At 34.1% G+C, this 72,089-nt stretch overlaps 1 long non-coding RNA gene and 2 pseudogenes across 1 annotated transcript; 1 reads left to right on the top strand and 2 right to left on the bottom strand.

Annotated features, from left to right (window-relative positions):
* Positions 1-17,474: 17,474 nt before the first annotated feature.
* On the bottom strand, positions 17,475-28,851 carry LOC133202067 (uncharacterized). Its single transcript, XR_009723181.1, has 3 exons — positions 28,689-28,851; positions 22,122-22,293; positions 17,475-17,997 (listed from the first exon to the last, which is right to left on the bottom strand). It is a non-coding gene; the product is annotated as an uncharacterized LOC133202067 (long non-coding RNA).
* Positions 28,852-47,491: 18,640 nt separating this feature from the next.
* Positions 47,492-51,236, top strand: LOC133202031 (uncharacterized; annotated as a pseudogene).
* Positions 51,237-51,667: 431 nt separating this feature from the next.
* Positions 51,668-54,284, bottom strand: LOC133202030 (uncharacterized; annotated as a pseudogene).
* Between the last annotated feature and the right edge of the window lie 17,805 nt (positions 54,285-72,089).

Here is a 72,089-nt window from a genome sequence, read left to right as displayed (position 1 = left end):
TTAAAGTCACTGGGATTGTAAGCGTCAATTAATTAAACATGTTTGTGCTTTACTGTAGTGCTTTTCATAGGCGCTTGTTTTATGAAGTATGCAAAGAGGTATAGCGCCCTTTCCCACTCTTGAACTTGGATACATGTAAGTTATGGAGGGCACAATCTGTAAATAAAAGTGAATATTAAATTTTTTCTTTCTTTTTATGTATCAGTAGAAAACAAGATATTTAAAAACAGCTTATTGAGACAAAAGAGTTACATTTATCAATAACATATTAGAATACAAAAATATGAAAAAGATGTCAACCCAGATTTATCAAGAAAAAAAAATGGAAAAGGGGGGAGGAGGTCCATGCCCCAACTGCTTGTGGCTTCGACAAGCTCTACCACTTAGCTTGCTACACTTTGCAACTGGTAGACATGGTAGAGCAAGTAAATTAAAGACAGATTTATCAATCGACTAATATTTTTTTTCACACCTGAATACTAGTACTGGTAAACTTATATCTTTTCATGGAATATATCATATCAATTGCACCACCTTTTATTGAATCTGGATAATAATTAGATTTTATAGGTTATATTCTGGGCAGAATCTCAAGTAATATGTGATTAATGATATCTTTCAATTGGGTATTCTTTCATCCAGAATATGATTATTAGACAGCAAAAATTCTATAATAGGAAATGTATGTCATCTCTTGAAATAAAATTCCCAAAGGCTTATTTTCTCTTAGCTTTAGACTGTTCAAGGTAGCTCAGTCGGTAGAGTGCATGCTCCGTGATCGGGAGGTCGTGAGTTCGAATCTCAGCCACGACTGACGTAAGTCGATAAAAAATGAGTAGCAACTGTTCCTTTGCCATGCACTTGGCACTTTGAAGTGAAAGTTGCGGGTCCTTCGGACTCTTGGAAATGTGCCAACTCACCCGATTTCGTCGGGTTAAACCCGATTTTTCGACCCTTAACCCGATTATTTTTTATGACACGGCGGGTCATGCTTTTCACCCGATTTTTGCCGAACAACCCGAAAATCTTCTGATTTCCAGATTTGGTTCATAAATTAGGTTGCACTTTTAACTTCCAGTTACAACCCAAGCTTGGATATAGTACGTAAACAATGCCGATGGCTATGTTCAGTAGGCCGTGTACCAGTGAATTATCAGTGCAGGTGTAAACAATTACCTGAGAATTGTTTTGAAAAATCAAAGTTGAAGTCAATTTAAAATGGCTTCCGATAGAACGAGGTCATTATCAGGGCCAGCAGGAACAAATTGAACCAAGTAAAAGAGAAACGATATTTATGTACATATCAAGGAATCTTGGAAAACAACTTTCAATAGATAAAATAAAGTGTTTGAAGATAGTGTAGACATAACTGTAAATTTAATAGCACTTGTTAATTAAATTAATTCGAGGAAAAATAACTTCAAAATCAAAATTGGAATACTTTCAAATTTAGCACATTTAACTTTCCATGTACTTCAAATCAGCAATGCAGATTCTGAAAAGACTTTCCTTTAAAAAATATGCACACTTAATTCAGGTCAATATACTGAATAATGAAACCTTAAATGCTCTTCTAACATGTAAATTTAATCAATATATATAAAAATTTTTGTCATTCTCAGTTAAAGCCACATTTTAATAAAATAATTCTCAATACACAAATGCTTATATATGCATATATATTTAATTTAATCATGGTAAATGTGTCATGAATGTCATTACGCGTTATATGACCAGATTTTTTACTTTCCAAATCTGGTCATGACCAGATTTTTACATGTTGGAGGTTGGCAAGTATGGAGATGTGTCTTTTTCTGCGCAATTGCAATCAAAGTTCTAAAAGTTTTGAGGCTATAAACAACAGTTAATTTGTGACCTAACAGTTACTTCTTGAGTGAAATAACAAAGAAAACCAGTTTTGGTTAACATGAGCACAATGTGAAGTAATCATACTTATCCACACCTCATCGCACACAAGGTGGTGCACAGTTACTCAAACAATGGAAATACATATTTTTCTTAAAAGTGTTCAAACGCAGCAATGTTAAAGCTATCTCTGCTTTAGATTGCTTTTTAAATAATACCTAGAATGAATATTAGTAGAAATTTACTTGCCGTTTTTTGTCTTTTTAAAATAAAAAGCAAAATTGTGAAAAGTTTCCTTGAAATAGCTGAATAAAGCTACCTGAGGTAGGTAAATAAAGCTACGGTTGGTAATTTTAGCTACGTAGCTAAATGTACTGATTGTGCTGGCCCTGCTAACGGTCGCACCATCAAACATATTTCTACATGGGCATATGATTTGCAAAAAAAAAAAAAAAAAAAAAAAAAAAAGGAACAACCTTCCAACGCCTATCAGATCCCGGGGGTAAAGTATTGAATATTAATTCTTATCTTTTTTTTTTTTTTTTAACAGGATTAACAGTTACCATTATAAAATAAAATCGACGACTCTGACACTGTCTGAAGTGGGCCAAAGTTTCACATTACACTACATCGGTTTTAAATGTTACTTTTCTACTACGAACTTTATGTACTACTATATGCATTACTTCACGCATGATTTACGTGTCTAAAGCTAAGCAGGTTGTTGTAAGTCTAATCAATAATAAAAAATCTAACTACTTACCACATGACTGTCACCCCGGAGCCGCCATTACCCGCAATAAGTTGGTTTTCCGCTCCTTGTTAGCCATTGAAAGTTTACAATGTTAGGGGGACCAGTTTAAACCCCGCTGCATTCCGAATGAACATTTCCCAGCATCCCCAGACATTCGTTTTACGGTGCAGTGAGAACACAGAATGTGGGTTCATTTTGCCGACTTATGGGGATTTTTTCGAAAATAAAAACAAATCGATTAAATTTTATCAGTAGACTACGTAGAATCCAAAAATACCCATGACCATATTTGTGGGGAACGAGAGATTTCCCCACAATTCTCAACTTTCCCCATAAGAAAGCTCCTTTGTCAGGTGTGAGTTCCCCACAAGTTGGTAAACGCGGGTGCTCTCTCTCTCTCTCTCTCTCTCTCTCTCTCTTACCCATCATAGCCGACTTGTGAGGAATTGGACGAATGGAATATGTTGTGGGGAAAGTGCTTTCCTATTATTTTTTTATTTTAATAATGGTCAATTCTTGTAGAAAATACCTGTTTTGTTGTTGTCTCTCCTTTCTTATTTTAAAAATAACCTAACTGTCGTTTCAGTATGTAATCGAAAATTATGGGGAATGTTTTTTATCACTTATTTTTATGGGGAACGTCAACAGAACTCCTCTGGATTTACTGTTAAATTAATATTACTCTTAATGTTTACGTGGATTTTTGCTCTACACCTTCCGCTAATTCATGGTTACAATTTAATATAGACATAAAACATTTTAATTTATCGATTTATCACCATTTAATAGCCTACATGTATAAACTGAATGTACACTGCATGTAAACCTCATTTTCTCGACCTTCGACATGACGTCACAGCATATGCATATTGTTACGTCGAACATCAAGCCCGATTCAACTTATTGAAAATCGATTTTGTTCATTGATATTTATATTTTTAAACGTTAACATGGTTATTCATTAAAAACATGTTTGCTTATCTTGCACTTAGATATTATTTTAGTTACGCGGGGCTGCTTTAAGTTTTTTAAGAACGTAATTCCCTATATGACTACAGTAATAAGACTGAAAAATTCCAGAAAAAAGATTTCTGTATTATTTCAATTTTGTACAATGTAATTTTGCTTTAATCATTTTTTTCCATCGCAGTTATACATAAAAATATTGATGATTTTTTTTTCTCACAGCTAGCAACGTTTTGGGAAATTCTCTGTTTTGGGGGCGGGGTGGGGGTTCTCTATTTTTTTTTTTCTTTTCAAATGCTGGAGTTTGGCCGAGTTCGACCTAACAGCAACAATTCAATTTGTTTATTAGTGTCTAAATGAATGAATTTTTACATATCAAAACTTAAGCAAAAAGACTATTCTCAGAAAACAATTGGAGAAAGTGGGGGGGGGGGGAATCAGAGGTGCCTCCACCCCTTTCCTGACACCTTTCCCTGTGTATAACAGGCTTGTTCATTGTCTAACCAATCGGTCGATCAGTGTTAGGAAATCTTTGATGAATCGATATTTCTGCATTTCAAAAATGTAGGTATTACATGTATTTCATTTTTTTTCAATGAGGATACATGTATTTCAATTTTAATTTCCTAATTATGCATTCTTTCGGCAAGTAACAATAAATATTATACAATAATAGAAAATAATATATATTTTAATATTTACGTATACCTCGTCATAAACCATTCAAAGTTCTTTCTATGCCGTTTCAGAAAAAAAAATAAATTTAAACGAACTATCTCCTAGCTATTTAAAAATGACCCAGTTTTGTTTAATACATGTATATAGTATATGTAACTTAAAAAGTATTTTTGTTGTTGCTGTATATTTCATTGTTCTTTTTTAATCAGGATATACTTCTAAGCTATTGACTTAAAAGGTAAATTTAATATCTAGATTATGGCAGAAATTTTAATTATTTACTTCATGTTACAAAGAGTTAGTTAGCCCCCCCCCTTTTTTTTTTGATCTAGTTCGCCTCCCCGATGTGAAATACTTGCCGACGCTCCTGTTTTATAACCAGTTAGATTTTGGTTATAAGGTATAAAACTAATTCCTGGACTATATCCGTTGTTTTGAGTAAACGGGGAAGAAGGAATGTTGGCGGTTAATACAGTGACGGCGCTGTGGGCCGTAATACAACGTAAACGAGAAAGGTGCCGATTTCCTTATGGTCTTCCAATATCAAGTCCAAGAACTGGTAAAATCAGGTTTCCTGCAAATATCAACAATACTTTACGAGTCTTAAAGTAACCGAGTTGGATGTGGCCGGTAGAGCATCGGGCCTCCAAACTGATGAAGGTATAATGGACATAGCTTTTTGTTAGATAGAGAGAGTAAACAATAATTGCATTATGACACTGGCTGAATTAATTGATGGACAGGTGTGTTTCTTTGATAGAATGGACATAAAAGACATGGCTAAATAATTATATAAACAAAGTTATTGATATAAGATTAACAGGTCCTGAGGCATTTACACCTAACGAGTATCAATTCTTTTGACAGTCACTTAAAGTCAATTACTTAAAGTCAATTGGAATGTCTTAATCCTGCTTCAAAGGGAATGAGATAAATTAGACACAGTTAATTATTATTATATTAGCACATAGTAAAAACAGATAAACAATTTTGTAGATAAACGTCCAAATTTAGTATGATATATTAAAAAGTTATTTATTTCAAAAATGTTAATTTTGCTCGGTGATAGTAGAAATCCATCAGCGGAATAGGAAGTGTAGTTTCATTTCATTTAAATTAATATAAAGGTAACAATTCACCACAGGAACTAGATTATACCCCCCCCCCTCCTCCCCTCCCATTCTTCTTTTTTTTTTCCGATCCAGTATTTCCATAATTTAAATGATATATTTCCTTTTATTGAATCGTTTCTGTCTTTAAAGAAATGGTGCATTTATTAGCTAATTCCTCTTAAAAAAATTGTTGTTAAATAATGATAATATCTTCAACTGATCGATGAATTAAAGAGATGAGTCATCATCCAACATGTACAATATATCACGTTAAGATATTTTCAGTGATCATAGATTGGTTAAAGACAACGATCTTGTTGCATAAGCTAATTGGATAAAAATACCTAAATTACATAATTCTTTACTATTCTGTGTACTATAAGTAATTGTACTAAGTTGAGGACGACTGGTCTTCGGGAGTCGAAGCCTTTTTTTTAAATATATTTTTGTCTTAATGTACTATAATGTGGACATTTTAAACAAATTCTTTGTCCCCTTATTCACAAAGATGATATATTCTATCATTTCTCACAATTCTGTTATACCTTCCTTGTTCAATCATTAAGATTTGTGCAGATAGTCTTAATCTTGTAATTAGTACTCTATATTTTAAATGTATATTGGTTTACATGAATAAGATGGGGGGGGGGGGGTTAAAATTATCAACAAGGTGTTGGTAAATGAGAAATTTTGGTGATTTACATAAATTTGACATATCACACTTTCTCTGATATACAATATCAATGGTGGTATTGCTTATACCATTACTATCATGCAATAGAATCAATAGGAGAATTTTTTCGGGAGGTGGGGGGGGGGGGGTATACTCACTTTCAAAGAATCCAGCTCAACTCCAGCTTCTTTATACATAAGTTAATTATCAAACCAAAAAAAAAAAATCAAAAAAAAAAAATCAGTAATTCGTTCGGAAAGGGGGGGGGGTTGCTCTTCTTATGGACAACCCGCTTTTCTGCATATAACACGCATCTTACCAAGTTACGAGAGGCTTCGTGATTTAATTGGGAGGGGATATTTTTTTTTATTTTTATTTTTGAGGGTAGAAAGAAATTAATTTTGAAAGAATAATGGGTAAATTTAATTATTCAATGCATGTAATACAAATACATATGTATATATTTGTTTAATTAAAACAAACGAGAAATAATCAATATTTGTTTGACTATCGGTATCCTTCACAGTGAGGATATTTTTACTAAATCATTTTCTGTAGGTAATCACACATACATCGCACATGATGACCTTGCATAGATAACATAGACATTATTGTTGTTAATATTAAATCCTTAAAATTGATCCCTTTATAAATATAGCTATATCTTAAAAGTCTTAACATTTCGTAAGTTTCATCGCGTGACCCAAAAATTTTTATTAAGCACCGCTTGATGAGATGTTGGACCGGTCGATTAGATATATTGGACCGCTTTGACGTTTTTAACGTCACATCATATGGGTTAACCAAGTAGTAGACGTCTGACAGTTTCGGCATTGACCCGATATCATCATTGTTGCAAACGTGGAAGGGAGAGCAAAATACCTCTGTCATAATATAAAGTAAACGATTCTAGTTAACAGTTTAGGCCTTGTCAAAGGTCCAACAAATTGCATGCTGCACTCTAACCCAGTCAATAAATGTACATGTATAATCATGACTGCACATCACCTTCAATTTTTCGTACGAACTCAAAAGTATCTAAACCGTAAATTAAAATAATAAAAAAACAAAACAGCAAACAAAACAAAAACCCAGAATGCATAAACTATGATAAAGCACTCACTATATATAGCTTCACAATAGAGAATTTTCACTATACAACAACGAAAATGAAGCAGCACAAATCCCTTTTTGGGGAGCTTGTTTTTTGTTTTGTTTTTGTTTATAAAAAAAAAATTATGCTCTCTGGGTCTTCTATCTATTTCTTATAAATTGCTCGTTTGGTTGAGTTCATTGCCACGGACGCGAGTCTGCATCTAGGTCTCTCTTTCTCCAGAAATGAGAAAGGATTGTACTTTCTGGTTGTACGATTGTGGGGTTTGCTACGATGTGACATTTTGTACCACATCACATGACATACATGTACATGTGTGGTGTTGCATAGAGTCCCGTCTTTGCGGTTTCCATATAAAGTAACTAGGAATTTTTAAAAGGAAAATTTTGCAAAAAAATAAAAATCATATCCATACAGTTTTATCAATATAAAAAGTTTAAATAAATCTGGATCATTTATTCTTAAGACAAGCGTTTTAAAAACATGGATATCAGAGGCAATTTTAAATTTAATGCCTCTTAATTTTATATCATAAATTTCACCGTGATACAAGAAAACTGCTTTTTTATAAGTATGTCCCAGGGAAGTTTTAATCATATAAGCTATTCCAAATATATGGACCTTTCGGGTTGAAAGAAAAACCGCGGTCCGACTTGCTGTAAAGAATTGGGATGATTTCATATACATGTGTATACTGCGAAAACTGTAATGAATACCAAACAATCTCGCTAGAGTTCACATCAAAACTGCAGATATTTCCATGGGATATGATTGCATTTTGGAAATCATCTCTCATTCTGGTCTTCTGATTCTTTTTAAATTCACGTTCTTGCTTGGCTTGTCAGACGCTGTGTTAGTTTTAATTTATATCTTTGATATAGAGCAGCTAGGTCTTGCATAAGTCAGGAAACACATTTATTCCTAGGTAAGCTTAACGTACAGACTACTGGACCAGAAGAGCCTTTTTTATTTTACATGAACCGCGACTTTACTCTCATTTACAAATATGCATTTCATCGCGTAGCAATCTAGTTGGAGTGTTTTTTGCTGAATTCATTCACAAAATAGATGACCTGCTTTCATTTCTTAGCGGTCAATCCATAAAGTCTTGGGGTTGTTATTTTCCAATTTTAACAAAATATGTGTCGCTTTCACTTTCGATAAAGCATGTAGTCTCAGAAGCTCATTTACATGTTCTTTTTATCAGGATTTTTTTCTAAAACAGTTTCTACATTCACATTCACCTTCAAATAGCGATTTCATGTACACCCTCTCTTACTCGTAATTGGACAGATAGCTAGGCAAAAAATACCCACTCTGTACCTTATATTATACTTTGCTCCCCCCCCCCCCCAAAAAAAAAAAAATCGCCTTTTCATCAAAGTTCTTGGTTCCATATTGTAGGCTGAATAAATTAATTAAATATCGTAATAACAGTATAAGGATGGTTGATTGATCGACTGATTGATAGTGAATTGCTTAATGCCAAGTAGGCATATTTTAGCCACATTTCGGCCGAAATTTAGGTTTATATGACCGGTTTTTAAAAATATTTGGTTTCTCTGGCAGCCCGAAGTGAGCCTACTCTTCTCCTTTTTCTTTTAGAAATCCAGAGAAACGACCCTTTGCGTGCCAGGAGGTTGTAATCCTTGACCTGGGACACCAGTTATCATCCCATCCGACTGACTTTAATTTTAAAAATATGTAAACAGTTAAAATTTAGATTTCTCTCTGTGTTCATTATTAACATTGCTTGAATTATGTACTTCTAAATTTTACTGTAAAAATCATAGTCTAAATAGTCTAAAATTCTAAACTTTTATATTTGTGAAAAGTTCATGCATCGTTTATACATTATTAATTATAAGAAGTCGACTTCGAATATATGCGAAATTCTACGATTTTATGATTTATTGTTGGCGGACAGTCATATGATATATATATATACATTTGAATCACGTTGTCCTGACGTTTCAGGCCGAAATTAGATGATTTGTTAACTTTGTTTTTCTATACATAATATTTCAGATAAAAAAGTATTAATTTCAATCTGATTAAAATTTACGTACAATGTAGTTAGTGTAGCGAGTATGCGAGCGGATCTAGCATCTAATTTTAAATAGACTTGATTATTTTGAAATGCAAAAATTTTATATGTAATATCTTTGTTTACTAGAGTATTATAAAAGTATTGAGAGAAAAAAAAAACAGACTGAATCGTTTTACTAAGTTGAATTATGATGTAAAATCATGCGACATATTTTCTTTCTTTTACAATTCAATTAACTGCAAACGAAATAAAAGAGCTAATTACATAGAGTGTACTGAGAATGTTCACCCCCCCCCCCCTCCAACTTTTTTTCTGAGGATAGTATTTTGCTGTAGTAAAATTTCATTAAGATGCTGCCCCCTTTTGATGTTGTAAGGTCGAGCACTGGCAATTTCCAGGATTTGGACAGTAAATTAGCTTTTTTTTACTTGTCAGATAATTTTGGGAAGTCCCCCCTCCCCTCCACACACACTTTTGGTAAGTCTAATTTTTTTTTTTGCTGGTCTGATGTTTTTTTTTTTTTTTTTTTTGGGGGGGGGAGTTGCCCCCCCTCCCCCGCCCACTTTTGAAACCGTTGCTACGGGCCTGCAAGCCATGCACATTTTTTTTTCAAAGTGTGTTAATATTAAAGCACTTTAAAAAGAATTTTTTTCAAAGTGCCTTTATTTGGTTCAAAATTTAACGCACTTTGAATTTTTTTTTCAAAGTGCATGATTTTTCAAGTGCGTTGTAACAAGTGCACATCACGTTTCAAAATTTTTAACTATAATCTGTTTCTTTGCAAACCGTTTACGTCAGATTCAAGATCTCTATCACCCAAAAACTGTCTTTTCCATGTATATACAATTGCACGGGTCATTTATATATACTTCCTGGTTCTTCGGTCTAGCATTTTCAGAGTTTTTTTTAAAAGGTTTCCTAAATGAAAAGCAATTTTTTTCTCTACTCACTGCTCCGTTACGTCCTTCGATGTCATCGTTTTTTTGATTTTTCTAATGAAGTCTGTCTTAAGATATTGATATCTTTTAAACGAAGTAATATATTACATAAAATTTTAGCATATGAAGAAATGCACCAATACTAAATTTAATCAATTAAATTTTAGTTCGTTTAAGCACCATTTATTAGAGGTATGACTGTACACATCATAAAGTATATGATTAGTTGATAACTCAATTTCGACCCTGCTCCGTGACCCCATTTTTTTGATAATTTTGATAAATATCAAGATATATTCCAATTTTTTAATTCAAATTATATGAAGCTATTGCTAAAATATGTGTACCGAATTTCGATATGTTATGATATGATGTTGAATAAAGAAGTTATGCCAAAATTCTACGAATTTTTTAATGATTCTCGTATTATCTGACAAGTCAACATAATTTTGTGACAAGCTGACATAATTTTTTGACAAGTCGACATAATATATTACAAGTCGACATCAGTATCTGACAAGTCGACATACATGTAACATCTGACAAGTCGACTTGTCAGATAATTATGTCGACTTATCAGAATATTATGTTGACTTGAGAGATATTTTGATGACAAGTAAATATCAGTTAGTGGCTTTATCATACTTTAATAACAAGATACCGAGTTCCTGGTCCTGATGATTATTATCTGACAAGTCGACAATAATTATTCGACAAGTTGACATAAATAGCTGACAAGTCTACATAAACATCTGACAAGTAGTGGCAGAAATATGTCACAATAATATCTTGTTCATACAGCATGATTTTCTTAAGATTATTTTTAACTTGAATCTGTGCAATCAATTTATTTAATGGCCCATCAGTAATGTGTATCTGTATAATATGGAATGCATGGTGGAAATGCTCTAGATCTGCAAATTGTATACTATCTAAATTATTAGTAATTATGAAGAGAATTTTTCATACTTTGTTTTTAGATCATTCAACAACCAGCAACGTTCAAATTCCTATATATTTACAGTGTTTGGGACGCATACACTATATCTCGAATTTTCGCAGTTTACCCCATACTCCCCGAAACAGCTAATATCTTTTAGCATCAGCTTAAAAAAAATTCTTCAGTACGCAGACCCTTAGAAAGCCCAAACATAAGGGGATACACAATCCTATATTTTTATGGGGAGGGGTAACAAATATTTGCACACATAAACAAGGGGGTTCAATTGACGGAGGTTGTTAGCTCGAATCTTCACCCTTTATCCGCCTGTTTATTCCCATTTTATTATCTATATTACAAATTGTCACCCCTTCGAAAACCATTTTCAACCTCGGCTGCGCCTAGGTTGACAATCGTTTTCTTGGGGTAAAAATTTTCAGCGTGATATATTTAACTACATGCAGTATTTAAACATGTATACTAGTCAACTCTCAATACCATATACACGTCCTCTGGTTGGTTTAGTACACTTTCAGAGCAAAGAAAGGTACACCAAATAAAAAAAATACCTTGCAAGTCGCGTTAAGGATATAATAAGAGGTGTTGACTATATACAGGCCAGTAACAACGGTTTCAAAAGTGTTGGGGGGGGGGGGGGCAACTTCCCAAAAAATCAGACAAGCAAAACAAAAAAAAAAGGTAATTTACTGTCCAAATCCTGGAAATTGTCAGTGGAAATTTTACTATAGCAAAATACTATACTCAGAAAAAAGTGAAAGGGAGGGGGGGGGGGTGCTTTTCACGAGATAATAAGTTGTACAATTTGATATAATGTAGTGCAAAAAAAAAAATTATTAATATCTCTTGCAAATGACCGCAACATTTTCATCTTCAATTTTCAGAGCCTCAATTCTTTTTCATTCTCCTTGTGCCACTGAAAGTACCTGTACTACTTGCCATTTAAACAATTTTTACTAATTTGCAGGTCATACCTGGCGCGTCTCTAGAGTTACCTAACAACAACGCTTTATGATAAATGTAATGACTTCAACATTCAATCGTCAACTTCTTTTACTTATGTAGCAATGATACCCTTATCACCTGCATATGGAATTTAAGTTTCTCATTTGATTCGATACGCAAGAGTATGCTAGCTCTACGTATGAACAATATCTAAAACAAGGCAAGCTATTAACAAACAAGTTCAAGAAACAAGAGGCCCATTCCCTATGTGTATCTTTTCATTTACCCCCGCTTTCGATGCCAGTGATATCACTCTTTTGTCCATGATTGTTTGGCTTTTGATTTTATAAAAAAAAATTAGTCGATCTTTATCCTGAATATTACGATAAGTTAGGCAGTCAGTATAGTTCTAGAAAATTACATTTGCATTCTTCAGTGAGAACGATTGACCCACTTGGCTTACATTTTTCATATAAATGTAAATATATAACGTGCCTGCGTGCAAAACCCTAGCTGGTAGGATCTTAAATTTTGTTACTGTACACTGTGAAGGGGTATTTAATTTCTAACTTTGCACACATATTAAACAAGAAGTCTGTGAGGCAATACTCACTAGTAATCTGATGTGAATATACGCTCTCATGTGAACTGCAAAAAATAATTGTTGAGAAAACTGCGACGGAAATTTGATACAGACAGACGCACGAATAAACAAGAATTCGTACAAAAATGAATCCCAACATATGACATGCCTAAAGAAAGTGTGTGCTAAAATTTTAAGTACATGCGATGAGTAGTTGCTGAGAAAACTGCGACGAAAATTTGTTACCGACAGATAGACAAAAAGACAGACATACAGACACACAAGGGTAAAACAGTATACCCCTTCTTCTCATTCGGAGCGGGGATATAATAACTTGTTGTATGTATAAATCATCGTACTGACCTGGAAAAACAACATTACAGTCAAACTTTGCTATCTCGACCTCCATGGGATCAAGAAAAAACTTCGAGACATCGGAGGATTCGAGATATTAGGTTTAAAATGCATAAAAAAAGAACTGGGGACTTCCATCTTACCTGGACATATCCATGGTATTAGAGATATCAATGTTCGAGATACCTATTAGTTTAATTGTATAATTGTTTTATTATTTGATTCAATGATTGAATACTACAAACTTGTTAAGCTAACATGCAACCTTTCTTGTTTACATTTGCTGAAGATAAAATAAAAATAACTATATAGTTGTATTAATTTGGAATTTCTGACTCTGTATTTTTAATACAATTTGAAAAAAATATCAGGCACGTTGCATCGATTTTGAAACCTGAGGGGAGAGGGTGGGGGTAAAAAAAATTTCTAAATTCCAAATTTTATTTCGTGTGAAGGGATGTGACGGTACATATTGTCGTTCTGTTCGTATTGTCGTCGGTGGCAATATGTACCTACCCACATTGCACATATTGTCGTCCATCGGTATACATATTGTCGCCGGTGACAATTCCTTACTTTCCTTCTGCATAATGGACGATAAAGTTAATGTACAGTCAAGCATCGGCACATGCTGTCGTCGGCGACAATATGTATTGTGAACATTTGCACTTTTTGTCGCCGATAAATTATTTCATACAATTATTATTGTTGTTTTGAGTTCAATACGATGATTTAGCCACCTGAACCCGAAGGGCGAGATGAATATTGTACATCAAAGATGGCTAAATCATTGCATTGATCTCAAACAGCAATAATTGTTTTGATATATAATTCAATGATGAAATGATATAAAATCATTAAGCAGTTCATGCCATCTTACTTGTTACAAGCCAACTGCAATGAGAGAATCAGTGTTAAATAAACGTTACCAGTCGTATTAAATTGGATTTTTTGAAATCAACTCTAGTTGCTATGATAATAAAAGAAATAATGTCAGGGTCTTTGATAGGATCGATTTCGGCGGGGGGAAGGGGGGGGGGGCAATGGGGGCATTATCAGGGGAAAATCTTTGATTAGCCTAACGAAAATAGAATTCTCTTTACTTCAAATTTTGTTTGATGCTTGGTGGGGTTAGGGGTGGGGTATTAAGAACCATTAGTGAGGAACCAGCCTTTCAATGAACGTTTTTATTCTAATTGAATTAAAAGTAAAAATTTACGTTCAGGAAAAAGTGTTTGGGGGGGGGGGGGTCCCTTCCACACCAAAACCATCCCCACCCCAAATTATATATTCCCTAATGTTATGCTCACCTGAGTGGAAGTCGGTAGCAAGTGAAATAGCTTTCCAAAACTATTGGTATCGAGAACATAAATCCTTATATTCACCTGTAAAATCACATGCATGTGAATATAACGTAGTGTTTTTTCTTCTTTGTTGAATCTCAGCCAATAGGAGATATGAATTATTCAATTGTGTAATCATAGCGAATATTTACTAGGGCCGTGAAGAGATTGACAAACACACTCACACAAACACGCACGGAGGGAGACAGACAGACAGTAGAATTACTCGCAATAATGAAGGGAGAAAATTTTGTGGTAAAAATTTTTTGTCAAGGATCGGTGTACACGACTATGATTTACAAAGATTTCAGAATTCCTGAATATTCTCTTTTGTCAGTTGTCATTATATAGAGTTTTTGAATTCAGTAGTAATATGTATCTTGATAATATTTTTTGCTATTCTTATACATGTGCCAATGTAATTATGGATGGTGGTCGGGGGGGGGGGGGGGGGGTCCACATTTTAGCTCACCTGAGCTGGAAGCTCAAGTGACTTTTTTAAATCACTCTTAGTGGAAAATAATCAAGAAAAGTCAAAGATATGGTAGAGTCATTAAAATCTTTTCAAGAACCACAAGACCAAAAAAAAAAAGCTGAAACTTGTATGGAAGCTTCCTTACTTGGTGTAGATTTTAAAAGAACTGCAAAGCCATAATTAAGGAACCGTACTACAGTGGAAAAATCCAATGGTAGAGACTAGAAATATTCATTTTTTATCAAATCACGTCCGCTGTATATAGGGTTGGGTCACAAAAGGCGATCAGAAATTTACATCCGAATACATGTACAGTGTATAGGGGGGATCTTAATGTAGAACAGCAGGCAAAGAGTTTCTCAGGTAAACCATGTGGCTCATGACCCTTTTGATTAAAAGTCTTCTCAATAAACCTGCTTCCATAGAAGCTACATGTATGTGATATTGGTTAAATCTTCAAAAGCATTGGATATCAATGTAAGTTAAATTAATAGTAGGATGCAATTAATTTCGATAGATATTTCAGACATTTTAAATTAAAGAGATATTTCATGTATGTACAACCTGTCTGCTAGCAAGCCTTCTTAACTTTCCTCATCATTTTCATCATCATTAGCATTATCTTAATATGTGCATTCAGGGTACTCAAATTTTGTTGTATGCCTGCAATAAGATAGACCGACAGACGACAATATGTGGAGCTATGGAAGGTACATAAATGTCGCCGGTGACAAGATTATACTGTATCAAAAAGGAAGATCAAAAAGCCTTTCCACGAACATTTTACATGTATACTTAACCGATAGTAGACATCGTTCAGAAAAAAAGTGCCCCCCTTCCCTCTACGGGTGAAATAACTTTTCAGATCTAATTTTATCCATTAGGAAGTTCTCAATTTATTTTTTAGTCCAATGTAGACAAAATTCATGAGCTGCAACAACGTAGCCCTCTCCGATTTTTTTTTTTTTTAAATCAGATGAAAAATATTGAAGAGGGCTACATTATTTCAGCTAAAAATTCATATTTTCACCTGGAAAGTCACGTGCAGGTGAACTTAAAGTTCATGTTGTATTTTTTCAATAATGTTGGATCTCAGCCAATCAGAGAGTTAAGATTATTAATTCATATAATAATAGTGATGGCCTTTGCTTTCTTTCATACTATTTTTTCTTAATAATTCTTGTAATATGTTCCCTTTTTTCCAAGACAAATCTCCCACCTTTTTCTTTATAATTGATACATTTCAGCACACCAAAATGCTTGCTGGGATCATGACAATTACAACTGTCATGATAACATGACATTTACAATTAAAGTTAGTAGTTAAAATTATTTTCATATAAAAGAATTATAAGGCTTGTAACCTCACACTCATAACCAGATATCATTGAGATGGTGGCCATCTCAAAGGGCCCCGCTTTCAAAACCGAACATGAAAAGGTAAAGTAGCTGAAAAGAGTTTACTTTGAAGAGGAACATTTGTGTACTATTAAGGGATGTGTTGTTTGAGTCTAAAGGGCTTCTATGTCATCCTTGTTAATTAAAAAATGGCATAAGGATCACGAGTGCTCCATACCCTCTATCAAAAGACAGCACACAAATCACTAATGTTGCATATCCTCTATGAAAATTGTTGCATATCCTCTATCAAAATATGGAAGGAAAATCACAAATGTTCAATACCCTAAGTCAGTTGGTAAAGTTTGAGGCTAACTGGACTCAAGGGAAAGAAATTATGCACCGAACAAAGATTTTAGACAGAGAGGCTATTTTTGACCTTGACCCTTGACCTAGAAACTTTGTTCAAGGTCACTGCACATCGATTGACCAGTGGCATTCTGCGAGTGAAGTATGGAGATAAGAAGAGAGAAGATATGCTCCGGACAAGGATTTTTCATATAATTCTGCTATGACCTTAACCTTAGACCTAGAAACATGGTTCAAGGTCACTGCACACCCTTTACCCAAAGACACTCTGTGGGTGAAGTATGAGCCAGATTGGGCCAAGGAGATAGAAGATATGCTGTGGACAAGAGATCTCGGACGGACGGACAGACAGACTGATTACTATACGGCGCCCGCAGAGCGGAGCCCTAATTAATTAATAATGTCTGGCAACATGCAAGTAAAGAAATTCTGCTGAATATTTTAAAGAACTGTATATACTCCTTATTGATACTATAATTTCATGAACCTTTCTCCTTCCACACAGGCCAACATTGATATTCGTGAATGCATAAAGTAAACAATTCAAGACAGTGACATGTTTTATTCCATTCTTTGCATAGTTATTTTATGGTGAAAACATTTGTACATACATGACTGTATAAAGATAAGGAATTATTTTCACTGACTGATTTAAAAATTCTTTAAATTCTCAATATATGAAAAAAATATTCCTTTACAACTGTTTCTATCAAAGTGCTTAACATTAATGAACCTATTAAATGAATGCATTACTTACTGAATGATTATTTGATAAATTGCTCTATTTAACTTCTTTACTTATCTAGAGAAATATGCACTCTGATTTAACAAAAGTATATAAAGATTTATACACAACATAGTTTATATATATACCTTTCAAACACTAATTCCAAGACTTTCCCAAACTTTCTTCATCTTTAAATCAAGAAATCTTTTTATTTTATTTCTCATGCTCCAATACATAAGTGTATACCAGTACAACACAAATAACAGAGACAAAAATATTGTTGGACAATCTTTTTTTTTGTATATTGCTGCATTGTACTTTACACAGGTACAGTCCTTTTTCTTGCAATTTTAAGTATAATCATAAGCATTTAATGTCCAAACAATAAAAAGCTGTTTTGTTGGTGTTACACAAGATGTGATGTTTTTTAACATTGCCCTTGCTCTACATGTATACATGATGGAGGAATTGTGATACAGGGAACACAGTTGGAACAAAAGTCATGCATGAACATGCATTTAATATAATTATTAGGCAAGAAAATCCATTTCCAGATCTGTGTTGTCGTTGACAACTTGACATAATATTCGAAACTCTTTGAACTTCTTTTCTTTTAATCAATGTCTTCATTTTTTCTTCCTATATATTGATTTTAATTTTTTGATGGTAGTGCTTTGGGTGTTGTTATGTAAAGATAAATCGGAAATAGGCAGTCCTCTTTTTTCCCCTGTTGTTTGATGTTTTTAGGTAATATCTGAAAAGAAAGCATTGGTCATGAGCATTTAAAGAAATGTAGGAAATATCAGCAAAAAATACAACTAATTGCCAATTTTTGTAATTGCAGACCCCGCACCCGAGATGTAAATTGCATTTGGCAGTATTCTAAGTTTGTCAAATGGCACAGAGTATTTGTGAAATACCAACTACAAAATCATGATCTTAGTAGGCATTCAAATGATAAGCATATTAGAAACTTAAATATTATAAATCTCACAGAATGAAAAGACAACAAAGATGTCCATAGGACATGAATGCCCAGTCGCGGGTATATTAGTAATGCAACATTAAAAGAGCTATATAAATCCCCCCCCCCCTTAAATGTCATATTTTTAAAATTTCTTGAAATGTCCTGAATTGTATATATTGTATGAACTAGATGTGTCGAACGCCATGCACTTAATTTCTTAATTTTTTCTAAGTTCAAGAGAGATAACTTTGTCAAAAATCATCGGACCATGACCAAATTTGAACTTGACCTGTATTTTTTGGTAAAATACCTGCACATGCAATTTCAACCTTATATATACATCCCTACAAAAGTAAGAGAGTGGAAACTGAACATTTCTATTTTTTCTAAGTTCAAGAGGAATAACTCTGTCAAAAATCATCGGACCATAACCAAATTCGACCTTGACCTGCATTTATAAATATATCCATATGTCATATTTGCGTTGAATGTGTGCAACTGTTGCAGAGATAATGAATGGGAAGTGAATGATGATGGAATGATGGAACAGAGTAACACTATATTCCCCTGCCCATTTTATGGCGGGGGCAGAAAAATCAGAATTAACAAAAAATATCGTGGTTTCAAAGCAGGTCATTGGCAATTTTTGTTTCTAGGACACCACAGATTATTTAGATTTTGTGTTATTTAATATCAGAAAGAGGACAAAATGTACACAATTTGTTCAATTTTTACTCTAAAATTTAAAAAGCGCAAATCTGCTCCATAACAATATTAACATATTTCACTGATACAGTCCATTATCATTTTACAAAAGTTATGGAAAATTTGACTATAGGTCATCTTCCTGATGTCATATCTAACATATGATGTCATGGCTGATGAAAATATATCCCCCTGTTTTAGAACATAATTATGCATTTCTCTGTCAAAGTTTGATTTTGGGGGCAAATATCAATTGGTCATTATCAAATAGTAGTGTATGAATTTTGACTTTTACTCGACACTCAGGGCCAATGAGCAGTGAGGGATCTTTATAGTGCCAATGCCTGCCGTGACACGGGGCCTCAGTTTTTAAGGTCTCATCCAAAGGACCCACAACTTTCACTTCAAAGTGCTGATCGCATGGCAAAGGAACAGTTGCTACCCATTTTTTTATCGACTTAGGTCAGTCGCAGCCGAGATTCGAACTCACGACCTCCTGATCACGGAGCGAGCACTCTACTGATTGAGCTACTATGAACGGTCTTCAAAATTGAAATTGAAATCTAAAAAAAAGATATAGTTGATAAATTCTCACCAAATTCTGTTTAAGTGTATAAGCTTATGTAGAAATATCTTAAATGCTTTCATTCAAACTAAGCAAAATACAAATTTTAGAAAGTGAGGTCAAAGGAAAGGTTAAAGTAAAAAAAGGTTGATGCCCTTCAAAAGCTTACTTCATTTTGTATCAACATATGAAGTTTGATAACACTGTCCAGAATGGTTTCTTAAAAACTGAGCTAAATACTAATTTAAGAAAAGTGAAGTCAAGGTCGAAGGAAATGTCAAGGTAAAAAAAAATGTTGATGCAGTTGAATAGCTCTCATCAGTATGTATCAGCATATGAAGTTTGGTAAAAATATCTTGAATAGTTTCTTTAAAACTGAGCTAAACACTAATTTAAGAAAAGTAAGTCAAGGTCAAAGGAAAGGTCATGATCATGAAATGTTGATGCAGTTGAATATTTCTCCTCCGTGTGTATCAGCATATGAAGTTTGATAAAAAGATCCTGTCATAGTTTCTTTGAAACTGAACTTTAAACTGTTCTAAATACAAAGCATAACGGAAGGACAGAAAGACGGAAGATAGACATGACAAACTCTATATGTCCTAACCATATTCATGTATTCTGATGCAATGTATTTAAAGACTCATCTATAAATGTCTTTATAGTACTGATACATGTCCCCCAAAAATGGCTAACCAGTAATCTGAAATGAACTTTGCGATCTTGCTAAAAAAAATAATAATACAGTCAGGGTTTAACACTAAGGCACGTCAGACCAACTTGGTTAAATGAATGGTATGGTTGTGTGCAATGTATGTGAACTAGACCTTTTGGTCAGGTTGATAACTGTTAAATCCTTTTCAGTCTTTTGAATAAATATATACAAAATTGTAAAAAAAAATTTATCTTATTTGTACAAATGTAAGCACAACCTTTGCTCTGTATGTTGAAATCCCTTCATAACACAATTGTTATTTTTAGCAATAAAATTTTTTATAATATATATTTTTAGCTGTAGTAGACAAGTCTGGGTTGAAACGTATCAATTGATATGGTATAAATACTTACCAAGTAACACTTTCTGTATTTATTAATATTTAGGATAATCATTTTAGTAAAGTTTGTTGAATGTCTTTTAGGCTCATAATTTTCATGTCCCAATTAATGAACCAGACTCAAAATGGCTACTCTGTCAGAATCTTGACACGCATGAGAGATAGTTTCAAAAGTTACCAATTAAAATTAACAATTATAAGAAGTTTGGTCAGGGCAAGTGATTTTATGGTTAGTAATTCAAATTATGGAAGGTAGCCTGACATGTCTAGTACTTGTTAAAATAAATGTCAAGCCTGATACTCAAACCCCGTTATCTCGAACTATCCATAGAACTGTGGAAAAACTTGGAGATATCGGGAAGATTCAAGATGTTAAGGGCAGTGCTCCAAGTCACACTTCCTACCAGGTCGCTAAATGACGACCTAAACTTTTTTTGTCGCCATTTCAGAACTTCTGGTCGCAATCAACAAATATTTCACTCGCCATTGTGAAAACATTTTGTGAAAACACATTTACATGTAGCATATAGTAAAAGCAAGGAACAACACTCATTTATGTACCTACGATGTCTTTTTTAAAATTTATCAAAGATTACTTATTACTGTGACTTAATAATTTGCTAGGCTGAAGAAACCACTCATGAAATAGTAGTTCATAGAACCACCAGTATGGTTGTGCAATGAAGAACACAAGTGTTTTATCCTAGAATTAAAATTAATTCAAATGAAATTGTAGCAAGTTTGACTGATGCGTGCATAAGTTTGAACTATTCAGATCTGACTTCGTCAGCTGTTTGTTATGTTTATTTTATGAACCTATGTATTAAACAGTTGTTGTCCACATCACCAAAACATGATGATATTCAAGCTATATTAGCCAAATGCTCCATTAACAAGATCAGGTTTTAAAAAGAGTATAACATTTTGACAGCCGTTCTGTTGACTGTACAGCATGCTGGCATATCATTACGTAATCTCAGTCTTTGTGACGCTTAACAAAGTTTAGGAATGTCCTCAAACATTTTCTTGACAGAGAAGCTTGGGAAAAAAGTAATCTTGATCCCAATCATAAAAATTGACAATCGCCAGCCCAAATTTTCTCAGTCGCAATAATGCGAGTTAGTTTTAATTTCCAGTCGCAAATTTAAATTTTTGGTCGCAAATGCGACCATTTTAGTCGCAACTTGGAGCACTGAAGGGTAAAATACTTATTAAATATAATAAAAGATAGGGACTTAAAAATTACTGACATATCCACTGTACTCGAGATATCAGTATTCAAAATACCTATGTTTAACTGCAAAATCATGTATTCTGTAAATCAACTATTATTCCCGACAATTTTTATTCAGGATTCTTTACTCTGAAATCCATCTGCAACAGTAAGCATTAATTTTTCCAGTGAAGGAAACATTCTACCATAATACAATAGCTGTCACAACTTATGATTGGTTTGTGATGAGAAATATTTCTAAGTAATGAAGGTTGCAAAAATTGCAGATCTTTCTTGCAGGCAAGTTAAAGTTGATTTACAGTATATCATGTTTATATACTGAACTTTACAGGGTATAATAATCAAATCTTACCATTCAAAGTAATTTAATGTTTCCCTAAGTATGACATCTTCTTTCATCAACTGCCATCAGAAGTTCGAATACTTAAGCCAGTTCCAATGTCCTCCTTTGCAAACCCTGGTATTCCATGTGAACTGACATTGGGTCTCCATCTGATTCTTTTCCACTCCAATTCTCCCCATATCTTCAAAGAGAAAAAGAAGTCAACTCTACCTAAGATCAATAGCTTCCTTAAGCTGAAGTCTTCTTAAATAAAAGATGATCTAAAAGAGGTTTAATATACAACAATGCTCACTTGAGCCATTTCAGCTCTGCTGTTCTTCAGAAACTTTTTTATCTCCATGAAAAATTGTGACCTCATAATGTGACCTAACCTAGCTCCAATAATACTGCATCTTTGCTTGCTTTGTAACATACAAATTAATAATTAACAAGCACTCTGAGAGTATTGCATTAGCAATACTAGTCCCCTACCGCCAAGTGTAATCTGGTTCCCGTTAAGAATTGAAAATGCCATAATTCCGTCAAAAATCAATGAAGCGGGACGAAATGCAAATTTGATCCACAACTTATCAAGGTAAAGTCACATAACAAAAATCAGCTCAATATCTGAAAGCGTTTAGAAGAAAATTGCGGAAAACCCTTAAAAATTGAAAAGGCCGTAATTCCGTCAAAATCAATGAAGCGGAACGAAATGCAAACTGATCTGTAACACATCAAGATACACTCACATACCAAAAATCACTCAATATCCGCAAGCGTTTAGGAAAAAAGTACGGAAAACCAAGTGGGACAGACAGACAGAGGGACAGACAGACGGACAGACTCAGAGGAAACCTAAAACCTATAGTCCCCTCCGGTTGCACCGGTAGGGGACCAATTACTAAAAAAAAATTGCGGGGGGGGGGGGGGACTACTTTAACACTTTCCACCACCATACATCCAATACATGTTTTTAAACCCAGAAAGACCAGCAGGGGGAACAACGTAAACATGTGGCATATTTCTCTCTTATAATGTACAGTGGGGTGTTTTTTGTGTGGAACGATTATTTTAGGGTTTTACAGATTTATTCCTATGGTACACCTGATAAATAAGTGTAATAAATATAATTTCTGAAAAAAAAGTCCAAGTCCTAAGGGAGGGGGGGGGTCCTATCCATAAGTACCTGTGCTGCTGACTTGTGGGGAATAATTTTCACTTTTTAGCCCTGTTGACTTGTGGGGAATATTTATCACTATTGACTTATGGGGAATATTTATCACTATTTATCATTGTTGACATGTGGGGAATATTTATCACTGTGGGCTTGTGGGGAATATTTATTATCATTGTTGACTTGTGGGGAATATTTATCATTTTTGACTCATGAGGAATATTTATCACTGTCTACTGGCTTTTGGAGAAATGCATTATTTTACTTAACATTTACATTAAAAAGTGTAATAAATATGATTTCTGAAAAAAGTCCAAGTCCTAAGGGAGGGGGGGGTCCTATCCATAAGTACCTGTGCTGCTGACTTGTGGGGAATAATTTTCACTTTTTAGTCCTGTTGACTTGTGGGGAATATTTATCACTATTGACTTATGGGGAATATTTATCACTATTTATCATTGTTGACATGTGGGGAATATTTATCACTGTGGGCTTGTGGGGAATATTTATTATCATTGTTGACTTGTGGGGAATATTTATCATTTTTGACTCGTGAGGAATATTTATCACTGTCTACTGGCTTTTGGAGAAATGCATTATTTTACTTAACATTTACATTAAAAATACAAATTATTTTTTCAATAAATATCTACCAAATCTAAATTTAAAGAATCAATCATCAAATAAATGTACTGAAACTAAATAATGTTCATAAGTCCTCTAAATCAAAGCACATTAAACATGTTTGATATGCTGCATATAGAGTTCCCTTAACTAGATTTTAATTTTTTCTTGCATAAAACTGTTTTCAATTCAGAGCTTATAAGTCAGTCTATGCGAAAGTTTTTTGGACCACACTGGACATTCAGTCCTGTGTAATTTTTAATTAATGCAATGAATACAAAGGAAAAACCTCTTAAGTATAGGCCCAACAGCTTTTCTTTTACCAGGGATCGCTCCCACATAATTCTGTAGACAGTCCATGTGTCTTAATGATGTTTATTTATGCATTTGGAATTGTATATTTTCTACTTATAAAAAAAAACATTGAAATGACTGCGTCGAAATAGTTAAGCTCAAAACCAAACTCTGAGACATCAGACATTCCGGTCCGGTGTAAAAATAACACATCAGGCCAGAGGCACTGTATCCAGGGATAGACATTAACTTTCAGATTCACTTGCCCTTTGGGCAAGTGATCTCAAACTTTGACTTGTCTCAATGCAAAACTTGGTTGCCCAAAATTAGGAAAGAACTTAATAAGCAAAAAATTAATTTCTGTAAACGTTATGATAAGAAAAAATGTGATCAAATATCAGTATATATACCAGTCAGTGAAAAAAAATGATGCTGCATTTGTACATAAATGTATACAACTGTACTTGTAAATTTAACCTTCTAACACACACTGCCATGCAGCAATAACCATTTCCTTTTAATTTCCTTATACATGTAATAAAATTCATATTTTAAAAAAATTATTTTCGGTAGGATCCTTTTGTGAATCGTGATTTTCAGAGATAACTCTGAAGCAACGCTAAAAGAAGATACATGTAGTTGCTACGAAACATACATCTTATCTTGATCAGGATACATTATGTTACGCTGTACATATATTCTGTGCGTGAATAAATAATCTAATTTCCTAATAAGAAGTTAACAAAATATTGTTAGACGTAGAGCGTATTTACTACAAAGGAAAATAACGAACCTGATTTTAAAATGAATGGTATAATCCAGAAACGCTACCAAGGAAACATTGTCAATCAGGTGCGTGGCAGAAATCAAGTGTTCAATTTATTGTTTTATTAATAAATTAATGTAATCTAAATAAATATGTGCATTTGCATGAACAAAATCACTTGCTCGATTGGACAAGTACTTTGACAATTTCACTTGCCCAAACTGAGAATTTACTTGTCTCAGGCAATTGGACAACCATTAATGTCGATCCCTGGCACCAATTGATTACTCTCAATTATAATCAATCATTTATTAGTACATATTGTAAAATTTTCTGATAATTCAATATTTATCAACATGGTTATATCTTCACAAAGAATTTTGGCTGAAGTAAGTCGGAGGTTAGAGTGATCTGTTCTGAATGAATCATGGTAATATTGTTACCCTCATCATTAACAACATATTTTGCAATGGGTAACATCATATCAATAGTGCTTATTTTTTAGGGTAAAACAAGAGGCCCCTGGACCACAATGCTAACCTGAGTAACTTTGGCCCCGCTGTTCTTCATCTGATTTCCCCCTTGTAATACCTATTGTGGCCCCGCCCTACCCCAAGGGGTCATGATTTGAACAATTTAGAATCTTCCACATTAGTTTCAGCTTTTTGGTTCTTGAAAATAAGATTTTTAAAGATATTTTCTACATATTTCAATGTAAAACTTGGATTCCCTATTGTGGCCTCGCCCTATCCTAGGGGTCATGATTTGTATAATTTAGAATCTACACTACCCAAGGATGCTTCCACATAAGTTTCAGCTTTTCTGGCAAAGTGGTTCTTGAGAAGAAGATTTTCAAAGATATTTTCTACATATTTCAATGTAAAAATTGGATTCCCTATTGTGACCCCGCCCTACCCCCAGGGGTCATGATTTGAAGAATTTAGAATCTACCCTACCCCAGGATGCTTCCACATAAGTTTCGGCTTTTCTGGTTGAGTCGTTCTTGAGAAGAAGATTTTTTACTGACCCCACCCTATTTTTGTCTTTTCTTGATTATCTCCCCTTGAAAGGGGGCTTGGCCCTTTATCCTTATAATTTAAACTCCCCTTCACTCAAGAATGCTTTGTACCAATTTTGGTTAAAATTGGCCCAGTGGTTCTTGAGAAGAAGTTGAAAATATGAAAAGTTTACAGACTGATGGATAGACAGCTAGAGGGATGACGGACAATGGGTGATCAGAAAAGCTCACTTGAGCTTTCAGCTCAGGTGAGCTTAAATGACAAACTGAGAGAAAAATATTTTCAACTGATGCATCAGTATGTACACTACAGTGTATTATACAGCTGAATGTCTGATTGATAAATAAAACAAAAAAATTCTACATCAGAATTAATTTAAAAAGGCATTTAAACACTCTGCATAGGTTTTTTATGCCAGTCCTATACCCCAAGGGATCATGATTGAAAAAAAAAAAAAAAAAAAAAAAACTTGAGTCTACCTGAAGATGCAACCATATGTATGAATATGACTAACCAAGGTTTTATTTTTCTTGAACAGTTAATTTTTATTTAAAGATTTTTCCTATGTTTTTCTATGTAAAACTTTGATCCAAAATTGTGGCCCCACTCAACCATTACACCTGGGGTTCATGATTTGAACAAACTTAAATCTGTGGCAGTGCTACTTGAGGATGCTCCCATATGAATATGACTACCCATGGTTTTGCTGTTCTCGAGAAGACGTTTAAAGATCTTTAGCTATATATTCCTCTGTAAAACTTTCATTTCCCATTGTGGTCCAGCTCTACAAAGGGGTCATGATTTGAGCAAAACTAAATCTAAGGGCAAGAGAAAGAAAAACCCCTGACCCTAGGGCCATGAAATTCATAATTTTGGAACTCAGGAAGAGGCACTTTGCTCATTTAAAGACAGACGATACGTTCCTCAATAATGCATAATTTTTTCTAAGATTTTGTCATTGAAATATTGCTACTTTAACATGTTTACTCGCAAAAAATTAAGGTACCTTACCAGGCATTTGTGCAAGATACCAGAGGATGTTTTTCCTATAAAGTCCTTTTGGAAAAAACTCAATTAGCCAATAACACATATTTTGGTCTTTCATTTTTTAAAGACAATTAGAAATCCGTTTAGAAATCAAAAGGTTATTAAAATTTTGAATATTTTCCACATAATTCGAAGGAATACCAAAACAGATATTTGAGGAATGTATCGTCTGACCTTAATAGTCTGTCTGTTTAATACCCAGGAGAAGAAAAGATTTTCAAAAATATTAAGGAATTTTCACTATATAAATTCAATAGACAACTCCATCTTCAAACATAAGAGCTGCTGACCCTGGAGCTACAAATTTCACAAATCTGGAAGAGGTACCCTTGATTAATATAACCATGGGCTCAGTTTATCTGCTTCATACCCAGAAGCAACTTGAAGAAAGATTTTCAAAAAATTAATGCATTTTCACTGTGTATTCAATAGAACCATGCCTTAGCACCAGAATCCCGAACCAAGTGGCCATGATATTCACAATTTTGAAAGAGACACTGTTACTTATCATAACTACGTACTAAGATTGGTATAAATCTGATGCACATGATCAAAGAAGGAAGAGAAATAATGCATTTTCACTATATAACCAATAGGGCCCTGCCCTAACACCAAAACTAATGACCCCTTGGGGAATAAAATTCAAAATTATGGAAAAGGCAACTTTATTCATCATAACCATGAACTTCGTATTATTTTCAACACTCAGGAGCAGAAAAGAAATTTTCAAAGAAATAATGCATTTTCAATATACCTGTATTATCCATAGACCACACCCTCCAACCTCTCATCCAGGGGCTATGAAATTCACAATTTTCAAAGAAGCACCCTTGCTCATTATAACCTGCACTTAGTTTTTTCCCCTTGATAATCAGAGACAGAGAAGAAGATTCCCAAAGAATTAATGCATTTTCACTATAATTATCACTAAAGCCCCATCCTAACACCACAACCCAAGGGCCATGAAATTAATAATTTTGGAAGAGGTGCTCATCATAACTTTGTACTTAGTTTGTTTGCTTCATATCCAGGAGCAGAGAAGAATATTTTCAAAGAAATAATGCATTTTTACCATATTTAATCAATGGAGCTCCACCCTTACACCGGAACCCCTGACCTTGGGGCAATGAATTTCAAAATTTTGACAGAGGGCTTAATGCTTATTCAACCATAGCAGCAATTTAACTGCTTAATTTCCAGTAGTAAAAAAAAGAGAAGATTTTAAAAGATTGAAATAATTTTAATAAGTTTAGCCCTATCCCTCAGGCCAAAGGGAGGGGGGGGGGTGGCAGATATAATGAAATTCACAATTTTTATTCCCCTTCATCATATTAGATATTGGTTGAAATTGGTTCATCAGTTCCAGAGAAGAAGCTAAAAATATTCAAATGTTAAAGAAGGATGGACAAAAGCAGATAGCAAATAGGTCAGTGAGTGACTTAGGTTTTCATTTGAAAAAAAGGGCTAAAATTAGCACAGAGTTAATTGGAGTTTCCTTTCAAGTAAGATCGATTGAAAACAAAAAAAGTGCATTTCAAAGACTGAATAACCATAAGGTCAGCAAATGAAGTCAGTGAATGTTTTTTTTTTATGGTAATGGAAGCATAGATTTCAAAATGAGAACTTAAATGATAATTGTTTACTTATGATCTATTACTGTAATCTTGACTTACCAAAGCCTTCTGTCACCATACAGAAATCCAGACAGAATGCATTCAGTTATATACTTGTATCCTCCAATTCCATGCAGAGTTGTCTGTTTACACATCTGCCTCTCAGTCTCCAACATTTTCAAGAATAAAGTCACCTTAAGTTTGCTCTTGTTGTGAAAACTCCAAAATCTGCAATAATAGTTTTGATCTGCATTACACAATTTAATTGAATTTTTTTCATCAGTATATGTGTATATTTTTACCCATGATTACAAGAAAAGTCTACATCACTCAACACCTGATTTTTTACCCCAATAGCAAATATAATTTGTTAGTGCTCTCAATACAACTGACCTTGTCTCGACACACAAGAACAGTTAAGAAATAAAATATAATATGTAATCTTTGCATCAACTTAGATAGTTTTAAAATACATTTTGCTTTATCTGGAGGGGCGAGATCAAGTCCGACATCTGGGATTGAATCATTAATCTTTTTTGTACTGTTTAAACTTTTCACATTTTTTAAAAAAAATACATGTACTGGTATAATTTAAAGATTGTGACCCCTTGAACTTTTGAGATTTCAACCTTTTCTAAAAAAAAAAAATTTGAAATATTGTTCATGTCGATAACAAATAAAGTTGCAAGACTGGTGCAAATTTAAGTATCATGTACACAACAGGTCTTCCCGGTTCTTCTTTTCTTCTTCAATGAGTACCTATATGATGATCACCATCAATTTGAAAGCAATTGAGTTCATCAAAAGCAAACATTTTTATAGAGGTGGGACAAAACAGGTAGATCTTGTGATATGATACGTATCTCAATACATAAACAAGTAACATGATATGATACGTATCTCAATATTATAATAAATATATATGAAAACTATAAAATTAAAACTAGAGTGTTTCAAGGAACACATGTGTCGCCTGCGCTGTAGCTTCCTTAAAGGTGACAAAAATCTAAAATTGGTCAGCTTTTTATTTACTTTTAGCATGATAGTTCAATACATGCATTAATTTGCCTGCAGAGAAAAACTGGCACCAATGGATAGTATAAGACTCTGATAGAATCTGACAATCAAAGAAAATATGGTTCTTTAACCCTCAAATGAATAATTTAATTGAAATTAATTAATTATTAGAAATATCTACTTATCATTTTATTAAGACATATTTCCAACAATTAATCCTCCAAAACAGATTTCAGTCTGTCCTTACTGCAATTGTCACTCTACACGATCCATGGTGGAATACCGATCCCAATGTATTTTCATTGTAACTATTTACATATTTGTTAACTGAATTTCAGGCCTAGATAAATAAATTGTGCGTTTCCGGTTCCCCATCAACCCTAAAATATATGAGCCAACCCTGAAAAATTTATCCGCGGATATCTTTCCAGAAGTAAACAATTCCTCTTCACTATTAGAAATCCTAATCTCGATCACTTAGGTGTTAAAATAAAATAAAATGTTTTCCCTACCTACCTACCCTATTTTTTCTCGGGTTGGAATAAGAAACACACTATTTATTTATCTTGGCCTCATACATTTTCAAAGTACTTTATCATGAGCTAAACGTGTTTCCAATAATCCTCCAAAAGAGATGAACATGAGAGTCTTAACATGATCCATTGTGGAATAACGATCCCGATGTATTTGCATAGTATTTAATTAAAATATGTGGTAACTGAACATCATACAGATTCAAATTACAGTATCATGAGCTCATAAACATGTATAAATGCTAATTATCAAAATCCTGTCTCTCAAATTTCAGAAGTCATAAATTAAACTAAACTTCCCGAAGTATTTTTTGCTGGTATTTTTCATATTGTGTTACGACAAACATGCTAAATGGCATAGAAATACCTCTTAAATGTCAAAAATATGCTGTAAATCGGCCCTATGAACTACATTGTATTTTGAAAAGTAGGTCAAAGGTCAAGGTCAAGAGGTCGGTAACCATGGTAATTTACAAAAGCCATAGTGCCAAGCAATATATGTGCAAAATATAAAATCCATACCTCTTACAGATCTTGAGATATAGGGTGTGACAGAAGGACAGACAGATGCCAGGTAAAGTGATCTCTTAGTGCCGCTCTGCTCTGCAGGCGATACAAAAATTTAGTATTTCATTTCAATGTCTTTGACAATAAATCAAGATTCTATTTCAAATCAAATGTGCTTTGAAATTGATACTTGAAGTTCATTAATTTCATTGACTAAAAATTTACAAAACAATATTCTAGGGCATATTTACTACCGATATTCGGACCTATTTTTCAAGAGAAAATTTCCCCTAATATCCCATTTTCCCCTTTTGATGCGTACAAAATTCCCCTTACAATAATGAAAAGCACAAATAATTTTTTTTCCTTCAAAAAATTTTCATCAGATGTGAAATATGGTATACTTTGCTATTTTATGCACTCTAAATGTCATTAAAATGCTGAAATTGGGCCCCCCACATGGCCGTAGGAACCGGGGGGGGGGGGGGCGTGCCCCCCAATAATTTTGCCGATATATAGAACACTATAGAAAACATAGCTGCTATATGCTTGTGCCCCCTCAATAATAACGTCTGATGACCTTTTTTTTTTTTTTTTTTTTTTTTTTTGCTTGTCAGGGAATTTTGGTAGTTGATAGTGCCCCTTCAACTGAAAATGTATGATTGTGCCCCCTCAAAGTGAAATTGCTTCCTACGGGCCTGCCCCAGCAGGGCTTGCCAGTGAAAGTGGCCCACAGACCCCAGCTGATTTTCCCAATTTCTCCAAAAAGGGTAATTTCCAATTTGTTTCAAAATTTCAATCCAAGCTTTGTTATTGGCTGTTGGTGCAGATGGCCACTAACAAAATAATATTAACTGTTGTTACGATTAACTGTTAACGATACTTTTTGATGCTTTACATACTGAACTTTTCTATGTACAGTACCATCTTCCTAGGATGCTCAAGAGTGAAAATGTTTTCCCTCTTATCTATGACTTATTAGATGTAAAGAGCATTTACAATATCAATATCATCTCTTCACTTTGTACAATTAAGCAGCCATTTTCAATTTTTTGATAGGTCGTTCATGTATCGTTTCGTACCGATATTTCAATGCATGTATCATAAACCATATCTAAGCCAGAAAATATCAGTATGTATTGGTTTATCGATATATCATCCCACCTCTACATTTTAAAAAATTAATATTTATATATTAAGATTATAACACTAATGTACTAGAGACATAATTTTGTGTCTTTGACTGAATTTGAACCCATTCCTGGCAAGCCAGTCCATTGTTCTATCAATTGAGGTACAAGTTTAACCCACAAGCCTAAGCCAGTATTAAAGAAGCTGTGTATCATACACTACCATACCAGGGTTCGACACTAACTTTTTCAGGCTTTAGTCCAGCCGGACTAGTGCTTCATTACATTAAGTAGTCCGCACGCGATTTTATTAGTCCGTCAAAAAAAAAGAAACATCAATGTTTTTAACAATAATTTAACGTGACAATTAATATACGTATTATTTTTTGAAATAAACAAAGTATTTACGTGAAATATATTATACCACAGATTCATTGAAATCTCGCAATCAGCAATTACGATCGTTTTCCCGATCTCGTTTTTTTTTTTTTTTTTTTTTTTTTTTTTTTTGTCTTTACATTACATGCAGACATCCAACATCTTACTTAAAAGTGTCATACTAAATCATGATCGCTAACACTTTATACTTCATATCGATCAGTCGGAAAAATTAAGCGCTGAATTGACCTGGCTTTTGCGTAACTACCCGCCAAAGCTAGAAATCTAAAAAATACACGCGGGGTTTTCCAGTAAAAGTTGTCGAGAATCGGACATCGGTAATTTATTCATATTGTTTTTCAGTTTTTATTGGTCCGTTCGGACTAATTAGCCACATATTTTATTAGTCCGAATGAAAATGTATTAGTTTGAGACTAACGGACTAACGTTAGTGTCGAATCCTGCATACTAACACATGTATATAAAATAAATACAGCTAAACTTCGAAATCTCGAACACGGATATCTCGAATACCCCGGATATGTCGAAGTAAGGCCGCGGTCCCGACGAAATTTGCTTTATAAATGATTAAAATAAACCTCTCTATGTCGAACACGGTAATGTCGAATACCCCGGTTATCTCGAAGTAAAATTGTGTACCCATTCATTAAAATCACATGCGTTATCTCGAAGTCAGGATAATTTTCCGCACTGATGATCAAGTCTGTTAGGTAAACTGGACGCTCTATTGATAACACCCACCTGTCTGTCACGCACGGGTTACCTGTGTTCCTCTGATCAACAAATAATAGCGCGATAATTATATGAAGTGTATGTATGGCTTACCCTGATTTTGATTATGCAAGCCAAGGTTGTGTGTATTGGCCTAATGCATACGCGTGGATAACACGTTATTTTGTGGCTTGGGTACGTTTATCTTGATAATCGCTATTTAATGCTATGTGAAATATGCGCGCATATTTTTTTTCCCTATATATGAGCGTGCAGAATTTACAATCGTCCATACACACCATCATGTGAGCGTGTGTTGCAGTAAAAACTTGTGCTATAGTGCCCTGTGATTCAGTGTTGTTCTGTTGTTAGACAAAAGTGCGTGATTTTTCTTTTGCATTTGATTTTATTATGGTAAAATAATTTTCTTTTAACTGATTATACATGTATGAACATGCTTTTCTTCTAAAAGAAAATGTATATTTCGTTTTCGTTATTCTGACAGCGACCGGTTTAAAATTTACAATGCATAGACGATATCCGGTTATGTATACATGGGAAACGATGCTAGCGGTTGACATGCCGCGTTGGTAGAAAGATCATACTTCTGTGCATATTATACAAAGTTTTTTTTATTTTGTGAATTATAAAGAGGATGTAAAAATCTTTTTATTGCTAAATACATGTACATGTTTATTAAAGAAATCGTATACAGAATTTCAAACAAGAAGGAATTTGACATGTTTTTACTATTAAGTACATGTTCACTGCACTAAGTTTATTTGAAGTTCATTTGAATTATAACCCTCGATATGTCGAACCCCCGGATATCTCGAAGTTCATCAACGGTCCCGTCAACCTCGAGATAACGAAGTTTAACTGTAACTGTTTTGAAACCTTAGTTATTTAATAATGTTCCGTAAGTGATTTATCATCATGCTCACTTTAAGCTTTTTTTATTACTTGTTCTGAAGGGGAAACACCTTCTTTAGCAGGGTTGTCCCTAAGAATTGAAATAGCAGGGGACATTTAAAAAGTAGAAGGGTTTTTCGGGTTCCTCCCTAACGGAGGGGTTGAGGGGGAATACCAGAATAAGCGGGGGATTACATCATTATAGGTGGGGAAATTCCCCGGCCCCCGGGTTTTAGGGACAACCCTGTTTAGATGCAAATTTATAACTACAGTGAAGCACGCTTATAACGATGGAAGTGCAAGAGACAGATGAGTATGCTTTGTTATAATTTATTTTACATATATGTATTAAGCTTACAATATATTTTAAAGTCACTGGGATTGTAAGCGTCAATTCATTAAACATGTTTGTGCTTTACTGTAGTGCTTTTCGTAGGCGCTCGTTTTATAAAGTACATGCAAAGAGGTACAGCGTCCTTTCCCACTATTGAACATTTTCAGAATCTCAGACGCCAGACAACATGCAGACTTTGAACTGCAGACTTTACACTTAAGGGAACATGTCAAAAGAGTAATTTGAATGATACATTCGAGTAAATTTTATTGAATTTGATAATCAAATTTTGTTCTTATTTGTACAAGTTATACATCTCTACATAAACACATGGTGTGGGTGGAAGGGGGCAAGGAGGCTGCCCCCACCTTTTTCTGAGAATACTTTTTTGCTGTTTCCCAATAACTTTTTTCCTTTTATAAATCAATAACAAAAAACTCCCAACAACAAATAGAAAACAAGGATCTTCACAGGGGCTGACAAATCCCATTGCCCGATGCCCGGGGCTAGTGAATTTTAGGGTTGGGCTAGTGAAATTTTATCAACCACTTGCCTGTGGGCAAGTGACTTAAAAAAAAAAATTAAATCCACGTACAAGTCAAATAAACAACTGAATAAAGCTAGGCACAGGGGCTTGCATTATATTCTTATTAGGGATGTCAACGAATAGTCGACTATTCGACTATCAGTCGATTGGACCGACGATCGAATAATGAAACGACATTGGAATATTATTATTATTATTATTAAATAAATGCAAAAAAGTGGGATAACGAGATGGAATTCTCATCTCAAAACCGAGAAACCCTCAGTCTTCAGAGACAGTCGATAATTTTCCTCCACAAAATATTGATTTTCCATGTACATATATAGAAAGTACACTAATTGTTAGTGCTTCACAATCGTGAGAATTATTTGTCCGTATTGTTTTTGTAGTAAATTACCGATCAAATTACTCTGTTTTCTTTGTAAAAATATTAATTGACGTTGATCCTAAACCGTGTACCAATTATATTTAGTTATTTCAAGATTGCTCAAATGCAAGGAACAGACCATAGCCGTGCCTTGTTTTGACACTTCGATAATTATTAAAACAATTCGCTTACATTTTACGAATAGTAGTAACAATCAATAATTGAATAAGCAGTATATAACTGTTTAACAATATCACAAGCACCTGATGTTTCATGATTCATTACGTGGTGAGCTTTAAAAAATATCGGCTGGCAATTTTTAAATGCTTTTTAATGCTTACTAAAATAAAAATTTACTGTACAGACCGATTTATGAATTCGATCGACGGGGAAATTAGTTTATATATAATTATGCTTTCCACACGTCACGTTGCATTAATTTTGATGTTACATTTTAAATACATTTAAATGAAAGGGTTTTTGAGTAACAAATACGTCATATACCATTGCGAATATTCGACTATCGTTCGAATAATGCAATCGAATAATCGACTATGAAAAATAAATATTTTGACATCCCTAATTCTTATAGTATAATTACATATATAATATATATGTAATATATATATTTATCTTCCTATTTTTTGAATATATATATATATATATATATATATATATATATATATATATATATATATATATATATATATATATATATATATATATATATATATAGTATTAATTCATGGTCACGATGGTGGGGCAAGCAAAAATTCAGGTAGGGCAAGTGAATATTGACCATGCACTTGCCCTTAGACAAGTGCCTAAAAATCTATTTGTCAGCCCCTGCTTCAAGAGCTAAGAAAATTTTATAAACTTGTATCTTTATATAGATACATGTATGTTATGGAGGGCACAATCTGTAAATAAAAAGTGAATATTAAATTTTTCTTTCTTTTATATAATTATGTATCAGTCGAAAACAAGATATTCAAAAACAGCTTATGGAGTCAAAAGAGTAAGGGCGAAACGATTACACGTGTAAACCGTGACGTTTCGATTAAATGCTCTAAATGTTTACAAATTGAGTAAACGTTTACACAAAGGTCATTATCAATGTATATCAGAAGTAAAGATAAATACAAACAAGTTGTTTTATTTCATATTTACCAATGAAATTATTGTTTTCTGTTTTAATCGATACCAGAAACATTATTAAACAGAACTACCTAAAACCCAATACCGTCTAACATATTTAATTCCGATTTCTGAGTAGCGAATACTAACGATGTATTATGATTTTATTTATCGAAGTATAAAACTTGATTTACTTTGATTAAATAAATATACACTGTAATACGTTTTCCCCCGTCTTTGAAAAGTGTTTCAATACAGTCAGCAGATCGCGGTTTACTTACTTCAGGATTAAAAGATCCAATTTGACAATGCTTCTTCTACGTCCAGTATGTAGCCAAATAAACTATTAAAGCAATATTGTGTGACGGTGTAAAAAGTGAATGAGTTTTATGTGCTTCTATCCTTTCGTCATAAAAACCAACAAATAAATAGTTATAACAATTCATACTTACATTATAATGAAAGAATAGAGTATTAAATTAGTGTTTCATGAGTAATTCAACACAAAATATTCTCCCGTTTAAATGGTAACATTTCGTTTACTGCTGTTCGTTTTAACGTTTACATAATTCAATAAACATTTCACCCTTACAAAAGCGTTACATTTATCAATACAGTGCATATTAGAATACAAAAATATGAAAAAGATGTCAGACCCAGATTTATCAAGAAAAAAAATGGAAAAGAGGGGAGGGGGTCCATGCCCCAACTGCCTGTGGCTTCGACAAGCTCTACCACTTAGCTTGCTACACTTTGCAACTGGTAGAGCTATATAGTAAATTAAAGACAGATTTATCAATCTAATAATTTTTAACACCTGAATACTAGTACTGGTTTACTGGTTAACTTATTATATATCTTTTCATGGAATATATCATATCACTTGCACCACCTTTTATTGAATCTGGATAATAATTAGATTTTATAGGTTGTATCCTAGCTGGGTAGAATCTCAAGTAATATGTGATTAATATCTTAAAAGTTTCATTTGGGTATTCTTTCATTCATAATATGATTATTAGAAAGCAAAAATTCTATAATAGGAAATGTATGTCATCTCTTGAAATAAAACTCCCAAAGGCTTATTTTTTTAGCTTAAGACCGTTCACAGTAGCTCAGTCGGTAGAGCGCTCGCTCCGTGATCGGGAGGTCGTGAGTTCGAATCTCGGCCACAACTGACCTAAGCCGATAAAAAATTAGTAGCAACTGTTCCTTTGCCATGCGCTCGGCACTTTAAAGTGAAAGTTGCGGGTCCTTTGGATGAGACCTTAAAAACTGAGGCCCTGTGTCACGGTAGGCATTGGAATGATAAAGATCCCTCACTGCTCAATGGCCCTGAGAGCCGAGTGAAGGTCCAAATTTGAAGCCCTTCACCGGTATATGGTGACGTCTCTATATGAGTGAAAAATTCTCGAATGGGAATTAAAACAGCATACAATCAATCAATCAATCAATCAATCTCTTAGCTTCATGAGAATTGCATGATTATCCTGTTTGTTATTTTTTATACTCAGGTATTTTAAAAAGTTTGGCCCTTTTATCTTATGAGAAATGTATAATTCATAATTAAGCGAGAATTCTTTTTAAATTTACCATGGAAGGTGTAGATCTTCCTTTTAACACCCAATCATATCTATGCACTATATTACTATGATTTAACTATGCTACAACAAAAAGTGGGGAGAGGGCAAGTATGCAGCCTTCACCGAACATTTAAAATATTTAACAAAATTTTCACTCTCTGATACTATAACACAGTGTTATAGCACTGTGGATAGCACAAATGTTGTGATTTGAACGGTTGCTTTCTCAATGGCTCCGCCTTCACTAACGGTCGCACCATCTAACATATTTCTACATGCATGGGCATGTTTCGCCAAAAAAAAAAAAAAAAAAAGGAACAAGCTTCCAACGCCTATCAGGTCCCGGGGGTAAAATATTGAATATAAATCCCCCCCCTTTTTTTTTTACAGGATTAGCATTATAAAATAAATTCGACGATCTGAAGTGGGCCAAAGTTTCACGTTACACTACATGGTTGTTACTTTTCTACTACGAACTACATGTACATGTACTACTATATGCATTACTTCACGCATGATTTACGTGTCTAAAACTAAGCAGGTTGTTGTAAGCCTAATTAATAATAGAAATCTAACTATAGATATACTTACCGCATGACTGTCACCTCGGAGCCGCCATTACCCGCAATAAGTTGGTTTTCCGCTCCTTGTTAGCCTTTGAAAGTTTACGATGTTAGGGGGACCAGTTTAAACCCCGCTGCATTCCGAATGAACATTTCCCAGCATCCCCCAAACATTCGTTTTACGGTGGAGTGAGAACACAGAATGTGGGTTATTTTTACCGACTTATGGGGATCTTTTCGAAAATGAAAACAAATCGATTAAATTTTATCAGTAGACTACGTAGAATCCAAAAATACCCATGACCATATTTGTGGGGAACGAGAGATTTCCCCACAATTCTCAACTTTCCCCGTAAGAAAGGTCCTTTGTCAGGTGTGAGTTCCCCACAAGTCGGTAAACGCGGGTGCTCTCTCTCTCTCTCTCTCAATGTTCTTTCTTTGTAAAAAGAAACCTTTGAAAATGAAATAAATTATTTAGAAAATATATATATATATATTCCGAGAGGTTAGAGTTACAAAATTCCCCCATTATTAATTATGGTATTAACCTTGGAGTTTGACCTACTTTTTAAAAACTAAGATTTGTTCATAACTTTCAATTTTTTTTGTGCTAGGGCTTTCAATTATAAATTTTTGAAAAACTTAAACTTTGACCAGAACCTTTGAAATGTTAGTATTAGGACTTTCATATTTCACAGGTTAATTCCTTCTGACAAGACCTTTCCTAGGAAATCAACAATTTGGACCCTTTGACCTTGGGGTTTGACCTACTTTTTCAAAACTTTACAGTCCCTGAAACGTTCTACTTTCCCATTTTTCCGTTCGCTCACCGTTCGTTCACCGTTCGTTCAGCGTGCGTTCACCGTTCGTTCACCGTGCGTTCACCGTTCGCTCTCCGTTCACAGTTTTGCGTTCAGCGTTCACCGTGCGCTCGCGTTCACCGTTCACAAAGCATTCATTGTTCGCTCTTCGTTCGTTCACTTTGCGTTCACCTTGCGTTCAGCGTTCAGTCATCGTTCAGTCTTTATTGTCATTCGGAACTCCGAACTGAAAGGACTTATTTTTTTTAAAGTAAGGATTTACAGGTTTTAAATTTAATAATTAACATATCGTGTTTAAAGAATCATTATTATCAGAAATACGAAAATATTTATTTCTAACACATTTTTTTTTTCAAATAATACAGAAATACATGTTAGAACTAATTCTGAGGATTATAAACAGTACTGTGGATATCCAGTTAATTAAATATCTTTAGAGCGAATTAAATTGATAGTGTGGATTGAAAAAAAAATTGTTATAAACGTAATACATTATAGAATTTTTTTTCTACTTTACGTATATAAAGTCTTTAATTAGAGAGAGAGAGAGAAATGCCTTTTTAACATGATTATCATTAATATAACCAAAGTGATTCTCCAGTAATGAGATTTTTCACCGTATCTTTATATGTTTGCCATTCGATATGATTAAGACCCCCCCCCCCTCTCTCTCTCTCTTTCCCCTAAATCGGTTACTTAGTACATGTATGTCCAGTATATTTTGATTAACATTTAAAAAGAAGTTAATGTGTTTTGTAGCACAAAAAATTCAGTCTCAAAACAAACATGCATCTAAACAAAGTCATTAAACAATAGTAATTCAAAATATGCATGTGCCGGCAGTGATATTTTAAATTGGCAGGGAATATGTTTCAAATTCAAGCGGTTTAATCATTCCAAGTGTTTATTCCCAATGTATTTTATTCCTTTATTATTTTTTAGAAGTGTTGGAATCAGATCTAGAAATGATAAGAAAAAATGTTTAACTTAAAACTTCTTGGAAATACTAACACTTTGCCTTCGGTGTGACGAGACGTTCACACCTGCACAGTGTCGAATGATTTTGATTGACAGGTCAAGCACGTGGACTTCGTGTCAACTTGAAGCAGGAAAATAAAAACCGATTATGACTGTAAAACAAATGGATTTGTTGATAAAAATGGTTACTTTCATTGCCTGATATATTTGGGAAAAAAATAAGAATTTTTATTTGATATAGGTACAAACATTTGAGGAAGGGGGGGGGCTAAAACCGAATCTCTCTCTCTCTCTCTCTCTCTCTCTCTCTCTCTCTCTCTCTCATTTGTCTGTTTAATAAAAACTATGACAGCATATTAGTTAAATATCAAGTTGTGAAAATTTAATATAATTATAACAAATAATATGAATGCCTCTTTGTATCATCTTGTCCGAGTATAATCACGGCCGGTAATTGTCTACAGATACATGTATAAGTCTGCTCAATAAATCATCATAAAAAATAAAACTGACACATCAGTATATTATTGCATTGAAATTTTAAAATACTGGCGTTTTATGCAATACGTCCACATACCTTTGTAATTTTTTTTTTTTCTCCTCATTTTTTTTTTTTACACGGAATCGCCTTGGCACGGATATACATGTATATATATATGGTTGTTACAACCGTTGTAATTCATTCTATAAGTCCGTAGTTTGCTCTTCTAAAATCCACATTATTTATAATGATTTTATATATCAAATAAGAATAAACATATTTATTTTACAACTAGATTACTACAGCGTTCAGTAACAATTACAATGTTTTACAGCGATAAAAATCGTGTTATTAAAAAGTTGAATTTGAACATCGTACATATCTGCAGAAAATATTGTAAGAAACTTAAATTGATAATTCTACTTAATGTGCATGTATCGTCTTTCTTAGGACAGTTTTCATTGATTTGTTTATTTATTTATTATTCATTTATTTTTTAGCACCAGGCATACATACAATAGAATAGTTTCAATGCAAGGAAAAGATCAGAGGCATTCCAAATAAATCGTTCATCTTGCGTTCACCGTTCGTTCACCGTTCGTTCACCGTTCACTTTGCGTTCGCGTTTGCGCTCCGTTCGCGTTCTGCGTTCGCTCACCGTTCACCGTTCACACATCGTTCAGCAAGTTGCATTCAGCGTTCACACATCGTTCACTCACCGTTCGCTCTGCGTTCGTTCAGCGTTCGTTCAGCGTTCGCTCACCGTTCAAGTGGGAAAGTAGAACGTTTCAGGGACTGTAACATTGGCCATAACTTTTGTTAAGTTGGTGCAAGAGCTTTCATATTTCACATGTGTATTAATTGTGACTAGCCCTTCCCTTGGGTATTACTTGACCTTGGAGTAAGTACTCCTTTTTAAAAACTTAGACTTGTTCAGAACTTTTGAATTGTTGGTGTGAGGGCTAAAAACATTTTCTTTTTCTTCATCTTATTCATGTTTGGACACAACAGATGAAGCCGGAGCTACCAATCAGCAACATTTTTTTTCTCTTTAAATGCTTTCTTTAACATTTTAAAGAAAACTATAACATAATTGAGTTTACAAGAAAGAAAAAAGATAAGATCTACTGAATCATACTATTATTTTTTTTTTAATTAGGTCATCCGAGCATAATAATGTTGTTTTTAAGGTAATAAGTATTTTATTAGTAAATATATAGTTGTTTCAGATTACATATTTTTGATTCGGAACTATACTAAAAAATCAAGCTAGAAATGTAGACTGTCTAAGGTATGTTAAGATAAAAATGTCAATTGCAATTTTCATCAGATCTTGATGCCCCAACTGAAGATCTTCTGCAACACATGAAGTCTGAAGTGACAACAGTAAGACATGCAGGAGGAATTGTTGTTGGGTGTGGTGGAGCTGGCAAAACAACACTTCCCTACAGCCTCATGGGAAAAAGTCTCGATGAAATAAAAGAAATAAAATCAACAAGAGGATTGCAAGTTTACAAGAACATATTTACTGTGACAGAGGGATCTTTAATAGGTTAGAAGAATTTACTCATCGTCGATTTAAATCTTGCATGCTTGTACCATGTTATTGCCCTGTCATGAATATGTTCCGTGCATAAAGTGTTTGTCTAGCTGCAGAACTGTAGTTCTCTGGTTGAGAAAATTTGTCTGTCCGAATTTGAGACACCAAAGAGCTGCAGTTCTGCAGCTAGTGTTTGTAATATTCATCTTCCTTCCTTCTATTTGTCTTCTCCTTGGCAAAAGTCTACTTATCTTATTGAGATGAAACTTTTTTAGAGTTAACACGCACACAGATGTTTTGTAGTAGCGCAGAACAAAGATAATTTTCAGTGCTCCCAAATGCATATATGTGTGAAATTATTTAACTACAGAAACCCTTTTGCATTTTTTTTTTATTTGTGAAGTGCATTAAACCCTACTATAAACACATATGCATAAGTAAAAAGTGTAGAAAAAAGCCATCAAACCTTGTCAGTTTAACAAGAGAATATGAACAAAAGAGATTAAATATGTGATTCAAAAGCATTTGCTAATTTCATAAAACTTTAAAGAAATGGGAGAGCCGTTTGGAGAACCATTATGATTAGCATTAGTTATTCTTATCCTTTGATTAAATAAGAGGCAAAGCTTTGAGTATACAGGTTGATTTCTTTTTTAGATTTGAAATTTTATTTCTAAACCTTATGCTTCATTTTAGCCACAGAGAATCTTCAACAAAAACCCTTGATCAGAGTTCCAAAATCCTTGCTTACAAAGAAGAATGACAAAAATGAAGAAGCTGATAAAAGAATGAGAGATGACACAGGCGATCTTACTAAAATAGAGGGCACAGATGATATTCCTGAGGAGATTACTGAAGCAATGGGTGAGGAAAAAGATATCACTTACCCTCCCTATGTTTCTGATGGCAAGGTGATGGAACAAAGTGCTACATCTACAGTGAGCGGTTTCCAACACAAAGCATCAGAATCTCAAGCCGAAGACACCATCGCTAAAACACTCTCACCTGAAGTAATCAAAAAGATATTGGATGCTCAGGAGAATGAGATAAGTGTCAGTATGATTGATTTTGCTGGAGAATTCGCATATTACGCATGCAACCAAATTTACATGAGATCAAAAGCTTTCTACATATTGGTAATGGACATGACAAAAGGCGTTGAAGAAGTTGTCCTCGGTGAGGAAGAAGAGCAGAAGGGTTCTGTCTTTCCTACTTGGAAATACAAAGGTATATTAGCTCTTATCAGCCGAAAGGTACTGTTTATGCCCTTGCTTTTAATTTTGAGACACTTGAGAAATTTATATATCAGTCCCGAAAGATGTGTACATTTCTGAAGAACACCATATAGTTTTGAAAATCGTATCTCAAGTAAAGTAACTTTCTTCAAATATATGTTTTTCTTCAAGAATGTTTTATTTGATACTGTAAAATTATCTCCGTGGGGTCAACTTTTCGTGTTTTTTTGAAAGGTTTCCTGGGGAATTAATTTCTTGAATGAAGAATTTTTTAGTAGTAATATATGTGTAAAATTACATTTCGTGGTAGACATGAATCGCTTGTCTCTTTATACCTCGAAAACAACGGAAATAAAAATCCCAAGAAAATTATTGAATTCACAATATACGATTTTTTTTTCCTCAGGGAGCGACATATTACTCCGATAAACTGATATATCTCGTTAAATCTAAGTTGCAGGAATTAATTTTTGATGCCTAATTTACTTATTATAATGACTCAAGTAAATGTGAAACTAAAGAAAACATAAATGGAAAAAACTATTAGTGAATTACAATAACTATTTTACATTTTTTTAAATAGATTATGTAGAATTCTAACTAAATTGCATCAAATCGTTTGGCGGTCCTGAAGCACCAGTCCTCATTGTTGCCACCCACACAGACGGAAAAACAGAAGATGTAAGTATTTATGAATTATTTCAAAATTATTTTACAAATGCTCAGAATGTCAAATGATTTTCAACTTTTCTGTGAACTACTCGTACTGTAGATCATGAAATTTTTGCGATACCTTATTTTTGCGAGATAGTCATTGACTCTTTATTAGCGAGACACAATTTTCACGAATTGTGGTTATTCCTCTATACGATCTTAAGGAAGAGTATTATACGCGAGAATGAAATTTTCGCGAGCTCACTTTATTCTCGCGTAAATACGCGAAATAAAAAGTGATTTTCAGTATATTCAAGTTTGGTCTACGAAAAGAGAAAAGGAATGTAGCGTGTAAAACTCCTAAGAATATTAAAGGAATCACATAGAATCAGATTTGTTAGATAACCATTATAATTCATCATCTCGATGACTTCTATACAGAATAATCCTCATGGAAAAGTATATGCATTATCTTTGTTTCGAAGTGAGTTGTGTCCATAATAACCACCGCTCTACCTTTTCAGTTTCTTTGATGACGATTGTTTCATCGCTTGCTAAAGACCTCAAAACTTTCTCTCTCGTTTAGACAAATTCTGTCTTACTAATTTATATCTAGAGGTACTAGTAAGCATTTGGGTATTTCGCATTAATCTTTTTGGGATTAAAAGTATTTATAAGCAGATCAATACATAACGTACTATAACATAGTGTATAAAACATTTTAGTCCTGAAACTTGAAGAAATGGATACAACCTGGACTTGGCCTTCAATTCAACATTTAGATCATACTTTGTTGATTAAGAATTAATAACTTTTAGCTCACCTCAACGAAGTTGGGGGGAACTTATGTGATACCCTCGGCGTCGGTGTCAGCGTTGGCGTCCCAGGTTAAAGTTTTTGGTGCTGTTTTCTTAATAAGTACTTCATGCCCCACATCAATCAGAGATGTTTGGAAGATGCTTCTAGTGAGTTTCTTTGTACCAGTCAAGGTTTCAGATACTGTAATTTCAGAAAGTGAATGACCAGGTTAATGGCTTTAGAGCAGGTTAAAGCTTTTGGGGCAGGTCCCATATCCAAGAACCTATAAGCCCTATGTTGACCAAACTTGCATGGATGATACATCTACGGATGCACACTTCTTGACTTGCTTTGAATGCTGGATTTCTCCTACATTTTCCGGATGAGTGACCAGGTTAAAGTTTTTGGAGTAGGTTCATTCTATAGTAACTATAAGAACTGTATTGACCATACTTGCATAGATGACTGTTAAGAGGTTGCACTCTTCCAGGGTTGCTTCAGATGCTGGATCTGACCTACATTTTTTCAGATGAGTGACCAGGTTAAAGTTTTTTGGAGCAGTTGATTCTAAATATAAGCCCTATGTTGACCAAACTTGCATGGATGATACATCTTATGATGCACACTACCAGGGTTGATTCGGATGCTGGTTCTGACCTACATATTCCAGATGAGTAACCAGGTCAAAGTTTTTCTAAAGTATTCTAAAGTATCTATAAGCCCTATGTTGACCAAATGTACATAGATGATACATCAAAGGATGCACGCTACCAGGCTTTCTTGGGATGCTGGATTGTACCTCCATTTCCTGGATGAGGACCAGGTTAAAGTATTTTGGATCAGGTTCATTCTTAAGTAGCTATTTGTTGTACCTTGACCAAACATGGAACATACACCAGAGGATGCAAATTACTTGACTTGCTTCGGATTCTGGATTTGACATACATTTTCAAGATGAGTTACCAATTTTTACCAAGAAACTATAAGGCTTACCTGAACCAAACTTGCATGGATGATGCAACAAAGGATGAACATTCTAAAACTTGCTTCAGATGCTGGATTTGAATACATTTTCTGAATGAGTGACTAGTTTAAAGTTTTTGGATAAGTTCATTCTCAAGTTACTGCAAGTCCTATCATATCAAAGTGCTTAAATATTGCATCTTAGGATGTACACTGCTGGATTATTAGTTTAACGTGGGACTTTGCCTTACTTAAAGACAACATTCACAGAGGTTAGCTCTGTAATCTCTGATTACCTTTGTTCATTTCTATGTAATCAAAGAAATAATGTGCGAAAATAGGTGCCAGTTTGAAAGAAAACTCAAAGACCTGGCTGCTTCAGGCGAGTTGGACTATAAATGTCAAAGATATAACAGAGTCTGATAAATCTGACTCATATCTGGATATTTTATTGTTAAAAAGACTTTAAATGTGACCTTACAATAAAGTCAGTGATAAACGTGATGACTTCAACTTTTCTATCGCAAAATTCCCTCATTCATAGAGCAATATACCATGGTCAATTGCATATGGAATTTATGTTTCCCGGTTTATCCGATATTCAAAAGCATGCTCTAAGTACGAACAATTTCTAAATCAAGGCAAACAATTGAAAAAAAAGTTGATGATAGAATGTCCTTTAACGTCAACATTTTACAAGTCTATGGTGAAGACAATGATTTTGTCAACATTTTTGTTTGTTGTTTAACGTCCCTCTCGAGAATTTTTCACTCATATTGAGTTGTCAACATTAAAATTTGTCGTTAAATCGAATGTGTACTGAAGTTTTCATACAAATTGTTAGGCCATTATTTTTACACTGAATTATGTACAGATTTTTCTGCTTGCCCAATCATAAAAAAGGGCACACTTAAGTTGTGATCGGTCGACTGGCGATGCTTGCTCATTCGTTACACCCGGTCCCTCCTCTGATATTTAGGGTCTGTTTTCTCTGCTTCCAGTTGGTAATTTTTCAATGGACTTTCGAGCTTGATTGCTGTTTATTATTTTCATCGTTTACTCCAAACATTACAATGATTTTATATGAATAGAATCAGGGAAAAACATATAGGAGAAGAATCCATTAATATATTTGTAATTACGGTGACATTTTATACTCATAGCATTATACTAAATTTTTATTGAACTTCGGACGAAGAGGATTTTTTTTAGCATTTGTGGCGTTCCCTACCAGACGTAGACAGGACATGGCTCTCCAAGCATCGCAATGCAGGAGACGAATTTGCATTTGAACTTATAAACATAAATGAAGATGAAAGATCTCAGAAACTACAGTCGCTGAAAAACTCCCTAGTAGAAGTAGTATCAAATAAACTGGACACAAAAATAGCAATTCGCTCGTCTTGGGCCTTACTAGAACATCGTTTACAAAAGACTGGAAAACCAATCATATCGTACGAGGAAATTCAGGAAATGAATGAGGAAGTTCCTGAGCAATATCGCCTAAAAAGCAACGAAGAAATACTTGATTTCTTAACATGCTTCCATGAGCATGGAATCCTGTTGTATTTCAATAGAAAAGCGACTCAAACGCATGCGATACTTGGCATACAATTGTTTTCCGATGCATTTTCTAGGCTAATAGCGGATAAAATGCACGTCAATAAAGACTGCAGGAGACAGCATATAGAAGAATGGGAACATTTCAATCAGACTGGAGAACTTAACAGTATGTTAGTTGATGCACTTTGGAAAGACGAAAAAGTGGATCTTCCATATATACAATCATACAAAAAATACAAAAATGAAATGATGTCTTATATGGAGAGACTCCGAATGTTCGTCAGTATTGGTGACATAGATATAGCACAGTCTTTGTGCCATGTATGAACAAGAAGCCGTTTGATAACGTCATTATCAAAACGTCATCAGCACTGTCTTCTATTCTGTGCTTTCGGTTCTCTTCCTTTGCCGAGTTCGTGTTTTACAGACTTATAGCGTATTGCATGAGTTCACTTAAATGGAACCTTGCGTCACACAAAGATGGCAAATGTCTCTTTCAAACAGCAGCAGTGTTCGGTTACAAAAATTATACCATTTTGCTCGGTATTTGTAATAAAGATATTCAGTTGCAAGTCATGGTTGCGGAATCAAATTCTTTGAATTTCGAAACGAATGTCTCTTTTGAAATAGGTAGCGCAATCCACATTGCCCTAGATGAGCTCACGAAAACATTCTTTGTAAACACGGATCTGAGTTTTCAGTGAGGGTACAAATGCCAAAAGATATTTTGTGACTAACATGATACGTTATTCACACCAGAGGAGGAACTTTGCCGATCCAATAAGAAAAACATTCAATGCCCATACTGTCCAGTGGAGAGAAAACACTCAATAGATATATAGGGAACTCTTGGATTCTGGGAACAGGTAATTATATGAGAAACAGACATTAAAATATCCTACAATACAAATTCCCATGCTGCGCGAACCCTAAACGATTTGCCGAAACAATGCATCGTTTTCATAAAATGGTTACTGGCTAACACAAAACATATTAAAACAGTTATTTAAAAAAGGTTCCCTTTTGCATGGCAAATGATTCTCATAAATTTTGTATTAGTCTTGATATGTTTGTCAGATCCTTCTATAAAAATTACAAATCTTTACAATATTATACTCAACAATCGCGATCTATCATCAGATATGTAATTAATACATGCTTGTCACCTCATTACTACGAAACCTAGGACAAACACCCACTTGGTATTAATAGATATCGTTCTGTTTTCATCCATTTGTGTAAAAGACAAAGATGTAAGCTTTATGTACACTCTTTATAGATGTCGCTTAAATAATGATCATACACACACAAAATAATATTAAATAAATCAATATTTCTTTTTATCATTGCACGTTTTTATCTCTACAGTTCAGAGACCAGAAAAGCTTATACATTAGAAAGTTATCTGTCTTTCGTCCGTCTGACATAAGTTTTTAAAAGGCTATGCTTCCTACTGCATTAGTCCGATTCAATAAGATTTGTTCACACGTAGGCTATACTAAGCTTTATAATTCTGTATATGAAATAAAGATTTCGACGAACGGTATTGCCATAATTACAAATAAATTTGACTTCTGTGGTATTCAAAATGCTGCCTCTTCCACAGTTTAAATTTGATTCTAAATCTTATGGAAAATTTTCTTGGTTCACAAGAAGATTGTTAGTTAAAATGTTTATCAATATTTATAGCAGCTTTCGATTCAATGAACGGTGTTGCAGTACTAGTAGTTACTTAAAATAAAAATTTACGTGAAATTCTTTTCAAAGTTGAAATTCTCACACAGTTTTGGTATGATTTGAAAAAGAACTTGCTAAGCAAGATAAATACATTATTATACAAAACTCTACATTGATTGGACGAAAGGTGTAACTATAGTTTAAAGTGTCTGCGAAGTCTAAGTACAAGTTCAATTTAAATGATGCATTTTTATTAATAAAAAAATTATTCGAACGTTTCATCTTTCTACGTGCCTTAATGAGCGAGTTATCCGCGGTCAAAGTTGCTTATTTTCGCACCTGCCGAAAAGCAATCAACGGCACTTCCACTTTTACTATAAATAGCGCTTAGAGCCTGTGACGTCACAACAGTTTCAAAATGGCCAGTGATAATGTAAGCGATAGACGATCGTCAAGCTCCTCTGATATTGGACTGAATATGCCTTTGACGTATACTCTTTTTACGATACCGATGGGGAAGACATACAAGACATCGTTCCTTACCAGTTCGAACCCAATGCTTCCGAATCGGACGAGGAGAACTCCTTGCTTGGGGGGAGCGATGAGGAACAGCAAAGACTAGGCAACACCGACTGGTATTTATTTTTTTATTTATTTATGATAGAATTATTGCACTTGATATTGATAAATTTCTGTGACAAATAATTTGAAAAAGTACACATCGAAATTCAATCGAAATTCTGTTGTATCCCTGTAAACATAGACTATCGGCACGATCTGTATGGTAAAAAAGAAATACTGTATCTGACTTCACGAAACTTGGATGTTCTCTCCATATTGGCAGGCAATTTTTTTTAAATAAATTGTCCATGTTAATTTAAACTAGTGCTTTATGTTTAGAAACAATCGTCCGTTTTCCCTCTTAATCCGAATTTACTCCATTCCTCTGTTTATGTACTAGTCCTGCTAAGATATTTCAGATTGGTCAAATAATTGTTATGTAGGTGCCCTGGAGTTATCCCAGGCATAAAAATACATTTTAACAGTGCAATTAAAAGATGAAATAGATATTAAAATAAAACTTAAAAAAATATGTGTCACTTCATGCTGGGGGAGTCTGATGACAAGAAAAAAAGGACAATGTATTTTCATACACATTAATAATTTTGTCTCTAGTATTACTTATGTCACCCTGTAAAAAGGGCAAGTAAATAAATTCACCCCCCCCCCCAGTTTATTTTCAACATGCACAAATTCTTTTCCCACCTAATCGCACATAAATAATTTGACTGCGTCCGCTGATTTCAAATTAAGAGGGAAATTGAATGATGACACCCAACTATAGATGCTGTTTCTAGACTGAATTGCCATTATTTGTATCAATCAATTTAACTTAACAATTTTAATCAGTAAACAAAAAATCTAAAATATCTGATAATTCTTTTAGGTGTATATGTGGTTTCTGTGTCCACATGCCTACACTAAGGGAGAGTGTTTTGCTGCTGCGAGATTGACCAAGTCAACAGCAAAAAGGATTCCTTTGACAAGAAGCTCTTTTGCATTACTGGACATCCAGGTTTTTCTTCAGTGTGCCTAGATGTGTATGTGCTTGAGACTGCATACTACCAGTACTGTGCACAGTATGGAGATTTACAGACCAGCAGTGAGGTGTAAGATAGTTATTTTTCTACATTTATTTTTTCCTTCAAAGTGATACATTAATAATCCATAATTTGACATGACATAATAAATTTTCAATTCACACACTCAATGTGGTGAATTTATCTGGTGTTCCTAGTAAAAACAAACATCTCTCTTTACAGAAGGAATAGATATACAGCGTATAGACAACTTGTGCGTTGGTGCTGGAGTTACCTTGGTAGAGGGTGGAATGTTAGAGTCCCCCTACCAGCATGTGCTGTCTAGAAGATAAGATCTTCCTTTCCATCAGAGGGGTACACAGGCTTTCTACACAAACACTGGTACGGTATGTGTAAAAAACATATTTATTTTGTGTGTCAATATTTTCAACATAATACAATTCAGAAAAGAATATAAGTATTCTTGAAATTCAAAACAAAAAAAGAATGTTTTAAGAAAAGGACAGGGAAAACATAAGTCATAAAATTCTGATATCCATTTATTAATAGGGTATTGACTCCTTTTGTTCCCTTTGCTTTGTTTATTAGAAATGAACTGCTCATGAAATCCATATTTTTTAAAAGAAATACTCTTTGTAAGTTACAATATCTAATACAAAAAAATTACATATTTGATTAAAATTTCTTTAAAAAAAATTATGTTCACTGTAAACTTTAAAAAAAAAAGGGAGAGCATCAGCTACAAAAATAAATTTGCACCCAGGAACGGGACGTGGACCCTGCTTTCATGTTCCCATTTAAATTAATTTTTACAGGGGGGAGGTGGGGTATATGCACTCTCAGATCTATGGATCTACAAAAATTCAATACATAATAATACACATACATGTACATGTATATGACAGTTTACAATATAAAATTTGAAAGACCAGAGACAATATGTGAAATAGTTCTCCTAATTTTCACTGTAATTTGCGTTTTTACAATTTCACTGTACAGTACAGTTAACTGTTATGTTTGAATAAACAGTGATAAGCTCTGACTTTTTGTAATTGATTTTTGAAGTGTCGAGATTTTTATATGCACCATATGTAGGCTCCACTGTTAACTTCCGTATACTGTAGTCACCCTGTTTAAATTTTGGGAAGCTGACCTTGTACTGTAGATCACCATCTCTGGTAACTGCATGAGCCCTAGATGAATTTTCATTGTAGTTGATAGCAGCAATCATCAGTCTGTAATGTAATACACAATTTTTATAGTAAATGATTGTACTTCTATGCAATTAGTACATAACCGAAATCTTACAATCAAACATAATAAAGATAAAAGGGGGAATAAGTATGATAAGAAATAACACAGCTTTCTGTGAATGCTTACCTGCAACACATGCCATGGTATGAAAATGATATCATCTAAAGGGGCAAAATGGTTGATGGTGCTGTGAAATGCCTCAATCTGGGAAGTCTGGAAGAGGGGGGAAAGCTTTGAGATGTCTTTCTGCATCTGTTTGGAGAGTATCAGATCCGATATTTTCTCTGGCTTTTGATCCTGTTGAATATAAAAAGAAAGTTATTTTTACTACGAAACTTAGATTTCATTTGAGATTCAGCCAATAAGGCAAAGTAAGCACTACAAAGATCCTTGAAAGATTGTGGTATTTATCAATAATAAGTTAGTAGAGCAATGTAATTAACTCATTATTTTAGACATGAAGTTTAAAATAATAATGGAAATGAATATGTGGGATATTTACCTGACTTTAACCACTTTCTCTTCTGCCCATCGGCTTCAAGGTCGCTATGAGCACATGTTGGAAACAGAGCGTTGTGCCCAGCATGAATATTGTGAATGTGGTTTTCCACTGACTCCCATTTATAACACAACGCCTTTTGGTATGGATGCAAGATGTATTTATTAAATCACGATTGTGCAATAAACGTGATATGATACAAGTCTTTTGTACAAATCAATAGTATAGTCCACTATTAGCTTTACTAGCACAGGGGAGGCAGAATGTTCTAAAGTTCGTATAGTGGTTAGTTATTTCAGAGTCTCTCTTCTCTCCGCCGGTCCGTCTATATATACTTATTATTTTAAATCTTCAAGTCAATTGCATTATTAGAAAACATCTAAATTATTCAGTATATTTCATCAAGAACATTGGTCAATTATGAAATTCCGTCAATAAGGTTAATCTGATTTTATCGATTATTAATATACAGATTCATTAGTTCAACATTCAGTTATGAAAATTGTATCAATACTGGAATATTGAGTTACTTCATACATACAATTAATATGTAGGAAAAGAATATATAAGAACCTATATTCTTGAGGACATATAAGGATTATTATGCCTTTTACACATATGTCCTTATGAATTAAATACACTAACACAACATTTAAATATATGTATATATATTAAGAGTTAATATATAGTTTATTTATATATAAAGTGAGTTCCAATTGTGTTACACATTTTGCCCACATCACCTCTCCATCACCATCTGGTGTGGAGGCTGCGACAAAGTACAGGTGCTTGGTCAGGCTCTTGCACCACTTCACCAGATCTGCACAGTCCTTCAACTTGGATGCAGCAACAATTTTCTTCTATAAACCTGAAATATTTGTGATAAATAATAAAAGGAAGTCTTGATTTGAATAAAGGAAAATAAAAGCAAAACTAAAGTGAAAGTCTATTACACGCATCCTTTATTTTTTTAAAAGTGTTTTAAAAAATTGAAACAATACTGAAAAAACATATACTGTGATAAAACAAAATAATCAAACAATGGTAATACACAGTCATGTAAATTTATATGTATACAAACCTTTAGCTACATGCCAGACATCGTAATAATGTTTTGTGTTTGGTAAGTTTTCTCTGATCCTTTTCTGAATTTGTAGATGCCTGTCTGAAACGATGGTTCCCACTTATAGTTCTTGGTCTTGTGGCCACTGTATAGCCCTTTCCAGTCCTCTTTTCTCCATAGCATTACTATTCTTCACTTCGTTGCTCTGTAAATGATAGTGAAATGCTTTATTTTATAAATAACAAATACATCAAGAGGGTCATATTTATCTGCATTATAACAAATTACTAAATGTTCAAAAGAAGCCAATAACTTACAAAAACTTCATAAATACAGAGAAACATTGATTATGTAAACTTGGTAAATTATTGCACTCTTTCGTACCTGAACTAGCTGTATGTCAATGACGATGCCAGTGTCCAAGTCCATGGTGCTGTAGGAGCCCTACTTGGCAGAATGATCGAGAGAATCAGCCCGACCATCTCCATCAATGACAAGGGGTTGTCCCTTCAGCTGGCATCTCTGAACATACTCTTTCTGTTGATTGTCCCACACAGGGGCTATGGACGGAAACAAAATGGAGGATTGGTGGGTGAGGAAGGTTCTAGTAGAAATGGTGGCAACCCCCATACACTTCAGGACACGGAGAACCTTAGCTGCCAGGGCCCCAGAGAATAGGATGCTGGCAGACAAGGCGAGGTTCCCAGATGGTATGGTTCCAATAGACGGTTGACTGCACCATTGCCAAGAGTATCCACAAAACATGCACTCAGCAGCAATCCTGACCATGGTCCCAATTACTTGCTGCACATCTGCTTTGGCATAACGATGTCATATCTTGCAGGTGTTGAACAAATCCAGGAGCTGGGACCTGCTCACTATGAACTTCCTCTCCTCTAGGGGATTGCTTGATGTTCCACTCCTAAAGATAAAACCAATTTTATAAATCATAAATATGCCATCGAAACAAAATTACACCTTTTCTTTTTTATTATATTTTTTTTTTTGGAATATTATAAATCAAATAACCTGTCTTTTAAATAATGACACAAAATAGGTGTTTACCTACTGAGTGTAAAGTTATAATCAGAGAAATAATTGAGGCTTTCATTCACAATACTTTGAACTAATTTAATCCGAACTATTGAAATTTTGCTATCTAAGTAATGGTAATATCTAATATCCATCAATAAATTAAAAAAAAAAAATGACTCACTCAGTTCCACATCGAGATTCGTCTGAGCTGGATCCAGATGGTTCATATATGGAGGCAATCTCACTGTCACTTGGAGTACCCACATATTCATCACTACTGTTCATTTAAACATGTATAGTGATCAAGGCAAAGCATTTAAATATACTGATCAGTCAGAAGACTGTCTTTTCTTAATGCTGTACTTATATCAGTTGCTTGATTTTGATTAGACGGATCAGGTGGACTCGGATTGTCTGCGGCTGACACCATGTCTGTGGCTGTATCCATGTCCTTTGACTTCTTTTTAGCGCTAGTAGCAGTGACTTGATTCGCCTTTAGGTATTCCGCTAATACCTACATGTAATATTTAAACTATCAGAAATTTAGGACTACTCAGTAATAAAAAGTATTATGAAATTCTAAAACATAAAAAAAATTTTGTTCTTATTTAAAAGTTATACAAATGTTTTTTAAAAAAAAAGTTGAATATTTATTGTAGTCTTCCTTCATATGCAGAAACATATAGTATCACTTGGGGCCTAGGACCCCTACCCTTTTTTCTGCAAGTCTTTTGCTATTTTTAGATGGTATGAAAATTTAATTGACAGACTCAATCATCCAATTTTATTGCAGCGAAGGCAAATTGAAAATAGAAAACTGCATTTCAATTTCTTGTTTGGGATTTTCCTTTTCTAAAACATACATTATTCTTTCATTTTACCCAAATATATCGGTATATTATAGATCTGTAAGGTGGTGATTTATGCAAATACACTTGAACCATGCTCACAAAAAACTACCCTCTAAACTTTGTAATATTTTGTCATTTCTTATTTACTCAGCAACACAGGCTTAGCTTCAAGTTTAAAGATTTTCACGAGGAAATTCGAACTAAATTAAGAATAATCATTTGTCTTTGATATCGTGTTTTATTCCATATTTTACAATTGCAAATTTATATTTAATCAGAGACTATTTAATGGACTTACCCTGTTTGCCTTACACTTTATAGGAACACGGCGGTCTGAAACCCGAGGGTCTCCAGAAATGCCTCGTTGAGATTTTCCCGTTTTCGCTTCGGGTAGACGTAAGGTATGGATCCTGGACGTAGACGTTTCTTCGATGAGAATCCAAACTCTTTCATAAAAGAATGCTGTGTTTCATAGCAGTCTTCATTGAAATGTTCGCTGCATATCACAGTATACTGCGATGGCCCATTCCAGTCTGCCCTAGTGAGCTTAACAAATAGTCCAGTCAGCTCTCAGTCGCTCTTCTTTGGGGAAAATATGCACCGATACACTGTCTGAATGTCTCTTACTACACCCTGCAACTACACACATACGTCCTTTGCTTTTACCACTCATTTTTACCCTAAATAAACATTCGATGTACGTTGTAATCCTTCATTCATGAGCGCCAGCTGATGTGTTATACTGCAATACTGCAAAGTTAACACTAATTGCTACATGGTTTACACGAAAGTCCAATGTTTCACAGGTGAATTGGCACGTTTCCAGATCTGTATCTCTTCTGTAACATGTTCATACTATGTATTTAATGTATTTTAAAAGTCAAATTCATTAATGATTTTAATTTCATTTGTCTTTAAATGTCGATCGGGATTGGTCCATATTTTAAAATAATTGATTTCCCTATACCAGGACCGTTCAAAATTACGCAGACATGCACAGAAAAAAATTGTTTGCAGACTTAAGGAAGCAAAACGCCAAACATAGTACAAAAGAATTTTTAATTTAATAGTCAATATAGTTTATAGTTAAGTTTCATTTCAAAATGTTGCAAATTGATATCAATTTTGGGTTATTTAATAGGACCTTTAATCAAGTCACGGTGCAGTAAAATCTTCAAAGACAAATACAACCTTCATTATTTTCCCTCAATGTTTGATAGTGTGCAGTTTGGGTTACCTATCCACTTAGCACAAACATCCATATACTAGTTCAAGTCCAGCTTAAAAATAACAAAATAATAATATGTTCTAGTTTATTTTAAAATTTAAAAAAAACGATATATTTGAAATATAGTGAAACGTTGTTCAATCTCAATAGATTGTCCTATACTATCGATGCTTTTTTCGTCCCCTCCCGGATTGCATTTTACTGAAGTCTGTTATTGTTATTTTGCTTTTTGTAGACAATTCTCGGAAATACCACTGGTTAATTTACTAAATGTTAGACCAAGCACAATTGTGGTCTATAGTGGCGTTTGCTTAAATATAATTCTGTAAAAGTGCACTGCTACGTCAAATCAGGAGACGTCAAATTTGTTTTCATAAGAATCATATCGAAGACAAATCACAATATTTCTGTTAGTACTTCAAATATTATGCCAGAAATCTAAAAACATATTGATAAATTAATAAAAAGAAATTCTGGAGAAAATTGTCGAATAATATTCCGCACGTCGAAATTTTAAATTTTTGGAGTGTTCCGTACATCACATTCAGCAACATTAAAAGAGAGAGAGAGAGAGAGAGAGAGAGATTTTAAAAAGAAGAAAAAAATCAAAATTACTGGAATCATTAAAAAATATATTTCATAAAATTTCATTACTATTTGACCTCTGTAGTAGACAAGTAAATAGTAGCAGAGTCTGTTAAATTTATAAATGACCCGCGTAATTTTATGTCAATTACTTAAAATTCTTATTGCCTAATAAATCTTAACTTCCTATATTTTTCTTAATGAATTTATACCTAAGTGAAAAAAAGATTCAGGAATAATGTGTTTTGTTTTCGCCAATACTTTTTTTTTTAAATAAAAGGTCCTTCTGACTTTCCTTGACATCACGGCCAGGAACTCGTTAAGTTCCTATACAGTACCGTTGTCAGAAACCTTTAAAGTAAGGATTGAAAACTGGTTCGTTGTCATGAACATAAAGGTGAATTTATGATACAATCCGTCCGTTGTCATTCCAAACATACAAGACTTAATACATAATGCCTAAAAATTGACGTTTTAGACCAATTCCCAGAATAATTTTAAAGGACAAGATAGGGTAAGACCCCTTTTTGGCCCCGATTTTTTGGTGTCTCCAGGGGGGATGCAGTAATTCATCATTACAAACCTGCTGACATCTTTTTTACAAATTGAGTATTTATTCCAAATTATTAGGAACACAAAGGTCAAGGGAAGGTCAGGAAGTATGTCAAGTTCTGAATTTTCTCATATTTATGCAAATTTTCATCAATTTTAAAGCACATTTTGTTTTAGAAAACACAGAGCACAAGCTTGCCTATCCACCAAAATTATTTATTTCATGCAATAGTATCAGATGCTTTTTGTGTATAAAAATCGCAGATAGGCAAGCCTGTGCTCTATGTTTTCTGATGAAAAGTATCTCAAGTTTGACAAAATTCGATCAGAATTGAGGAACTATGGTAAAAAGTCCAACTTTGGCACCCTCTTGTGGTCTCTCTATACTCCTTTAAACAAAATTATTGCTGGTTTTTAAACAAGCAACATTTTAAGTTCTTAACTGCAAACTTTGACACTTTTAACTGTGTTTTGAATTTTACCTTAAATCAGGGGCCAAATTCAGTCATTACCATACATTGTCCTTTGGGAAACAGTTACAGTATTCAGTATTTTATACAGAGATTGATGTATTTGTCATCCATAATACATTTTGAGAAGTTTTCGTTGGCGATCACATGCCCATGTGTAAAGCCATGATAGTCAGCTGGAATATCTTAATATATTTCTTATGTTTTCTTATGTTCTACTTTATTTTAAAATAAAAAAAAAGATATATCTGAAATATAGTGCAACGTCGGTCACTCTCAATTAATTGTCCTATACTTTCGATGATCTTTTTGCGTCCCATCCCCTTACTGAATCCTACAATTCTTAATTTACTATTTGTAGACAATTTTCGGAAATTCCCCTTGCTAGTTTACTACATGTTACACCAAGCACAACTGTGGTATATATTGGCGTTCCAATAATATAATATGCCCATGTGTGAAGCCATGATTGTCAGCAGGAATATTTTATATTTCTTATGTTTAAATGGCCTTTTTATTTTGAAATATGAATTAACTTCCTTTTAAATGTATTAAACAACTTACAGTCTTTTGTGGACAACATTCTTTTAGAAATCGCAATTTATAAGCAAATAGTCCGTTGTCAGTACATGTTGTTATTTATATGTCCGCTGTCATTTTTCGTTAACAACAAAATGCAACAGAAATGATCAAATATATATTTAATCTAAAAGAAAACGAAGCATATTGCAGTTTATCAAAAGATGCCTTTAGCTTCTATAAGAAAGATAACAAGATACTTATACTTATTTAATTTTATTTGGCGATATAGGCCACGGCTGCTTAATACAATAAGGGAGCCAGGCATCAATTATTGCGTTAATTTGGCATCCCCAAAAATAAACAAGCATGAATGGTTAGCCCTGAGCCCAGATGCTCACCTGCTTGAACAATAATTGCAATCATCTTTCAATTAGGCACCAAGTCATATAATTAAAATATACGTATGGCACTACTGGAGAGCCAAATATCCGCCACGAACCTATGCTTTGCCTCCAGTAGGGCACCCCGTATGAAAACATTGGATTGATATTGTTTAGAGCAAATAAACTAACATGAAAATGACCATCTAACTGATGCGTATGTCCTCCAAAAATGAAAAAAAAATCAAAGTATATATACGCTTATAAATGTGTGTCAATAATGAATACTTGGTCTTACAAAATGACCAAGAAAATAATATGACTTGGTATATGTCAGTACAAATTCATAGTCGCTCAATAGTCTATGGACAGCTAGGAAATCAAAATTAAGGAACAAGTAACCATGACTAAAATTTTAGTCATGGCGCAGCCATGGCCCATTTTCCCCAATTTTGGGGGACACTTGAACTGAGTAGTTCATCAAAAACATTTGCAACGCTTGTTGCAATCTATACAAAAACAAGTTGTTACCCATCTCAGAAATGTGGACCTTATCTTTAAAAAACATGCCTGAGTTAACCATATGTAACTCTGGGTACCTGATGTACTTACCCCAGACCTTAGTAAGTAGGTAGCCACATGGCTGTTCACTCGAACTCTTATCCTCTCCATAACAGATTGATTAAAACCTCCTCCAATGAAGATGCTATAGTATTTGTGACTATATCAATATTGTTGATGGTAGCAATTTTGCTAATTTCTGTAATACATCTTTTAAGGACATACGCAACGTAGTCTGAACTTTATTGTCTTTTTTCCTTGGAGTTGAAGAGTTACAATACTTAAAGAAACTGTGTGCTACATTTTGATGTCTACATATGCAGTTGTACACTTCCTCTAAAACAAGTTTGGGTAAACAAAACATCAAGAATATATGTTTAGTAATTTTTGCATATTTTTCTTTGAATTATACAAGAATTTTCATCAATTGATATCTTTTCAAAACCCTGGTAATGCATGCTGATTTTTGTCTACGAACATCTGATGGCACGATAATCTTAAATTAAGAATATCTTCAAAAGTTATCAGTAGGTAAAATATGTTGCGAATGTCCTTAATCTGAAAAGTAAATCAGCTGACTTACCCCCACTATACCATGGAATGTTATTACCCCCGCAATGAATGACTAACATATGAGAAGCATTTTCTCCCTTGAGTAATGTTCTTACTTTCGGTAAGATCTCCAACCTCATACCCCCTTGGCCTTGCCAGAATATAGTAGCATTATGCTGCTCTAACTCTAAGTTGTTGCCAAATAGTGATTTTCTTGCATGATACATGTAAGTTTTTTTTTAAGTGTATTAATTCACCGTGATTGTATACATTTTTAATTGACAGTTTCAGAAATGTTATAAGAATAAACCAATGCACTTGCTATATAAAAGTTTGTAGGATCCGTCCCTAATATATAAGAAGAGCGTAGAACTATAACTCCGAAAAATAAGAGTCCAAAAGATTAGTCCAAAGAATTAAAAGGGTATGAGTAAAAGGAATGCCGTTTTTCGGCAAAACAGGGTATTTTGTGCTCAAAGGGTATTCTTGGTCCAAGATATGAAAGTACTTTTCATTGGCTGCGTTACTGTTTGCCATGCCACCTACGCTTTGCCCGTAGATCTGTCCGTTGACCTATGAACCCCAACATGGCACCACCCTCCAATCCAGGTATACCTACTTTAGTAATATTTATGGACTCAGTCCCCATCTCTGCACCACAGGAGTTCTAGCCCTAACAGTCTTAATAGTAACTTTCCGTTAAACGTTTATTACTTAGTATCGATGGACTTGATTGGTCTATTCTGATCAATTTCATTACAAAATGATTTACAAAATTACAGTTCAATGTACCAACAACAAAATCCAGTCTCTTCTAACAAGATAATTATAGTTCATGAAATTGAAGCCCCTTTTCCAATTATAAAGACACTGTATGTGTTACACTAATAATATACATCCTTGTTTATTAAACTTTTATTTTATACTACTGTCACTATTAAGTCCACTATAAATAACTAAAATGATTATGTTATGAATATATTCCAAGTCTACAATTTTCAAATAAAATGTCCAAGCTAAACCCTTTAGATTTACACTAGCTCCCCCATTCTAAAATAACCAAAAAAGGCTGTTGTGAATATGGCTGAGAACAGCACAGCTTCATATTGGATATTTGCAAATTGTACGCAGCAATTTAAGCATACTGGACAAAATGTGAAAGTTATCAGTTTACGTCCATCGACATGCACATTTTTTTTCGGGCCAAACCTACGAGTTTTTTTTTTTGTTTGTTTGTTTGTTTGTTTGTTTGTTTGTTTTTTTTTTTTTTTTTTTTTTTTTTTTTTTTTTGAGTATATACGATTGTGTTGAATCGGAAAGATTGTGAAACTTATAAAAATAAGCTATCCCAGAAATATAAGACTTAACTGTGTTTAGGGAATACTGCTTATGTGATAGATAGGAAACAAAATTCACTTACTGACTGTAATGTGGAGGCCAGTCTTCCGTGCCAAAATAAAGCTTTCGAAAACCATTGAAAACATTAAATGCAGTGTTATACAACTTCTTTGTACTGTCAGAGATGGAATAGCTTAAGAACTCTCTAGCTCTATGTCATAGATCGCCTGCAAAAATGACTAAGGAATTAATGTTGAGTGGTTCTCCGCCTCTAGGAAGCTGACCCGAAAAAGTGACCACTGCTGTCGAGAGAGAGAATCGGCTTTAATATTATGCAGGCCTATGATATGTGTCGCCTTAAACTGAATATTATGAACTAGTCCCCGATGAACCAGGAGCCCGTTTTACAAAAGAACTTACGACTAAGACCAAAATTTAATCCTGCTCATAACTTTTCTAATTTACACTAAATTAAAAATGGTTTTAATCTTTTTAAAAGGAATGTTGAAAGATATTTTTACGCTAGCAAATTTGAACAGAACATTAATTTTGCAAAATTTTACAATGAACTTAAGTTTTTGGTCTTAGTCGTAAGTTCTTTTGTAAAACGGGCCCCAGAGTCCTAAGCAAACGCATGACCCTTTTTTTTAATTGAATGTCTTAGAATTAAGATACAAGATCTTGGTTATCGGTGTGAAGGATAACTTTCTTACCAGCCAATTCTCCACCCAGATGTCAAAAGCCGTAGCTATTGGTACTAACTCTAAGAATGTAATGTCTTTAATGATTTCTAACCCTTTCCACTGTGCAGGCCATTGCCCTTTGCTTACCTAAAATAGCACCACCACTTAACTCAACATTTCCAGCACTATCAGTAAATAACTCCAAGTCAAAATCATTTGTCCAATTAACGATTTTATAAGAAGTGACTCCATTGAAATATTCTAAAACAATAACCAAGTTTTCATATCTGCCCTCATTTCTAAACTGAACCTGCGCTTGTGATGTGGTTTTGACAGCCCACAAGTAGCATGATATAGCCTTTTAACAAAAGCCCTACCGGCAGGGATAGCCCTTGTACAAAAATTCAACAGCCCTGTAAGTGCCTGAAGCTCAGTCAATGTTACCTTCTTTTTTGATAGTGTATAAGTTAATTGGTCTTTAAGCTGCCAAATTTGTCCTCTGAAATGCGAATTGTCATATCAACAGTGTTAATTTCTAACCCCAAAATGGTCAAATTATTTGTAGGTCCAAGAGTTTTTTTCTTGCTCTAAGGGGATACCTAGCTCGCGAGAGAGCTAAACACTGAGATCAGCCTAGCACAATCTTGGCTACCCTCCCTACCTGTCACAAGGAAATTGTCTAAATAATGAAACACATTGTTGCTTTTGGCCTGCTGCTAAAGTACCCGTTCTAAAAAGTTAGAAAATTTTTTGAACTTCGAACAGCTCATGAAACGCACAAAAGGCAAGCTCTTATCCACAAATATACCCTGAATTTGAAGCCTTATAATTGACAATCAGATTTGAGAACCAGCAACAACCTAAATGCAATTTAATGTCTAATCTAGCAGTTTGTGCACCTGGACCCAATTTTGCAATTATGTCTAATGCGTCAACAAATGCCGAGTATTTAACCGAGCAATGCTCCTTACTAACAAAATCATCGACGCTAGACCCAGGGGGCAAGACAAATGATGAATTAATCTGTAAGAACCCTCTTCTTTGTACCATGCCCACTGGGGACAATCTAAGATTCGGCAGAGGGGGCTGATCAAATGGACCTGCAACTCTGCCTGACATAATCTCGTTAATAACTAACTGAATAGCTTGGAATTGTAAACCAGATATAGATTTAAGATTATTACAATCAGTGGCCACTCGAGGCCCTTCATAACATAATCTAAAACCATATATAAATCCCTGCAAGAGTTCTAAGGCCACCAAGCCAAGTGGATAAATTGCCAATAATTCACTTAATTTGGGCACATTAATAGGGCTTGCTGCAATATTACTGAGGTCCAGCCGACTGGGTATAACTGAACTTGTTGCTATGGGTCTTCTGGGTAGCTGAGGCCGCCATGTTGCTTGCTGACCACTAGACCTAAAATTTAAACTAGAGCCTGAGTATGTCTTGTGTTTAATGTAGGGATGGTTTTTGAAAATATCATGCATTCGTGTTTGTATTGACATATTGCGAGTTTTTTACATAGGTCCTTGTAATTAAATTCGTAATACTTACGAAGGGAGGCCTTAGGCGAGGAATTCTGGGTGCTGGGAGCACTGTACATGTACAAGAGCCAAGGCTCCTTGTCAACTACAGCAAATGAGAGGGATGGGTTAGCCTCCTTCTTCAGCCTAAACTGAATATCATAGTTGCGCAACCCGAGTGTCTTTACTCTACTTGCCCCCAACCTAATAGTGTGAATATATTTAAATAATTGAACCCTGCTCTCGGGATGGGCTGTGGTCTATATGGATGCATAAATGAGAAAAAAAAAACATTTTTCCACGCTTGAATGTCGTTAACTACCGTTGCTTTAGTTTTGCGAGGATGCCCTCTTTCATAGAAAAGTATTTTGTCTCGTCATTTGGGTCAGCCCATGTAAATTTTCGACCAACAGGAAAAAAATTGTTGTAGTCGCCATTTACGATTTTAAGATTTAGTCTATTTGGCACTCTGTTGCCTAAATGATTATCATAACTTGGTGTTAAAGCAAGGTAACTATCATTTATAATGTTAGGTTCTGTACCTGGGCTCTGTTCCTGTGTGGTCATGGCTGCTTGCAGTGTCTCTATGGGCATGGGGGTCTGGTGGACTCGTGTCTCATTCTGCTTGCTGCTCAGAATATCTGCCACCGCTTGCGACACATGTTGCAACTGTTCGTTAGATAATGACAGTGGCGAATGGCCCGTGGTCTCTTTAGCTTCTGGTTGACCTTGAGCGGGAGGAGCGCCGTCATTCCGCTTGGTACACCTGTTTGGCAAGGGTGTTGAGTCACGCTTCCTTTTTGGAATTATTGCTAGGTGCTCGTTATGAAATACACTAATATAAATATTAAAATCTAACCAAAGAAAAAAGCAGTTTGTATTATGGAAACAATTATTAAAATTTATACCTACGTATCTATGACCACGTGTAGCTAAGCGAATGGAAAATTGAATCTAATCAAAATCAAAGAATTATTCAATCATCGACCGTGTTCAAAATGATAAGTAGCGAACAAACACAATCCTCAAAGCTTCACAAGACAATAAAGGAAGAAATTTTACAAATGCCGATTGTGCACGTGAAAAAAAATATCACTGCATCAAAAACACGTCTTACCTCTTGAAATTTTGCACAAACTTGATTTTTTGTGCTTGACATCAAGGGTTTTGGTACTCCGTTTTCACGAATAACCCAAAAATCCCAAGGTAAGGATGATGCTAATATCAGGACAGGACCGTAAGGATTACAACAAACGACAAAATTTAAAAAAAAAGAAGAAAAAACAAGCTTAATGACACCTTGATAAATGGATTTAACTTTGAGTGGTTAAATCACATTATTCAAGCAGCTCACGTCAACGTGCCAACTACTATGCGGTGTTTTTACATGTACTTTTTTTCAATTCATTTTCTCTTAGGAACCTGCATACTATAGTAGGCAAACATGCAATTCTTTGTATATCAGTATTACAATATAAGATATTAGATATACTTGGCACTTTAAGATACACACGTAAGTCCCTAATGCTGTTATAGCCTTGTTTGCAACCTGTGTCCTATTTCTGCTTCTACTTCATCTACTTCAATCTACTTCAGTCTGTCTGCTAATTAATATTATTAATATTAATAAAAGTAACTTTGCACACATTTCTTTGTAACACTGAGTAAATTTTTTGGAGAAACGTTCTGTATAATGGTTATTTCATTTCCATTGCACTGCTAATTTGGCTTGATCAAATGCCCAATATGAAGGAATATTTTGTTTCAGGCGTATGTTTCCACCACTCCAGTGGCCTCTGGACAAGATTTGGAGGGCCGAGCAAGATTTGCAAAACTAGGAATGGCAACAAACGATGTGTTAAATCAGAGATATTCTAGAATCAGAAATTCCCCCTACTGATATTGAAAAGAAGTTGAATTCTTTATCAAACAGAAAGAAAATGAATCTTAAATTTAACCCAGATCAAGAAGATCTTTTGAAAAGAGCAAAAAATACTGGATATAAGGAATTTGACATTTCCTTAACATACAAATTGATTAGAAACATTTTGTTCAACGATCCCTAATCCAACAAAAGGAAAATGGGGAGAAGAGCCAGCAGCAGGAGAGGTAACAGTGGGTGACGATGTCGAGAGAATTAGTTTAATCCGAAACAGTTTGACTGCACACGTGAGCTCAGCTTCCATCCCTCAGAAAGAATTCGATGACACCTGGTCAAAGATGTCAGGCATCTGTCAAAGATTAGAAAGTTTCACTGGAAAAATGTACTTGGTTAACCTTAATGAAATTCAGAAATTGGTCTTAAGAAAGGAATCTGAAGATCCTGTAATAGAAAGGATTAAAATGGAAAGTCAGCATGAAATGGTGAAGAAAATCCTGTCAGATGTGCAAGAAATTAAAACAGTATTATTTAAGCCTGAAAGCGAGCATGTTATGGATTATGAGTATTACTCATAGAATGTATGAAGTACTTTAAAAACTATACGAATTGCGTATACGATTAGACTAGTTTTAACTATTTTTCCAAGAGCTATAAGTTTGAATTCACAATCAAATAGCAATGAATTATTTGTAGAATTTAATACTAAGAGCTTTGATTTGTTGAAAACAAAGTCTGCGCCCAGAGCAAGAGCATCTCAAGCAAGATGCTAAACATTTCGGTTACAAGAATTTTCATATTTCATTAACATACACATTGATCAGAAACATTCGTAAAAAGATTCTTAAACCAACAAAAGGGCCACGAGGGAAATAGTGTGCAGCAAGAGAAATGAAAGAGGGTAATCGTATCGAGAGAATTAGGTCAATCCAAAACAGTTCGACTGCACATGTGAGCTCAGCCAAATATCTGCCAAAGATTGGAAGAATTCACTTAAAAAAAGTGCTTTATAACATTTTAAAACTTACCTTAGAAAGGAAATATGAAGATTTTAATATACAAAATCTTGACTTTGAACATCAGGAAATGTCGATATGCAAGAAGTCAAGTCAGATGTAAAAGAGATTAAAACAGCGGTGTTGAAGCCAGATAACACAGGTGCAGTGAATTATTCATAAGACTTACAGTGGATTCAATAAATACACGCGTATAACTTTAATACTTACCTCAGCAAATTTCAGCTGTATCATTGATATTTTGCATTAATATTAGCTAGGTATGAGGATTCGATATTAAACAATGTTGAAATCTGAAGAAACATGTATATATAGGTTTCCGCGTTGTGCCTTCTTCTGTTGTGTGAGATATTTCTGATGACAAAAGTGGAGATTTTAATGATAATTATGAAATTTTTAAGTAATCTGAAAACTCGATCTAATACTGTTTGAATATGTCTTTAATTCTTTAATCATTATTATTATTATCATCATCATCATCATCATCATAATTATTATTTTATTATTATTTTAGGTCACCCAAATAATCCATTACCTATGACCTACTGCCATCTGTTTTTGTCCGTTTTTGTCTATCGTGTGTAGGCCATACACTTTTGAACATTTTCAGCTTCTTCTCTTGAAACGCTGAACCAATTTCAATTTTGGTAGATAGTATCAATGGCAAAAGTGTACAAAATTTGTGCATTTCATGCCCCCCTCCCGGGGGGAGGGCTAAAATCATCAACATAAGTGCTATCTTTAAAAATTTTCATTACTCCTTGACATCAATCATTCACATAGTTGGCATAATTTAAATGAACATCAAGCACTTCAAAAAATTTATGAAATTCATGGCCCCAGGGTCAGGGTTTCTGAAGTTTGGCTAAAGCTCTAACGATCATTTTAGACAAATGCACAAATTATTTAAAAATGTCTCCATTCGCCCAGTTGATTAAGTAGATGAACTAAGTATCAATGAGCAAGGGTGCCTCTTCCAAAATGTGGTAGCTGGGTCAGGGATTCAGGTGTTTATGTTGGTAATATAAAGAAAATACGTTATTCCTTAAAAATCTATGGTCACGAGTATTAAATGTACAGTTGTTCTGATCAGCAATGCGGCCTCTTCTAGAATTGTGAATTTTAAAGCTACCTTGGTCAAAGGTTCTCTTGTTAGAGCGGGCTGTATTTTTCCCCTTGATTATATGGTGAAAATGCATAAATATTTTGATAATCTTCTTTTCTGTTCCTTTGAATTTTACAGTTAAACTACCTGCTAATTTATACGGAATAAAGGTGTTTCTTCCAAAGTTATAAAATTTGTGACCAAGGGTCTGATGTCCTGGTGTTAGTTGGGTCTATTGAATATATAGTGAAAGTTCAGTATTTCTTTGAAATTCCTCTCTGTTCCTAGCTTTAAAGCAAAAACTGTAAGGTCATAGTTATAGTGAGCTGTGCATGGTAATGCATGATAATAAGAAGCAAAAGTGTCTCTTCCAAAAGTGTGAATTTCTTAGCCCTGGGCCTTTGGTGCTAGAGTGAAGCTCTGGTAATTTTTAGACTACTGAGAGAAGTTAATCCCCTTTGCTATTCACTAATGATAATTACTCACTGTAAATAATTTAATTGAAAGCTCATTTGAAGAAGAGACATGTACAAAAGTTTTCATCATTTATAATACAAAAAGTATTTTCATAATATTTAGCTTACCTGAGCTTAAGGTTCAATTAAGCTTTTCTGATCGAAATTTGTCTGTTGTCTGTCATTGTCGTCGTCGGTGTCGTCCATTGCATTGTCATAAACCTTTCAAATTTTAATATTTTCAAGAACCACTGCGCTAATTTCAACAAAACATTGTATCCTTGGGTAAAAGGAACTCAAGTTTGTTTATTTAAAGTGTCAAACCCTCTCCCAAGGGGAGATAATTAAGAAATAGTGAAATAGGGTGGGTTTTTTTTTCTTTAACTCTTCTTCTCAAGAACCTATGGGTCAGAACAGATGAAACTTATATCAAAGGTTTCTGACATAGTGTAGATTCAAGATTGTTCTAATTATGACCCATGGGGGTAGTGTATGGCTTGTATGGGCAATCAATGTTTTGCATAGGAATGCATGGGGGAAATCTTTTAAATTCTTCCTCTTAATAACAGCAGGGTATCTCAAGTATTTCATGTTTGTTCAAATTATAACCCCAGGAGGTATTGTTTGACCAGTATGAGCGATCAAAGTTTTACATAGGCATACTTAAGAAAAAGATAGAATTCTTTTTCCCAGCAAAGTCGTGATAAGCCACATTTATATGGAATCATCCTTAAGTAGTGTAGATTCTAAGGTAGTGTCTTAATCATGACCCCCTGGCAGTGCTTCCACTGGTGCGAAAATATTTTTCGACACTTTTTTTGATGAAAAGGAGTCGCATTCTTACATCTCTTCTCTCGACAAATGTATGATTTATATGCTATACACTCCATTAAGCATATGCTATGAGCATTATTTCATTTTGTTTTTATCACAGACATTGTTTTAAAATTATAAGTCTAAAGTTGTATCCACTTAAGAAAATAATGAAGGAATCATTTTTACAATTAATCAGATATTGATATTAGCCAACTCTTAACAGTAGATGTTCTTTTGATCAAAACAATATTTTTTAGCATGGGGAGGAGGGTTACATACTTAGACAAGACATATGACATATTTTTTAAAATCCAAAAAAAAAAAAATCCAGATATTGACATTAGCCAACTCTTGACAGTAGATGTTCTTTTGATCAAAACAATATTTTTTAGTATGGGGAGGAGGGTTACATACTTAGACAAGACATATGACATATTTTTTAAAATAAAAAAAAAACAATTTAAGTTAATTCTTTATCATATTGATCAACAATTTATCGTGAAAAGAAGTAACTAAAATCAGGTTGAATACAAGGCTTAATTCAACACTTTGGACACTGGGTGTTTGCAAGTTAATTCAGATAATTGATAATTATTCAGTGTAATTGACATTTTCTTTCGTTTCCAAACCAATATCTCTTTCACGCTTTGACAATTAATGGTATAATGTCCAGACTATTACAACTTAAATCAGGTAAAATTAGCAGCCATGTTCTGCAATTTTCGTCATGTTTCCCTACTTTCGGTTTTAAAAACGATCATTTATTGATTAAAATATATTTTATTAACTAACTTAATTTATATCCAAAAACATACTTCTCTCCTTGTGTAATCCATCTTCATTTATTTCAAGTAATTCTGTATCCCTTTACTGCTCCAAGCTGAAGTTAATACCTAGTCAGCTGTGTGCGTTCAGGCTAGACGTGATTTTCTACATGTATTTCAGTTTTCACACCCTGAATTCACACTTATGCTTGCATTAAATAAACAAAGGGACTAATCTGTAAAAATGTACTAATCAACAAAAGAGCTAGTCAGGAGTACACATACTTTTGTATTGTGTGTCAAAAATTTCTTTTTTGCCAATTTTGAATCTCTTTTCGCCACTTTTGAATTTCCATGGGAGCAAATGGCGCATCACAGCTCGAGCACTGCCCCCTGGGCGATAAAATTTTTACATAGGATACTTAAGAAAAATCTTTAAATCCTTCTTTTTATAACTGGTCGGAAGAGTTTTAGATATTAGATAAACAGACAAGAATTCCTTGTATTTGTACATCAAATCAAGACAAGCTAGTGTGAGATGGAATGAGATTGAATCCAGATCTGTTTTATCTTGTTTAGTCAAAATGACAAATGAGAACCATTACAGTTTAGTTGGGTAAATATGAATCACCTTGTACATAAACGTCTGTCTGTATAATCTTATCTGGACTATAACTTTTTAATGGAGAACCATTAGAAGCTCATTTTTGTTACAGAGAGATTAAAATGCCAGAATATGTTATGATATTGATGCAAAGTCATTGTGGCAAGTTAAATGTCACTTACAAAAAAAGTATAGCTTTTTTTTATCTGGGTTATAACATTGTAATAGAGAATCATTGGGCGTGAATACTTGGTACAAAAAAAATGTTCATGACCAGAGGGTGTGTCATGACTTTAACTAAATGCCATTCCAAGAAGATCAATGTCACCAGCAGAAAAAAAAAACATAAAATTCTAGTAAAGGCAATAATGTTGTAAAGGAGAATCATTGGAAGGTCATACTTGGTACAAAGATTTATTATGACATGAGATTGTGTCATAATCTTGATCCTCATTCATTACGGCAAATTCAAGGTAACTGAAATAAAAAAGTTATAATTTATGACGTTTATAATTTTCCAATGAAAAGACATTGGATGTCCATATTCCACGTAAAGATTACTTAGGAAAAAGATTACATGTACTTGTGGGCAGATAATTTGTCATTTTTTTCAAACCAAGGTCTTTTTGTCAGGTCAAGGTCACAATATTTAAATATGAATAGGTACTTTAAAAGAATTGTAGCGGGGAGTATTATTTTGTGAGTTCGGTCACAAAACCTCTAGTTTTATACATCTATGGATCCTTTATAATGGTTTATCATACTCAGGTAAACGTTAAGGCCCTTGAACTACTTGTTTTTTATCCAATCCTTCTTGAAGGCTTTATTACATGTATGAATGATAATGAATGCAAATGTTACATTATTTCTTTTTAACGTTTATACGTTTTTGGAAGATATGACTTGGATATATATAAAGTGAAGATGCCATAAGGATTTCCATTTATTGTCAACTCAAGTCATTTTAAATGGAATCAAAGTTTAGCCCACCTGAGCTAGAAAATCTATTAATCCTTTTTGATTACATTTTGTCCATTGTTCATCTGTCCGTCTGTGAACTTTTCACATTTTCGACTTATCCTCAATTTGAGGATAGGGGGTCAATTTTTCGTAGTTATAAAGTTGAACGTCGGTAGGTGAATTGTAAGTCCCAAACATATATTCTTTAAGTATTTTACCCTCTTTTTAAAGACATCTTTGGTCATTGATATGGACGCATCTCCAGGTAGTGTAGATTTGAATTTGTTCAAATAGGAACCCTCGGGGTAAGGGATGGGCCTAGATGGGCTATCAAGTTTAAAAAATTGGATGTATAGATAAAAAATATCTTTTATATATTTTTCACAAGAACAGCACAGCCATGTTTTGTTAGTTTATTTATATATAATTGAACGAAGTAGTGCAGATTCAAGATTGATCGAATTATGAAACGAGAGGGGTAGGTGGTGTTACCTCTATAAAAACCATAACACCTTGGTGAGGGTGGGATTTCAACAGGGATCAAAGTTTTTTTAATTTGAATCTAAAATATAACCTTCTGTCGCCATATTGACTCAGGTGAGCGTTGTGGCCAATGGGCCTATTGTTACCTTTAATTGCTCCCAGAGTTATCGACAATTATATCTGAGTTATTACACCATTCCCGTTAAAATTGGATTGTTTTAGTTCAAT

This window comes from Saccostrea echinata, unplaced genomic scaffold (genome assembly GCF_033153115.1).
Source record: "Saccostrea echinata isolate AGI-Se365-2 ecotype Australia unplaced genomic scaffold, CSIRO_AGI_Sech_v1 ptg000046l, whole genome shotgun sequence".
Classification (NCBI taxonomy): domain Eukaryota; kingdom Metazoa; phylum Mollusca; class Bivalvia; order Ostreida; family Ostreidae; genus Saccostrea; species Saccostrea echinata.
This window is presented reverse-complemented; position numbering and strand designations above follow the sequence as displayed.